The following is a 72,089-nucleotide window of genomic DNA, read 5'->3' as shown; positions in this document are numbered from 1 at the left end:
TCTAGCTCACTGCCACTTGTATCGCTCTCAGCATGTACACAGTCATCATCAGCTGCAGAGGGTAGTGAAGGCCACACAAGGCCACACAAAGTATTACCAGTACCCAGCTGCCTTCTGTTAAGGACATCTGTAACACATTGGCAAGATTATTACATACTCAACCACCCTCCACAGTTGCTTTTCTCACTTCTTCCTTCTGGCAAACAGTAAAGAACTAATGATCCTTGTGGGGGACGGCCAACATCCTTGCCCGGCCAGGACAACTGCTTAATGGAAGGACCTGCAGAGACAATATACACAAAGCATTATCTCCCCTGGAGCGCTAGATGGCTATCCCCCTGAGTTTCAGTGATGCTTCATGAGAGTTGGAGTTTGGCACAACCCTGATGGGTTCCGTGGGTGACTCCAGGAGGTGATGCAGAGACCTACTTTGTTGGGCCTCCGCTTCACCCAGAAGTGCTTCCAGACCACGCTAACAGAAAGCCAGAAGTACTGCCGGGTGCAGGATAAAAGAAGTCTGCTGACACTGCTCTAAGACACAGAATCGTGAGGAAGAGGATGACACCTGCCAGGAGGAGTGGAGGCAGAAGATAGAGAGAAAGAAAAGAGAAGACAAAGGCAGAGAGAGAGATTGTGCTGTGTGCTGATTGTACTGTGTTCTTCTGTGGGAAGTGAATGAGAAGAGATTCGAACAGCCAAATAAAAACCTTGTGTGCTGCAGAGACTTGTGCCCGAGTCCGTCTGTGTCGGTTTTGAGAGCTGGCGTGCCCCTTGCAGGCCACACCGTTGTTCCAGTAGATTTGGAGAAAGCGTTTCAGTTATGACGTTACTAAACAACAAATCATAATAAACGCTGTAAGAAAAAAAATTATATATAATTATTTGCACATATATAATGACCTATTGTGCATATTGCATTCTATATATTTTGTCTGTGTTTTATTGCAGTATTATCTGTGTTCTGAACAGATAAGCAAGTGTCAATATCATTGTACTGTATGCACATGACAATAAACTTGAACTTAAAGTGTGCAGTGCAACAGCACTAATCTTGACTGCCATTCTTATTATTGTAAATACAAACGTTGATGAGATCACCTTGGGATGATTCCATGTTGAATGCACACTATGTGACCCATTATTTTTTATTAGTAGTAGTAGTATTAATAATAGTTCACATTTATTTATTTAAGAGCATTTATTTTTATGTTAATCTAAGTTTTTTCCATCCATCCATTACCCAACCCGCTCAGAACTGCTTTAATATTGTTAGCTGGTGTGCATGAAACTAGTTTAAGAACAATCTTGGTTGTCTCAAACTCTAAAGTTGTTCAAAAGTATTGAATTATGCCACATACCAGTCAATTGTTGTGGGCATTGTATATTGCACACATACAGTTTTTAGTCATGAAAGCTATGATGGATCAAATAAGTTAATTATTGGCTCTATTTCCTAAACTGTGCCCCTGTCAATTTTTTTCAATCGGTTTTATTTGTACAGTAGCTTTGTTCTGAAGATCTCTTAAAAATCTATGAAGTTTAATGTTTCACATGTGTATGATTTGCTGGTGGGATTATGAAATAAATTTATTAGTTGGAAATCTTTAGCTGAAACTTTCATGTATTTGGGTGTATAGTAAAAAGGTAATGGTGTTTCTTAACAGTATTGTTCTCATGAGGTACAGGATGCTAAACTGGTTTGCTACTTTTATGTTTGTGGGGTGATTAGAAATGTTTAAGAGCTTAAAATGTTTAGATAGTGTGAGACTTTTAAATCATTGCCCCAGATAACAGATTACACAAATTTTTACAACGTCAGGATCTTTTGCAATAAACTTGTCAATTCTTTTTCACAGAAAGCATGATGCAAGTGATGCTCAGAAATCACAGAAGTCATAACACAAGTGACTCTTGGAAAAGACATTTCGATGATAACGTCATTTCTAGCGCAGGTTGATGTGGGGATTCCGTGAGGTTGTTTGCATTATGTGTCTGACATCATAGGTAATGTGGGCTGCAGTTGGACTCTGTTGCTCATTTCACCCATACAACATCCATACACACAGGGACGCACCATTTCGGTCCTGCTGGAGGAATTGCACACCTCCTACAAACATAACTTCAAACACAAATGAAAATAACTGGTCACCATCTAACGTAATCCTACCTAATCTTAAGGTTGCTAATTTAAAAAATGAAAAACGCAATGGTATAAATCCACTATTAAATGAACCAGACTCCCCTGTGGCTGTCTTTCTGGATTCTCAGCCAGCTGCGGCTGTGCTAAGCTCTGGCGTCGACTTCAAAACACGGACCAGTAAACATTAGCGATGTACAAAACATATTCTTTTTAGTGATTCAATTCATTTCATTCAGTTCACCAAAATGATTTGAACCTTTGAATCACTTATTCGTTCACTTCAAAAACAATAACAAGCTATATTCCAGTTTAACATCTACATAATATTTTTTGAATTTTGGCAATAAATAATATTTCAACAATAAATAGAAAAAAACAATCATACAAAAAAAACCTTAAAATAATGCACACATAACGATAAAACTGTGAGAACACAGAAATATGACTAAAATTATATTTAGTTTTGGATAATCTCCTGCAATTTCCTTCTTTTATATCCCACCCTTTCTGATGCAATCTCCCATACATATATCATTAGTGAACTGAACTGCGATTCAGTGTACTGCAAGTCTCTAGTCTGCAGTTTGTGAATGACTTGCAATGTTTCTCCAGATCAGTAGGGGGCATACTGGTTCATTTAATCAGTGTACAGAGACGTCATAGTTACTCAAACAGAGTGAACCAATCAATGGAAGGTACTTGGTGTCACCTACCATGTCAGTCACTGGCTAGTTATCATCATGACTGTTTTGCTGAAACAGTTTACTGATTTCCTAAAAATAGCAGAAATTTAAGTGAAGTTAAGATGATAGCTCCAGACTGTTGTTGAATGCTATATAAAGTGTAGCACACACTGCACATGCCTCGAAAAGATTTGCTCTTTAATGTCATTGAACCAGTACATAGAGAACAGAGATACAGTGATCCCTTATCACAGAAGTTATGTTCCAGACCCATCAGCGATAGGTGAAAGTCCGCGATATAGAAAGACTATATAAATAAACATTTTTTTTTATAGTTTAAGCCTTAAAATACCCCTCCTACACACTTTAAACACACGTAAACTTATTATGATCGATGCACAGAGCAACAAGCAGAACAAGCATCTTGGCAGAAGCAGCACAAAGCCAGTAGCTGATCCATCCAGTTCTCCTTAGCGTGCGTTCAGCTCCCCCCAACACCCCCACACACTTCACAACGCGAGCAGGAGAGACGTGAATTGGCAGGAGCGTAGCGTGCCTCTGGGGGGGTTGAGTGAAGCGATCGAGACCGGATCATTTTGGAGAGACACTTTGATGACATGTGAGACTAGACATTACAACCATTGACCATTCTATTTTACTGCACAGGCTAGAAAATGATGTTGGGCTTACAGGCCCCGTGCTCGCTTGGTTCAGTTCTTATTTATCAAATCGATTCCAGTATGTACAGAAATGTGCAGACAGTACTCCATCATTATACACAGAAGTTCAATATGGTGTCCCGCAGGGCTCAGTACTGGGACCTTTACTGTTTTCACTTTACATGCTTCCACTGGGATCTCTCATTAGGAAACATAATGTTAATTTTCACTGTATGCAGATGACACCCAGTTATACCTTTCATTTAAATCAAATGAAGTTTCTCCGATGTTGTCTTTAATTAGTTGTGTTAGTGAATTAAAGGAATGGATGAATGAGAACTACTTGTCTTTAAATACAGAGAAAACAGAGATGTTAATTGTTGGAGGGAATGACGCTGATCACAGCAATATTTTGTCGTCATTTAACTCAGTTGGAATCCCAATTAATTTTACTGAATCAGCCCGCAATCTAGGAGTTATCTTTGACTCTAGCATGTCATTTAAAGTGCATATTACAAAGTCGTCCAAAACATGTTTTTCCATCTTAAAAATGTTAGGAAATTAAGGCGCTTTCTAAATAAACAGGATTGTGAGAAATTAATTCATGCATTTATCTCTAGTAGGATTGACTACTGCAATGCGGTGTTCACTGGCTGTTCAAACTGTTCTCTATACAGCCTCCAGTTAATCCAAAATGCCGCTGCAAGAATTATTACAAGAACAAGAAAATATGAACACATAACTCAAGTTCTTAAATCCTTACACTGGCTCCCAGTTAAGTTCAGGGCAGATTTCAAAATCCTCCTTTTAACATATAAAGCATTAAATGGCCAAGGTCCGCTTACTTGTCTGAACTTATCATGACTTACAAACCTGAGCGCACATTAAGATCTCAAGATGCCGGTCTGCTTAGGATTCCAAGGATTAATAAAATAACAGTGGGAGGTCGAGCTTTTAGTTACAGGGCCCCTAAACTGTGGAATGGTCTTCCTGCTTCCATAAGAGATGCCCCTTCAGTCTCAGCCTTTAAATCCCGCTGAAGACTCACTACTTCAGTTTAGCATATCCTGACTAGAGCTGCTGATTAACTGTACATACTGCATCTCTGTTGTTAGTCATTAGCACTATAACATAAGTAACATGATAATTATATTTGAATACTAACCCTCATACCCAAATGTGGCAACTGGTGCCACGGCCCACCTGCCAAGTTGTTTGCCTGCCTATGGTAAAGTCATCCCTGATGGAGGATCACAGGAATCATGGGAAAGAGGGGTCCTTTCATCGGAGCAACGTTTCAGCCGTGGCATGGCCAAATGGGGAGGCAGCTAGATGGATGAGGTCTCCAGGACTCTAAAATATCCAAACCTAATTATGTCATATCATCTACTGTTAAACCGTACTTCTAAAATTTTTATTATTATGCTGTCTTAAGGAATTGTTCTGTTCTGTAATTTGTATTGTATTGACCCCCTACTTTTGACACCCACTGCACGCCCAACCTACCTGGAAAGGGGTCTCTCTTTGAACTGCCTTTCCCGAGGTTTCTTCCATTTTTCCCTACAAGGTTTTTATTGGGAGTTTTTCCTTGTCTTCTCAGAGAGTCAAGGCTGGGGGGCTGTCAAAAGGCAGGGCCTGTTAAAGCCCATTGCGGCACTTCCTGTGTGATTTTGGGCTATACAAAAATAAACTGTATTGTATTGTATTGTAACCTTAGGAAGCAAAACCCATGAGACGGTGACTTTTGCACGTTACACCCTACTTACAAACAGTTTAAAACAAGTTCACGGACATCTAACCTAGTAGTTGTTGGAATGCTTTTGGCAGACACACTTCATGTGCTCCCAGCTCTTAAAACGACGACAACCAGAACACGCAGCTTGCCAGCTGCAGCAAGCCAACTGCTGATCCGAGCACTTCTCCTTCATGTGCGTTCATCGCCGTCTTCAGAACGCTAGCGGCAGAGATGCGAAGTGGCAAAAGGACAGCTACTGTACAGGCTTTTAAATGATTGACGCAAAGCGCGGCAAGCAGAATGCACAGCTGCCCAGCAGCAGCAAGACAGCAGCTGAACCGATTGCATCTCTTTAGCGTGCGTTCAGACCCCCCCTTCACAACACTAGCAGCGTTATAAGTCCTGCAAGAAAGAGTTTTAACCACATCTGGGGCAGGAAATAAAGGACAAATATTGTTTTTATAAAAGTTTTAAAGTAAAAATGAAAATAATGCATATGTAACAATTCCCATGAAATAACAATCTCTTTAAATTATTTATCCGGTAAACCAAACCCGGGGGTGGGTGAGCAAAGTGAGCAGGGGGCGGAGCCCCCTAGTAATAATAATAAATCTGTGATGTAGCTGGGGTGCAATAGCTGAACCGTAATATAGCGGGGTATCACAAGACAAGTACAAAAGAACTAGTTTGTTCATTCATTACAAATCACTAGTAAACATGGAATAATATTCGCAAGGCCCATTGCTAAAACTATTGCCAAAATGTCCAAAATTTAGAATCGTAGGCCCACTGTAAGACCTCACCTCATTAAAAAGCACTATGCAATCTCCCCTTGGAATTGGTATAATTAACCTTATCTAGCAATGAGTCCAGATATATCATATCGACAAAGAGGGCAAATCATAAGTCTAACATATAAGAAGAAACTGGACACTCTTGACGCAATTCTTAAATTTATAAGCATGAGACGGTTTATTGTAGAAAATGTAATGAGCTGGAAACTGTAGAGTATGCTTATTTGAGTGTAGGTTATATGAGGTCCAATGAAGAAACTTTACTGCTAAGGTGAAGAAGCTTGAAGCTAAACAGTTGTCTCTGGAAATTGTATTAAAAAGGATTTGTCATCACAGAATGCATACGTGTCATTGGCTACATTCACATTACTAGTGACTTCGGGCTGATTTTTTGCCACAGATCTGATGTTTTGGGGGCTCTGTTGACACAGATATCCAATCTTTTTAATTTAGTCACTTTCATATGTGGTCCTAGATTGAATATGTATCTGATTCATGGCCATGCAACATGAGTGAGAATGGTCAGAATTCATGTAGTTTTCTGCCTTTTGTCAGGTGTATAAAAATGTATAAATAGTGTATTGGATATATAGCTGTATAGGACCTTTGGTATTTGCTATGCTATTATGTAGTTAATTAACTCTTCTACTTTTGATGGAAAACCATTAAGCGGTCCCAGAATCATGTTGCATATATTCACGTAAGAGTAGAAACTATCTTCCAGCACCAGTGATTTTAAGACAAGACAATTACATCGAATGTATTGCCTTCTAATTAGCATTTAGCACAACATTCCAGTTAAAAGTCAGTCAGTCATTTCCCAAACCACAATATCCTAACACAGGGGTCTGCTGAAGCCAATCCCACCAGCACAGGGTGCAAGGCAGGAACAACCCCTGGGCAGGGTGTCAGCCCACTGCAGGGCATGCACACACACTAGGGACAAGTTAGGATCTGCTAACTAGATCTAACCTAACCTGCATGGCTTTGGACTGTGGGAGGAAACCCACACAAACACAGGGAGAACATGCTAACTCCATGCAGAGAGGACCCGGGAAGTGAACCCAGGTCTCCTAACTGTGAGGCAGCGGCGCTACCACTGCACCACTGTGCTGCCCTCCAGTTAAAAGTACATGCCTTTTATTTTGTTAAGTATAAAATGACATTTTATTGAATAAAGCACTCAGAACTATGACATTTTAACTAAGTAAAGTTTTCACATAAAGCAATTATCCAAAGAAAGCTGCACATTTCTTTAATGTTTTGATTTGTTAGCTTGATATCCCTTGAACAGCAAGGAGGTAATTATTTAGCAGAGATTGAATAGGGCAGTCATTGGGACAAATGGATCAATTACAGCTGCATCGTTCGTTCTCTGTGCATTGCTGTCCAGTTTGAGACAGAGCGAGCAAGCAAAAGACAAAGAGAGACGTGATGTGAAGGTCTTACACCGAATTCTCAATGCACCTCTCCAATCACATGACCCACCAAACTCTGTCAGTCTTTGATCACCCAAACCTAACGTACCAAAGGACAGTGAAACACCAGACACACATGAAAGGAAAGAAAAACAAAATGTCTCCAGAAAAGCAGGAAAGAGACCTGAAAAAATCAGATAACTTTGATAAGAGGCAGCAAAGAGTTCAGAAATTAGTGATTTATTTGGAGATGCTCATGGAGCCAACATTCAAACAGATAGATGAAAGTACATGGAATTGACATTAATCAGCAAGCAGTAAATAAAGATTTAATTGTGGTATACCTTCACAACCTCTTATTTTTTGTTAATGTTCAGCCAAGTGCAGCACAGGGAAAGTAGCAGACTATAGATGGTGAGAGGCAAGACGACAAAGCAGCTATTGGAGTAAAAGAGATTTGGCGGGACACTGTAGGCCATCTGTACAGGCTGTGCTTGTATGTCAGGCCACTATACTGGACCAGCGGTCCACAGTTCAACACTGTGGACCCCCTTGTGGCCTGTGATTTTCTTAACCAGTTTCATCTGTGAATGATTTTACCATTAATCGATCACATTGTTTACATAGGTAATATTTTCCTTTTTTAATTTTGCATTCAGAAAGGTTTTGAAATGTAAGATTTATGGTTTTAGAAAATTAAGAAATATGTGTATTTTTGCCAGATCTTTAAATGCTTAATTCTGTTTTGCCATTTTCTTTTACTTATTTATCTTTTGAGTTAGTTGTATCCAGTTACTGACAATGAAATACACAGCAGACACCAAAGCTAACAATGCTGAATGATAAGGGCCAGTGGTGATTTCTGTGGCATACTGTCTTGTATGCTTATTGGTACACTTCAAAAAATGGTTCTTTGCCTCTTTATGGTTCTTTATTTAGTCCTGTGGTCCCTTGTAGAACTATTGCTTGACAAAGACCCATTTCATTCAAGAAGGATTCTTTGCTTATGAAGTTGGTTCTTTGTGCTTTGAAGAACTTCCTAATATGTAGAAAAAAGAATGAAATCTTTAATGTATGGTAGTCTACCTAGCAGGACGATAATAGATTAAGAAAATATGGATTTTACCATAGTCCTTTTAAAATCAGGAGCCTATTGGCATTTCACAAATCTGTTATTGTCTATTCATTATTTACTTTATGGAGCCTGTTACTGAGCTAAATAAATAAAGGTTCTTTCTGGAACCTTCATGTGGATGGTTCTTTTGGGAACCAAAAATAATTCACCAATGGCATCACTTTGAAGAACTACTCTGGCACCTTTATTTTTAAGAATGTACAATAGCACAGTGAAATGCCTGTTTAGGAAAATGGGCACAGTGGTACAATGGTACGTTTGTCTGTTTTGACGATGTTGTGCATTTAGGAACCTTTGTTTACTGGATATGCTAGTCCTTATGTCCCTCTTTGTTTGTGCTTCTTGTTGCCTTTGTTCATTGAACATTTCAGCTCTCTTGTAGACGCCGGATTGCAGCACGCCTGGGCATGGATGTTTTTGTCATTTTATACAGTATATATAGAGAGAGATAGGGGCTTAAATCACTTGAAGATGAAAAATACATTCATGTATCTTTTCTTTTAAAAAAAGAATGAATTCTTAACCATTTAACATAAATACATTCTTGCTTCATTGAGTAAAGATTTGGCATTATATACCATTTGGAATTGGTTAAGAGGCTACTTCAGAATGGTCCAATGTTTTTTCTTTATCCATGTATGATATTATATCCTTCCTGAGTGGTTCAGTGGTAATTCTAAACTGAAGAAAGAAAACATAACACTAAAAAAAGAAAACACTAAGCTGGTCACTCACAATAATACAATTTTCAAAGGTGAGCTACTGGCAAAAGTGTATAGTAGTGGGGTTTCTGCAGTTGGCTCGGGCCTGTTTCAAGAGAGCGCAGGAGGCATGTTTCCGGTGTCTCCCATCAGTCCGTAGGTGAGCTCTATCGTTCAATGCAGTTGCCAGAGCTTTATACTTTTTCTCAAGTTCCAAAATAAGAGCATGAATTTGTCCAACATGGGATTCATTCACCAGGGAAACTCTTAATAGCAGACCTGGCCCTGTATTGATCATCACCAAACAGGGAACACATCAGCACTTTTTAATAGCCTGCCAGGGTTGTCTTTTTTCCCATCTCCCTGTCAGATGATCTGCATAGTTTAGATATCTCCAGCTGTGTCAATTCATAGCTTAAGTGTTGAGTAAAATCATGTACTATGGAATAAACCTCACAGATCACAGTGGCACACTTCAAACCTTTGGCTACAAACCCCAAAACATCACATATTCTCTTCCATGCTTCAATTTAGGGAAAACTATTTGTTTTCTCTGAACGTGAATTTGGTACAATTTCCCAATAAACTCTAATTTGGTTTTAAGGACTATGGACTGACAACATGTATTTTGGTTGTACTTTCTCTTAGATGTGGGTTTTTTCTGGGTCTTCTACGATGGAGCCCATTTTCATTCAGATAGAAACAAATGTTGCAACGTGAAACTGCTGCACCTTGAGCTTGAAGGTTAGCTCAGATCTGTTTTGAAGTTTTCCTGGGTTCTGTTTCCACCATTTGAACAATCTTTCTCTTCAATTTCGGGTCACCTTTCCTTCAGCCATCACATTCAGGGATGTTAGCTACAGTTCCATGGGCCTTAAACTTCTGGATAATATTGGTACAATGGTCAGAGTAACACCATCTACACTATTTGGAGATGATCTTGTACCCTTTGCTCCCATGCAATATTTGAAGTTTATCAAATGTCTTTGCAGGTACAGAAGAATCTGTTGACAATGGGAGCCACTGCCTAAAGATTTGAATAAAAAATGTCAAATGTCAAATTCCAATTCTGTAAACTAGGACCTTGTTTAATTGGCCCTTTACAAAATACTTTAGGAAGACAGTCTAGTCTCTTATAGGTGGAGTCTACATGGACATTTAAAGGACCAATCAACTCTTCATGTCTTCAGTTCAGCCTTTTTATTAAATTTGGAAGCTGAAACATATAAAAACTTATTCAACACATAGGTTTTTATTTTTGTTTCAAGTAACCTGTAAGTAGAATTACATATTCTGATGTTTGCCTAAGTATGTTAGCTACATGGAGTATTGGCCTGAAAACCAAAAGTAAAAAGCCGTGATACTTTATTCTGTTACTGGGTCCTGCTGTGTCTGTGGACTCTGATATTAAATACGCTGAAGAAAATCTAATTAGACTTTGACAAAACAATCATTTTGTGAAGTTTGAAAAATCTGAATTTCACAAAGATTTGGCATGATTTCTGGGTTTTAAAATTTCTCAATGAGGAATAAGTATGAACTGGAATCCTCCGGGAAGTATCACACACGTTCAAAGGTTTATTGACATTTTTAATTATTATCTCTGAAATCATGAAAGGTTTTATGTTGCTTGCTAACATAAAATATGTCTGCTGAGAGTGTGTGATTAGTGTACTCCTTGTCTCTTATTTTGGTCAATTCTGCAACCTACTTTGGTAACGTGTTTAGAAAAACAGATGCCAACCTCTGCTTATAAAAAGGCCGAATTTGAAATTCACTGCATCAAGGTTCTGCATCTTTCCTGCCAAGAATTAATGTTACAGATAAGTGAAGTATTCACACCTTACCTAGCCATTAAAAATAGTCTTGGTACATTTACTAATAATTTTCTTTTAAACAATAACAGTTTATCGGTATTCCATTCTGATTTTTTTTTTTGTACATCCTGTAACAATTCAGTCAGTGTGATCAGTTCTTTTCTAGATAAACTGCTTCTCTCCAGATTAACAGTGGATGATGCAGCCTTATTAAAGGACTGGGTCCAAACAAGGTGTCAGGTTTTCCCCCAGAGGTGCTCTCCACTTTTTGAAATCAGCTGGTACCACCTGTGGACAGTAGGATGCATACAGATCCTCAAGCCCCAGACACAGCAGACACAGAGCCCAAGTCCCACATACAAACCACATTTATTAAGAATGGGAAACACTTTTATTTTGTTCCCCACCTTAGGCAACATAGTAAAGCTTTGTCCTACAACTATTGCTCTCTGAATGCAGTGAGGCAGCTCCTTTTATGCAGCTCCTGGGTGTGGCTCATTAGCATTACCTGGAATCACTCCCAGTTGTAATGGAAATCCAAAGTTGGGCTCTGCAGCTCTCCCTGACACCCCCACGAAACCCAACAGGGCTGTCCCATACTCCACCTCTCCTGAAGCCCTGCAGGAATTTGTGGAGCCACAGCAATCCAGGGGGGCTGCCCTTTAGTGATCCGGGGGAGGCAGCATTCTGTACACATCTCTCCCCCTAGCCTTCCAGTATGTTGGCCTCCCGGTGAGGCAAGGGCCACAGCCATTCATCACACACTACATCTCCAAATGATGACATGTGCTATTTTATCATCCAAACTGAAACCTGCAATAAAGTCAGCCATGAACTTGTGCTTTCAAAAACAGGGCAAATATCCCAAAGATTGCTCTAAAAATATACCCATCTCACTGATAAATCCAGATACTAAATTGCTGACAAACCTTTTAGATACACATCTTCAACACATTATTTTAAAATTAATACTAGGGGGCTCTTCCCCTTGTTTGCTTCGCTCGGCATCCCCCGGGTATGGGTAACAGGGTGTACAATTTAAAGTGATTGTTATTTTCATGGGAACTGTTACATATGCATAACTAGCAAAATACCCGCGCTTCGCAGCGGAGAAGTAGTGTGTTAAAGAAGTAATGAAAAAGAAAAGGAAACATTTTAATAATAACGTAACATGATTGACAATGTAATTGTGTTGTTATTATCATGAGTGTTGCTGGCATATATATATATATATATATATATATATATATATATATATTGTGGCAGTAGGGGGCGCTAGTGCTCCCTTGAACCCTCAGGTACAACTCCAGACACCAGGTAAAAGTCCAAGACTGTTTATTTTTATCCACAGTGCACCGAGCACCTTCCACATCATAAATCACTAACCAACACAATAACCACTCCTCCTCGCCCAGACACTTTGCTCCTCTCCCACCTAGCACAGCTCAGCGTCTGGACTGAGGCACTGTCCTTTTAGAGCCCCTGACCCGGAGGTGTTCCTGTCCCATCAGTCCACAGTTCCTTATTCCTTTCGGGTCAGGGCAATCAGTCCTTTCTTCAACCCGAGCATGTCGTTCCTTCCCGCCACATGACCGTGACGTACTCCCGGGTCATATGGCACAAAAGAGCCCATAAGCCCCCCCACAGCGACTCCTGGTGGCCCCCAAGGTATCCAGCAGGGCTGTGAATAAACACTACAAAGTCCATAAGGCCCTGCTGGACCTCGGGACACGATCCTGCTGTCGGAATTTTTATTTAGTCAACAGAATATTATTGTGGAATAAATCAACTCAAACCTTAAATAACTTATAATATTTGCTCTCCATAAAAATATATCCTGTCTAAATTATACAAGTTAGAAATAAAGTAAACGTTAAAAGAACAAACATTCAAATTTCTTTACTCTTATGTAATTTTATATAAAAATAAACTTAAATTTTAAATATCCCAAAAGATTTTGCTCTCCATAAAAATATATCCTGTCAAAATTATACAAATTCAAATATGAACATGCTGCATAACAAAACTTAGAAATATAAATAAAATGTGTTCGTTTCAGCAATAACAAATCAAATCATTCAGTTGTCTTTGCTCATATGTCATTTTAGAGCTGGACACCTGGCATCTTTTTTTGGCAACAAGTTCGTTTGTTTGGTGTGAGGTTCTGTGTTGTGGAGATTCTCAGGATGGATTGCAGGTGCTCATCAGTGAGGCGACTCCTGTGTGCTGTTTTGTTAGTCTTCATCACTAAGAAGAGCTTCTCACACAGATATGTGCTACCAAACATGCACAAGGTTCGAGCCGCATGTAGACGGAGCTGCAGCATTTGTGCGGGAATGGAGTGAATAAACTGTGCGGGCCATGCAGTATCGTACTTTGCTTTCAGTGTGCCATTACACCAGGCCCGTCGCGACAAGGCAGGCAAACCAAGCAATTGCTTGGGGCCCCAAGACAATGACTGGTTAAGAATAAAATGCAGCGACAAACTGTGTGAGCGCCCCATTGATAGTGAATGCAGTAAAGTGCAATGACACTGTTATCGGGATCCCTATCAGGAAGCCAAAAAAGAAAGAAGAGAAAGGAAGAGGAGGATAAGAAAAAACAAGACAGTGGTAAGTGATAAATTACACACATAAAATAGCTCTACTTGTCTTGTACAAATGGTGCAATTTTGCAGCAGGTAGGCTAGCAGAAATATGTTTATGTATCATACATAAATGACATGACATTGCTATAGCTTTGTAATAGGTTATGATGAAAGTGGCATAGCATGCTATACTAACTATTCCACTGTGATAATCTATTTAGGAAAACCACACAATAAATTCTGTGCATCAAACATTAGCTTGGGATGTTTTTAAGCATTGGTAGTCGACTCACAGCACTACTAATAATTAGTAAACATTTAATTATAATTTCATTGTTTGTTAACAGTAAAAAGTTTATTTATATAGCACATTTCATACACAATGGCAATTCAAAGTGCTTTACATAGAAGAAATTAAAATAATAAAAAGAAATAAGAATAATTAAAACAGTTTAGAAAAATAAAATAAAATACAGTACAGTCGGACGAACAGCTGCACAGTGCTCATTCAGTAAATGCATAGCTAAAGACTAAAGATTAATTAACTGTCAATTTACCTTCTATTAATGATTGTTTATCTGTACAGTGGTGTTTTTTGCAAATGTTCAATTGTTGAAAATGTTCAAATTTTATGCACTTTATATGCAACAGCAGTATTTGCACTCTAAACATTTTTTTATTTATGCACAGTATATGCAACAGCAGTATTTGCACTGTAAACCTTTTTTATTTATATAAAGTGTGAGTGAATTTAAACTGTATGGCTATGCTGTGGTTCCTTTGCGTGCGTGCGTGCGTGTGTGCGGGGGGCCTCCATGTCCATTTTGCTTGGGCCCCCCAAATTCCTTCAAATGGCCCTGCATTACACTGCAGCTCAATCACCTCCATCTGAATCTGCACAGGTGCAGTTTCCACATCGACGGCAAATGGTTTGCGAAATAACTCAAAATTCTTTTTTTATTCTTCAAAATCACCAAAGCGCCGTGCGAACTCAGTGCGCAGTGCGCTCAGTTTATCAGCAAAGTGCGTATTTGGGAACACCGTTGTGCCGACTTGGTTCAACATTACTTGGCAACAGGGAAAGTGGGGCAAGTTGCACAGGTGCATTTGTGTCTCCCATAAAAGTAGCTTCACTTGAAATCACTTTGTGATTTTGCACGGGTAAAAACGTCTGCTGAAGTGTCAGATTCTTCTTTAACTCTTCTGCTTTCTGTATCTTGTGCCTTGCATTCAGGTTATCTTGATGTTTTGTCTCATAGTGCCGTCTTAGATTAAATTCTGTAATTACAGCCACATTAGCTCCACAAATGAGACACACGGGTTTACCGGCAATGTCAGTAAACATATACTCAGCCTCTCATCGGTTTTTAAAGGCTCTATGTTGAGAATCACCTTTTCTCTTTGGCATCGTGTGGGCTAGCTTCTCAATAACTTGCAGCATCATAAGCTAGACTTGATTAACGCGGTAAGTGTTCGGCAAGGCAGCTGAAGCGCTGCATTATGGGATCTGTAGTTTATTGTGTTACCAGCGCTTCATATACCCGGGCCATTAATAACAATAATACAGTATATAAAATGATCTTGCGGGCCGGATATAATTACACGCCGGGCCGGATGTGGCCCGTGGGCCTTGAGTTTGACACATATGGACTAAATAGAACTTGAAACGAAATATTTTTTCGAATGTGATCGCGCAATTCAGATCGAGTTGACGCAAGCACTACAGTACATCGAGCCCGCGTGCTATTGTGGTTTTGCCTGTGTGCCTCAATAAGTTTCCCTCCCCTCGCTCTTACTTTTTACCGTTCATCTAATGACTAATGAGTATGGCTTTACCAAAACAATCATTGATCGCGAATAAAGTATCCATTATTCATGAAGCTTCAATTGGTGATCTGCCTTTCTGCGTTAACCGCATATTTTTTCATACGTCTCAAACCAAGGGGATGAGAGGATAAAATGAATCGAGAAGCGCACGTATATACTTAGTGCATCCCCTCTCGGGAATCGAGCCTCGGATGCCGGCGTTAGAGGCGAAGGCTCTACCATTGCGCCATGGTGTGTGGTTTATCTATTTGAGCGTAGCAGTGTAATTTGGTTTTTATTCAGCACTCTTTGGAACTGTTGCTTTTTGTCTGCCCACTGGGTCAGTTAACGTGAGCTGCTGAATATGGTTTTATATGTCACTCGCTCGCTTCAAATTGTTTCGCTGCCTATTTAATTATATAATGCATGTTTTCTTCAGCGCTTTTTGTAGCTGGTTTTCTACGTAAGGCGTGATGATGTCACACGAAACTCCGCCCCCACGGCTTTCAAGCTCAACTCCATTACAGTAAATGGAGAAAAATAGCTTCTAGCTATGACCATTACACGTAGAATTTCGAAATGAAACCTGCCCAACTTTTGTAAGTAAGCTGTAAGGAATGAGCCTGCCAAATTTCAGCCTTCTACCTACACGGGAAGTTGGAAAATTAGTGATGAGTCAGTGAGTCAGTCAGTCAGTCAGTGAGGGCTTTGCCTTTTATTAGTATAGATATATATATATATATATATACATACACACACACACACACATATAAACATATATATACATATATACAAATATATACATATATATACATATATACAGATATATATATACACACATATATATATATATACACACACACACACACATATATATATACATACACTCACCTAAAAGATTATTAGGAACACCTGTTCAATTTCTCATTAATGCAATTATCTAATCAACCAATCACATGGCAGTTGCTTCAATGCATTTAGGGGTGTGGTCCTGGTCAAGACAATCTCCTGAACTCCAAACTGAATGTCAGAATGGGAAAGAAAGGTGATTTAAGCAATTCTGAGCGTGGCATGGTTGTTGGTGCCAGACGGGCTGGTCTGAGTATTTCACAATCTGCTCAGTTACTGGGATTTTCACGCACAACCATTTCTAGGGTTTACAAAGAATGGTGTGAAAAGGGAAAAACATCCAGTATGCGGCAGTCCTGTGGGCTTAAAATGCCTTGTTGATGCTAGAAGTCAGAGGAGAATGGGCCGACTGATTCAAGCTGATAGAAGAGCAACTTTGACTGAAATAACCACTCGTTACAACCGAGGTATGCAGCAAAGCATTTGTGAAGCCACAACACGCACAACCTTGAGGCAGATGGGCTACAACAGCAGAAGACCCCACCGGGTACCACTCATCTCCACTACAAACAGGAAAAAGAGGCTACAATTTGCACGAGCTCACCAAAATTGGACAGTTGAAGACTGGAAAAATGTTGCCTGGTCTGATGAGTCTCGATTTCTGTCAGTCAGAATTTGGCGTAAACAGAATGAGAACATGGATCCATCATGCCTTGTTACCACTGTGCAGGCTGGTGGTGGTGGTGTAATGGTGTGGGGGATGTTTTCTTAGCACACTTTAGGCCCCTTAGTGCCAATTGGGCATCGTTTAAATGCCACGGGCTACCTGAGCATTGTTTCTGACCATGTCCATCCCTTCATGACCACCATGTACCCATCCTCTGATGGCTACTTCCAGCAGGATAATGCACCATGTCACAAAGCTCGAATCATTTCAAATTGGTTTCTTGAACATGACAATGAGTTCACTGTACTAAAATGGCCCCCACAGTCACCAGATCTCAACCCAATAGAGCATCTTTGGGATGTGGTGGAACGGAGCGTGCCCTGGATGTGCATCCCACAAATCTCCATCAACTGCAAGATGCTATCCTATCAATATGGGCCAACATTTCTAAAGAATGCTTTCAGCAGCTTGTTGAATCAATACCACAAAGAATTAAGGCAGTTCTGAAGGCGAAAGGGGGTCAAACACCGTATTAGTATGGTGTTCCTAATAATCCTTTAGGTGAGTGTATATACATATACATATCTACAAATATACTGTATATAAACACATATATATATATACAAATCTACATATATATATATCTACATATATGTATTAGGGGTGGGACTCAATTAAAAAAATTAATCTAATTAATTAGAGGCTGTGTAATAATTAATCTTGATTAATTGTATGTAATCACACATGAAAATTTGCCCCAAATCGCAAATGTTTTTTTTCAATTTAAAAGGGTTTTAATGTGTGACAGAATCAAATAATAGACATGGACATGAATATTGTAAACTCAAGCTCTTTTAATTTCAGAAAAAAAAATGCTTTTAAACTGCATTTCAATTCAAAACAGAAACAAAAATATCATCCCTGGCTAAAATTGTGTAGACTTAAAAATAAAGTGGTAGTTTATGTACTTTAAGTACATTTTCAGAATGGTATTGTCTTTAAATAATAATAACAAAAATTTCAACATAAAGTGCAGTTTTTCTTCTTAAAAAAATAAGGCAGAAACATAAAAGGTATAATTTGACCAGCTTCACCTTTAAACTCTGAGTAACCTTAGCCAAAATTATTTTGTACATTTGGCTAAAACAGTGTGATCATTGAACATTTTGTAATTAGATGTAGTAAGAGCCACAAAGTCCGCTTTCTGTAATGCATCTAATTTTGCTTGCTATTCAGTGTGCAGAAAACCATGCTTTTATCAAGGCTTCCGTCGGGTAGTCTTTTGAAATGAAATTTTCCTCCAATCAGTCGTAGGAACGCGCTTTATTCCGACTCTAACATTTTTGTAGCTCTGATGTGTGCATCAATGTAATCGATGTACCAGTAAATCATGCATTGACAAAAGTTCCCCTTTGCTTGGAATTGAAAGTGTGATTAAATGCGTTATTTTTTTTAACGCGCTATGGAGTAAATGCATCGAAGCTTCTTAGCTGTGCTTGTGCTAAGAAAAGGAAACATTTTAAAAATAACGTAACATGATTGTGAATGTAATAGTTTTGTGACCGTTATGAGTGTTGCTGTCATCAAGGATTTGATTATAATTTCTTTCAATCAGGTTCGTATTTGGACAGTTTGCACAAAACCACGCTTTTATCAAGGCTTCCGTCGGGTAGTCATTTGAAATGAAATTTGCCTCCGATCAGTCTTAGGAACGCGCTTTGTATCCATTATTCATAAAGCTTCAATTGGTGATCTGTCTTTCTGCGTTAACCGCATATTTTTTCATATGTCTCAAACCAAAGGGATGCAAAGGTTTAATGAATCGGGAAGCACGCATACATACTCCATGCACCCCCTCTCAGGAATCGAACCTCGGACGTCGGCGCTAGAGGCAAAGCCTCTACCATTGCGTCACGGTGTGTGGTTTGTCTATTTGAGAGTATGTAGATCGGGGTATATATATACATATATATATATACCCGCGCTTCGCAGTGGAGAAGTAGTGTGTTAAAGAAGTTATGAAAAAGAAAAGGGAACATTTTAAAAATAACGTAACATGATTGTCAATATACAGTAATTGTTTTGTGAGTGTTATGAGTGTTGCTGTCATCAAGGATTTGATTATCATTATTTCTTTCAATCAGGGTCGTATTTGTAGGATGTGTTGTGTTCAAGTTACATTCCGTGTTTGTCAATCATTGTAAAGATAACAGGTTTCATTCATCGATTCGTTTCTTACTGCATCAATAAACAGCTCGTCTTCCTCTTTATCTGAGACGTAACACACTGCATGCACGGGTTTTTTTTTACACTGTCTTCCTTTAGCGGGACATTGACTTTTTCCACCATGTGCTTTGTTTCTGCAGTAGCTGCACTTATGAATATGCTTGTATGTATCACAAGCTTCATATTTTTTTGCTGCCTTCTCAATTGTGTAATTCGGTTTTTGTTCAGCACTCTTTGGAACTGTTGCTTTTTGTCTGTGCACTGTGTCATTTCATGTGAGCCGCTCGGTGTACATGCATGGAAGGTTTCCAGCTGTGCTGGTGCCATCTCGTGCGATGTCCACGGCTGTATTTAATGTTAGCTAAGACCCGGCACTTAAAAGTTTCTCTCGCAGTTTCGCTGAGTTTGTGCCAAACACCACCCTGACCATCTCATCTTCCTCTGCATAAGCACAGTCCTTCACCCATGAATATTTAGCAGCAGTGTTTCTATTGGATTGCCGCTGACGGACGGCCTTATATGGGCAGGCACTAAATTACGTGGGAGGCGTAACTCCACCTCCCACGGGCATCGAGTAGAAGTCTCTCTATACTAATAACAGGCAAAGCCCTCACTGACTGACTGACTGACTTACTGACTCATCACTAATTCTCCAACTTCCCGTGTAGGTACAGTAGAAGGCTGAAATTTGGCAGGCTTATTCCTTACATCTCACTTACAAAAGTTAAGCAGGTTTCATTTTGAAATTCTACACGTAACGGTCATAACGGTCGATAACGGTCGACAACGTCCGCCATGTTGAACTTTCTTATTTATGGCCCCATCTTCACGAAATTTGGTAGGCAGCTTCCCTGCGCTAACCGAAACCGGTGTATGTACTTATTTTGATGGTATGATGCCACTGTCGGCCGCCATATTGAACTTTCCAACGTCACTAATTTTCTAACTTCCCGTGCTAACGAAAACCGATGTACGCACTGTCACGCACGCACAAGTAGGAGACCGCAGACGGACCTTAACACGCTTGGGAAGACATTCGCCGGCAGGGAGTGGCGGGGTACTAACCTTTCTCCTTTGCTTTCTTACAAAAAAAAAGACGCCCCGCCACCATAAGCCTCATTTTCCCGCAGCACGTTACTTCCGTCCTTCCTCCTCCATTGTTCCTGACGTCATCGATCCCATCTTCCCCCACGGTTCCTTCCCAACATTCCTCCACTTCCGGCTCCTCCTTCATAAAATGGCCACTGACGCCAATTTCGGCGTCGTGCATATGTACTGTTTGAGTTTATGTATTTGACCTTGACTTTTTGTTTATTGTGGATAATTTTGCAGTATACGGGGTCGGAAACCCCAAACCTTTATGCTGTCTGCTTTTTCGTTTATTATAGTACTTATTTCGGTGGTATGACGCCACTGTCAGCCGCCATATTGAATTTTCCAAACATCACTAATTCTCCAACTTCCCATGTAGGTAGAAGGCTGAAATTTGGCAGGGTCATTCCTTACAGCTTACTTACAAAAGGTAAGCAGGTTTCATTTTGAAATTCTACACGTAACAGTCATAACGGTTGACAACGTTCGCCATGTTAAACATTCTTATTTATGGCCCCATCTTCACGAAATTTTTTAGGCGGATTCCCTACGCTAACCAAAACCGATGTATGCACTTATTTCGGTGGTATGACGCCACTGTCGGCCGCCATATTGAATTTTCCAAACATCAATAATTCTCCAACTTCCCGTGTAGGTAGAAGGTTGAAATTTGGCAGGCTCATTCCTTACAGCTTACTTACAAAAGTTAAGCAGGTTTCATTTCAAAATTCTACACGTAACGGTCAACAATGTCTGCCTTTTTATTTAATCCACGGCTTCTCTGCTGTTTTATTGTTCATTTATTACGATTATAGTTATTGTGTAGGTATTTTAGACTTACTTTACATTGTTCAGGTACCCATTTCCTTTATCATTCCAACCGTACCCCCATTAACATGTCTAATCGAGGTGATCACCATCGATTAAAGAACTGTCACTTACCGAGTGGTTTCCATGCCCGGATATGGCACCTGCCTTTTCCATTCTCTTTGTTACATATTGCACAGCCATATCAGGCTCACTCTTGATATCCGGAGGAACATTGTGTCTTATGTATTGAATGATTGGGACAGGTTCAAGGTGTGGACTGATGACGGTACAGGAGATAATTAGACTACACAGGAGCACTATAAGAGCGAAATGCTTAAGCCCTTCACGTATGGTTCTGCATGTGAGTTGATGGCCGCCGCTGAATTGTTTGGTTGTCTCTTTCAAGTGTACCGAAATGGCCAAATATTTTACACCTTTGGACAACTGCCATTGCCTCTTAAACATCTTTGATGTTTAGAAATGTTTAAACTCTCAAAACTTGGATGTGAAGTTATCAATGAAACTGGTTGTATACTTACAACGCTTGAGAGATGCCGAATGTCACTTCAACACAACAAATCCTGCAAATACTGTCGTAATTGAAACAAACCATGAAACTCAAATTATGACAGCAGCAATACAAGCTGTGAGATTTGAAACAAGATTACTGTTCACATGGCCAACTGTACGTTGCATGCTCAAGAGTAAGCTCAGCGCACAGCTTGGTCATATTACAACCAGAGGGCCAAACTCACAATGTGGTATACAAAGAGATCCTTCACAAATAATTATTGGTATATTTTCCCTCAGTTTAAAAATGTTTAATTTTCTTCTTAATAAAAATTTTAAGGCAGTACTTCGCCGCTGCAAAGCGCGGGTATTTTGCTAGTTATAGTATATGGATGAAAAAATAGGTTCCAGTTATGACCATTACGCGTAGAATTTCGAAATGAAACCTGCCCAACTTTTGTAAGTAAGCTGTAAGGAATGAGCCTGCCAAATTTCAGCCTTCTGCCTACACGGGAAGTTGGAGAATTAGTGATGAGTGAGTGAGTGAGTGAGTGAGTGAGTGAGTGAGTGAGTGAGTGAGTGAGGGCTTTGCCTTTTATTAGTATAGATAGAACTAACTGTTTTACATTCTTCATTGGGAAGAAACACTACTTTTCCCTGATGGCAACACGAATTAGACGATCTTGAAGAACACATGAATGTAATCATCAAATTCTTCCATGAGAACCCTGAATACAATGAGGACTGATTGAGGTCATTCATGTTAGGTAGAATGGCTGGAGGGGGCTGGGCAGTCTTGTGGCCTGGAACCCCTGCAGATTTTATTTTTTTTTCCAGCCGTCTGGAGTTTTTTTGGTTTTTTCTGTCCTCCCAGGCCATTGGACCTTACTTTAATTCTATGTTAATTAGTGTTCCCCAATTTTCATTCTTATTTATTTTGTCTTTTTTCTCTTTCTTCTTTACGTAAAGCACTTTGAGCTACATTATTTGTATGAAAATGTGCTATATAAATAAATGTTGTTGTTGTTGATCTACAAGTTTTCGACTTAAAATTTAAAGCCAAACAATATCTACATACTTCTGTCATACCACCTATGGCCATATATTCAATCTCTTTTCGCTGTTCCGTTATTTGACCAAGTAATAATTTCCGTTTGTTTAGGTGCTAATGCGATCTTTACTATTAGTTTTTCGTGCCTTTCAAATTTTACTACTTTCATAATCTCTAACCTGCTCTGCATGTGTAGTGCACCAACGTTTTTGAATCTCTTTACAATGTTCTACTTTGTCTTCTATTCTTTGTATTGTATTTCCGTCCCCGCTTGAACCTCAATTCCTGAATTTGTACTTAGATTATTATTATTCTTTTTTGAATTATTTTCTCTCCAATAATTTTGGGCCTTTTTTGGATGTGCTGCCTTTTCTTCTTCGCTTAGTCATTGATGTGTCATCTAGAACGTATAGAATTATTGTCCAGAAATGGACTATTACGAATGAAACAAATAGATTGTATGTAAAACAATACTGTCCAGAAAAGCTTTTTTAAAAGATGAAATGGAGGACTTTTCATAAACGACTTAAAATGAGGAAAATGAAAAAATGTATAAGAGCTGAGAGCGCAGGAAGTGTGTCTGACAAAAGCATTCACACACGAGGTTCTTTTCTTGGTATTCAGATCTATCCCCTACTACAGTGCACTATAAAATCAAATTACAATTAAATCTTTAAAAGTATTAATGGATCTTTTCCATCCTGGTCCTCTCTTTCTTTATTGTTTCACTCCAGATTAGAAATTATTTAAATAAATGTGGTTGCTTTTCCATAATTTTATGATTACAATGTTACCCCTTTCCACACCTGCTAGATACTGGACTAATGTTAGATATGTAACATTACTCCTAATTTGGAGTTCATAATTCACCTAGTTTGGACCTTGTTAGGCACCCCCATCAATGGCTTCCCATTCAGTCTAATAAGGTGGGTCGTAATACCCTCACTGTTCTTCCTTCTCTGCTGTTGAATTAAAATCAGGTTTAAAACTCAGCCCCACCCATTATTTCATACAGTTTGGAGACCTGGCATAAGGTTAGGAAACTTCTTGGCTATGCCCTGTTTGGTATTCATATACTCCAATTTTCCACAATTCAGCTCTGCCTATTGGTGGTAACCCCATCTCTTTAGGTGGGGTTGGGTATATTCATGATACTGGGCTCCCAAATTTCCAATAGCTGAGGTCCAGTTATAATATTTCCTCTGATTTTTTTCTTTTATTCACAACTCTTATCTGTTCTTAAGGTAACTGATGTACCACTAACTACTTCACTCCTTTTCCTCCATCTCTTTAACATCCTTTGCTCTCTGTCCCCCATGATAAAGCTGCTGGCTGCTGTGTATACAGTTCTTTGTAAGGTATCCTACAGTTCTTTGTGCAGTATCTCATGTAAATTGTTTTTTTTTCTTTTTAAATATTACATTTTACCCCTAAGTACCCAAACTGTCAATAAATCCAGTTCAAATATGTACAGTAGATTGTTCAGATCTCACACAACAAAGTAAGTGTTATGCCATGGGCCAAACAACAGCACTTAACTGTCATCATTGAATAATGAATACTTCTGGAAAATTTTTGCAATTTTTGGAATTTCCCATCAGTTTATAATTTCTCATCTAATGATCTGCTATTCTCAAATGTGTTTTGTTTCCTTCTAGTACCTCCAATATTTGTTCTGCCAGACCTCTACTTCCTTTCCTCCTACTGTTATCCAGCTAAGGTTATTCTCCTTAGGTTCCTAAGCTGGAAATCCCCTCTTTCCATTTACCCTATAAAAATCCTGGTCTATTACAGACTGTCTTTAACTGCTAAGGTTCACCATGAAACACTTCCTGTACATGGGTATCGCTCAAGGCACTTCAGTTTTTCTTTAACATCCCAAAGATGTGAGGTCTAAATTAGACTGACATGAGTGTCCCTGTTGGACTGGCATCTCATCCAGGGTTGAACCTACCTTGTGTAAAAACACAACCAATATTCACCTAATATTCTGTGAAGCAGTGAGAAAACAATGTTTTATCTGACCAGCATCGAGTAGCTTCAGCATTCAAAACAGATGTCATTTAGTGGAGTCAATGTAGAGCATGGTTCCTTGGTACATATTGAACCTCTTGCTATAAGTTAAGGAATATTTCACAAGATCTCCTGTGGCACTTACAGTATCCCAGAGGCAGAGTAACCATTTACAAACTCAAATTTAGCAACATAATTCCCCCATTTTACAATGGAAGAGGTGCCCTAGACTAGTTCAGGATCTGGACTGGGCATTTAGCTTTAGTGTTGGCTGGCACAGTCATGATATCTCATTCCACTTAATCATCTGTGGGATATGATGGATCAGATTTCAAAAAGTCAAGATTCACCACCTTAAACTTACAACGGTTCTGGCATGCATTAAAACCAATGTAATGATGCATCACTGCGTCATACTTTTAAATCTTTGAATATCCAATAAATTTAAACTGTGCCAAGCGCATAACGCAGACCAGCTCATATAAGATAAACATACATACATACAAACTCTAAAGGGTCACTCAGGAGATTCTTCTCCCTTCCACAGAGCACCTTATACTATTACTCAACTACAACGTGCTTCAAGTTCAGAGATGTAAAAAAAATGTTCACTTGAATACAAATTAGATCGGTAGCCTAATACAAGATCAGAGCCAGTACGGTGTTGTGTTGATTTAGGTAGTTCTCTTTTAATTATGCCCCACCACCACTGTATTTAAGTATGCACTTTATGATCGGGTTGCATTTTAAACAGATTTTATTGATTTAAAGAAAAATTCACCTTTACACTAATATGCATAGTGAATTGAAAAGAAATGATCATTTCAGAAGTGTTTCAATAAATCAAGACATGAAACCAGAAAGGTAATAAAAAAAATTTATTTTTCCTTCCCACATAAGTATATCTAATGATATAAAAAAAACATTAGGAACACACAAAACACATGATTAAAATATATAGAATTGCCTGGGATGTGGCAGTACAATGACATAAAAATGCATTTTAAATAGGTCCTCCTATAAAAATATCCCCACATATTCACTGCTTATAATGTTGATGCAAAGGATGCTAGAATGGCAAAAAATGAGGTAGAAGGCCCAAACAAGCAGCATGATAAACGAAATGTAGTGACATGCAGCATCCCTTGCCACCTACCACTGCTGACCTCTGATACCTTGACATAGAAAATACAAAAAAATATAGAAGGTTGTAACTGGGTTTATATTCTATATGAGCATTTAAAAATAGGTCAGACCAAAGAAAAAGTAAAAATATAATAATAAGTGTAGGACTAATAAAACATCTTCAAAGTAAAATATTACATTGTACAAACCAAATTAAAGCCAATCATATATTAATGTTCATTATTATGATTTATAAAAATATGCTATATTATAAAAAAGTAATCTTCTCATCTTTAAATCATTAGACATTAATGCTCAGATGACTAGGGCACTACACATGAGAGAATGGACCAAGATAGCTACAACACATATGGGCCTGAAAATGTTCATATGTGCATTTTGAGAGAGTTATCTAAAATGTAAACGCTGGCATAACAAAGACTACTTAACAGTACTATAATGGACACATCATTTGGCTTCTAATTTTGCCCATCAAGAGTTTGCAACATTGTTACAATAAAAAGCAATGTAGAGATTAACTAACATTTAACACAGTTTAACATATTACAATACTTTAAGATTCCCACGCAAAATAAGCATAGAGTAGAATCCAAATACGCATGGTAAAATTAACTACATGGAAAAGACAAAACCCTTTGGCGTGGGACCCAATTTAGATGTAAGCAAAATTTTTAGTAGTCAGAGATACCAATAGAGGATTTTTTGCATTGTGTGGATTCTGCTTGGAATCGCACAATCAAAAAAGAGAAAGTGTTGAGAAGCAGGTTTCTTAACATGCACATAAAAGAACTTTAAATTTTGACACCATCAGAAAAGTAAAGCCCATTCTATTAGAAAGAGCCAAATGGAATGGCAATGTGCTTACAGCAAGCTATATTCGAGGAATTACTCAAGCATTAATTTTGGTTTTTAGTTGTTGGTCATCTCGCCTTTCGTTACAGTTCTTTTAACAGGACTGCAATTCCAACCCTTAGTTACAATTAAGAATCTCACTGTACATGTGATAATATGGAATAAAACACATATACAGTACAGTACATGTTTCTAAAAAAGGTGTACAGTATATTGGTGCTATCTAGAAAAGTACATATGCCAAAGTCAGATTTCTAAGATTATCATAATGCATAATCTCATGATTAAATCAACTCTGCAATCTTGTAGGAAACAAGTGATGAAACTCTAGAACTGTTCAAGGAAATGCTAATAATTGTGATATGCAAAAGTGACAGATTTGTATTTTGGAAATATAAAAAGTGAAAAGTCTTGCTAGAAGTACAACATCTAAAAGACAAACATTCAAGAGGAAGGAAAGGAAGGACCCACTTTTACAATACAAGTGATCGGCAGTGCCGGGAAGAGCAGCAGACGTGATTGGCACTGCCCAGAAGAGCAGCCTCCTTGCAGGGCTAATTTAATACTTGCCCCCGAAGGAAGCGCAAAGGAACTCTAATGTAGGCAAGCTTAGAGCCATAAAAAGAAGGCGTTGTAAAGCCTGAATTTTATTACATAATCCATTTTCACAGTTAACATCTTTTCAATATACTGTAGATCTGAGCATGGACATTTTAGACCACTCAAGTGGGGAGTGAAATAGAAATGCTGCTCTTTAAAATATATTGCCATTGAAAGTTACTCAAAGGCTCCACACTATGTAGTTGAATTTCACTAATTAGACCTGAATATTGCACTAATTATGACTGTCAAAGGCAGTTTTCATCCTCAAGTTAAATGAAAATAGAAGACTGCAACATCACCAAAGAAATGTGAAGTCCTTGAAACAACGTTATTCACCCATACTCCAAAAGAATGTTACCGGGCATAATTCATTAAGTGAATTGTATTACTTGATGCCATAAGGATTCAGTAATTTATTCTTTGTTGAAAATTGGCACTTTTAATATGTTGATAGTCAATATGAGTAAAAAAGCTTTAAAAAAAAAATCTGCCCATGTTTCTTGATCAGTAACAATTTCTCTGTAAAAATGGGTTAGAATGTTACAGTATGTGAATGAATGATACTGCACCAAACATTAGCCCAATTCTAATAACTCGTATTAACTGAATGACAAATATATTTGTTTGTATGGAGAGGGTATTTAATTTTCCTAACCCATAACAAAGTCAGGCAATCCAAATAGGTTTGTTGAACATCTTTTGAAGGGATGGCAGGGCTCTTAAGTAGCTCAAGAAAGAAGCATGATGTATACACTCCACACAGTATACTGTATACATTTAAAATCTACAGTGTAGAAACATTGAGGCAAGTAATTCAACTTTTTACAGTAGGCGGTAGAAGGGGAAACAACATATACAATTATTATTTTAGAGACTGGCAGCTCAAAGATGCCTTGAGTCACTATGCCGCCGGTACATATTGAACCTCTTGCTATAAGTTAAGGAATATTTCACAAGATCTCCTGTGGCACTTACAGTATCCCAGAGGCAGAGTAACCATTTACAAACTCAAATTTAGCAACATAATTCCCCCATTTTACAATGGAAGAGGTGCCCTAGACTAGTTCAGGATCTGGACTGGGCATTTAGCTTTAGTGTTGGCTGGCACAGTCATGATATCTCATTCCACTTAATCATCTGTGGGATATGATGGATCAGATTTCAAAAAGTCAAGATTCACCACCTTAAACTTACAACGGTTCTGGCATGCATTAAAACCAATGTAATGATGCATCACTGCGTCATACTTTTAAATCTTTGAATATCCAATAAATTTAAACTGTGCCAAAGCATAACGCAGACCAGCTCACATAAGATAAACATACATACATACAAACTCTAAAGGGTCACTCAGGAGATTCTTCTCCCTTCCACAGAGCACCTTATACTATTACTCAACTACAACGTGCTTCAAGTTCAGAGATGTAAAAAAAATGTTCACTTGAATACAAATTAGATCGGTAGCCTAATACAAGATCAGAGCCAGTACGGTGTTGTGTTGATTTAGGTAGTTCTCTTTTAATTATGCCCCACCACCACTGTATTTAAGTATGCACTTTATGATCGGGTTGCATTTTAAACAGATTTTATTGATTTAAAGAAAAATTCACCTTTACACTAATATGCATAGTGAATTGAAAAGAAATGATCATTTCAGAAGTGTTTCAATAAATCAAGACATGAAACCAGAAAGGTAATAAAAAAAATTTATTTTTCCTTCCCACATAAGTATATCTAATGATATAAAAAAAACATTAGGAACACACAAAACACATGATTAAAATATATAGAATTGCCTGGGATGTGGCAGTACAATGACATAAAATGCATTTTAAATAGGTCCTCCTATAAAAATATCCCCACATATTCACTGCTTATAATGTTGATGCAAAGGATGCTAGAATGGCAAAAAATGAGGTAGAAGGCCCAAACAAGCAGCATGATAAACGAAATGTAGTGACATGCAGCATCCCTTGCCACCTACCACTGCTGACCTCTGATACCTTGACATAGAAAATACAAAAAAATATAGAAGGTTGTAACTGGGTTTATATTCTATATGAGCATTTAAAAATAGGTCAGACCAAAGCAAAAAGTAAAAATATAATAATAAGTGTAGGACTAATAAAACATCTTCAAAGTAAAATATTACATTGTACAAACCAAATTAAAGCCAATCATATATTAATGTTCATTATTATGATTTATAAAAATATGCTATATTATAAAAAAGTAATCTTCTCATCTTTAAATCATTAGACATTAATGCTCAGATGACTAGGGCACTACACATGAGAGAATGGACCAAGATAGCTACAACACATATGGGCCTGAAAATGTTCATATGTGCATTTTGAGAGAGTTATCTAAAATGTAAACGCTGGCATAACAAAGACTACTTAACAGTACTATAATGGACACATCATTTGGCTTCTAATTTTGCCCATCAAGAGTTTGCAACATTGTTACAATAAAAAGCAATGTAGAGATTAACTAACATTTAACACAGTTTAACATATTACAATACTTTAAGATTCCCACGCAAAATAAGCATAGAGTAGAATCCAAATACGCATGGTAAAATTAACTACATGGAAAAGACAAAACCCTTTGGCGTGGGACCCAATTTAGATGTAAGCAAAATTTTTAGTAGTCAGAGATACCAATAGAGGATTTTTTGCATTGTGTGGATTCTGCTTGGAATCGCACAATCAAAAAAGAGAAAGTGTTGAGAAGCAGGTTTCTTAACATGCACATAAAAGAACTTTAAATTTTGACACCATCAGAAAAGTAAAGCCCATTCTATTAGAAAGAGCCAAATGGAATGGCAATGTGCTTACAGCAAGCTATATTCCGAGGAATTACTCAAGCATTAATTTTGGTTTTTAGTTGTTGGTCATCTCGCCTTTCGTTACAGTTCTTTTAACAGGACTGCAATTCCAACCCTTAGTTACAATTAAGAATCTCACTGTACATGTGATAATATGGAATAAAACACATATACAGTACAGTACATGTTTCTAAAAAAGGTGTACAGTATATTGGTGCTATCTAGAAAAGTACATATGCCAAAGTCAGATTTCTAAGATTATCATAATGCATAATCTCATGATTAAATCAACTCTGCAATCTTGTAGGAAACAAGTGATGAAACTCTAGAACTGTTCAAGGAAATGCTAATAATTGTGATATGCAAAAGTGACAGATTTGTATTTTGGAAATATAAAAAGTGAAAAGTCTTGCTAGAAGTACAACATCTAAAAGACAAACATTCAAGAGGAAGGAAAGGAAGGACCCACTTTTACAATACAAGTGATCGGCAGTGCCGGGAAGAGCAGCAGACGTGATTGGCACTGCCCAGAAGAGCAGCCTCCTTGCAGGGCTAATTTAATACTTGCCCCCGAAGGAAGCGCAAAGGAACTCTAATGTAGGCAAGCTTAGAGCCATAAAAAGAAGGCGTTGTAAAGCCTGAATTTTATTACATAATCCATTTTCACAGTTAACATCTTTTCAATATACTGTAGATCTGAGCATGGACATTTTAGACCACTCAAGTGGGGAGTGAAATAGAAATGCTGCTCTTTAAAATCTATTGCCATTGAAAGTTACTCAAAGGCTCCACACTATGTAGTTGAATTTCACTAATTAGACCTGAATATTGCACTAATTATGACTGTCAAAGGCAGTTTTCATCCTCAAGTTAAATGAAAATAGAAGACTGCAACATCACCAAAGAAATGTGAAGTCCTTGAAACAACGTTATTCACCCATACTCCAAAAGAATGTTACCGGGCATAATTCATTAAGTGAATTGTATTACTTGATGCCATAAGGATTCAGTAATTTATTCTTTGTTGAAAATTGGCACTTTTAATATGTTGATAGTCAATATGAGTAAAAAAGCTTTAAAAAAAAAATCTGCCCATGTTTCTTGATCAGTAACAATTTCTCTGTAAAAATGGGTTAGAATGTTACAGTATGTGAATGAATGATACTGCACCAAACATTAGCCCAATTCTAATAACTCGTATTAACTGAATGACAAATATATTTGTTTGTATGGAGAGGGTATTTAATTTTCCTAACCCATAACAAAGTCAGGCAATCCAAATAGGTTTGTTGAACATCTTTTGAAGGGATGGCAGGGCTCTTAAGTAGCTCAAGAAAGAAGCATGATGTATACACTCCACACAGTATACTGTATACATTTAAAATCTACAGTGTAGAAACATTGAGGCAAGTAATTCAACTTTTTACAGTAGGCGGTAGAAGGGGAAACAACATATACAATTATTATTTTAGAGACTGGCAGCTCAAAGATGCCTTGAGTCACTATGCCGCTCAGCACAAGTCGACTTCTCACTTATATGCAGTAAACAAAAAACTAAGCATTGTGCTTAATTATGCTTTCACATCTAGGTAACACACTGATATTCAGTGTAACAGCTAAATTTTACAAATCTTAATTTTTAAGTTCACTTTTTTCAAAACTACTACTGTATATGTGAATATTGTTAATGCTAAAGATGATTTCATAGTATTTCTTTTTAGTTATGTTACTATAGAGCTGGATTGTTTGAACCTAACATAAGGGCATCTTTATATTTATTAACCTGGAAAGATCCTTCTATATACTGTAGATAGAGTTCACGTATGGTAATAAATGCTATTAAACTATTCATTTACGCTAAAGTATGGTCTAGTTTCCCTTTAAAGGGCTCTATGTTCACAAAATGTAATTTTTTGGCAAACTCTATAAAACCAAAATGCCTCCTAGAAAGCATAGTTTCAGGAGTGAATAATAGTTCATTTACTGCTCATATTTTTTAGATATGCAAACTATACCACATTTAAATTTCATTTGACAAACTAAAAACTGAGTAATACATTTAAAAAGACCATCATTCAAGGCATAACCCTTTAGTACATTGTAGTATTATTAACAGAGTAATGCTTCTAGCTTTTCTTAACAAGTAGTATAACTGGAGCAGCCAACTGTTTTTCTTCATGAAACGGGATATATCAAGTCTGACAGGCACAGGCTTAAAATGTCCATTTCATTGGTTACCTCATTTTTGCCTAAATGCAGCATGTTTAAGTCCTGAGCATCCGGGTTCTGTAGCAGACACTTTGATTCATGTTCTCTCAAAACATCATTATAATGATTGATTTCTTTTTTCAGGTTCTCAATCTCCTTCAGATAGGCTAAATTGGATTTTTCTAGTGTTTCAAGTTCCTGTAAATAAAACATTAAAAACCATTACTTGAATGTTACTGCCAAAAATGTTAAGTTAACCTGTTTAAACTGTTGCCTCAGACACCTTCACATTCAAAAGAATTGAGGAGATAAAACATACAAGTGGGATCTCAACAAGCACAATTACTCTAAGACATAGCTTCAGTCAGGAGGTCGTGAAAAAGTATCATATTTAATATATCATAATAGTCTCAAACTTCTCGCTATAAATTTAAACAGGTATCTAAAAATTTCATTTTTAGCAATGTTCAATTTAAGAAGATGCAATTCCCTTAAATACGTTTTTAAGTTTTATCAAAGGAAGGTAATCAGATGCCAGTTAATCTCCAGAAAGCTTTTTAAAAGAAAAAAAAATAGAGAGAGAAAAGAATTCATCTACAACAACTCCAATTGTTACACCTTGACCTCCATAACACAGCAACACCCCAAAACATCCCCATCGTCACCTAGTAGACCTCAAACCAAGCCCAAAAACAAAGACATCTTTGCAGAGGTTCCAAGCCATTGAACTAATAATACAGTAGCTGAAGTTTATTTGTCTTAATTAACCAAGCAATTTTATTTTAAACATAAGGATTACACAAATATGGCAATTGTTATTTGTTTATTTAATCACTCTTTTATAATTTAAATATAATTATGTTATTGTGTTATGTCTTTGGTTTTGAATTGTCTATTGAACTTTAATAGTGTCCTGTCTATTAATTATGTTGTTAAGTCTTGTTGTTGTAGTTTTCATTGTTGTCTGTCCTGTCTTTTATATTTGGAGCCTAAGGAAGTAAAGCCAGCTAATGATACAGTTGGGGTACGGAGTCCAACAAGCATTTAAGTAGAAGCTACAGTTCTCACTGCAGGTTCAGCATTGTGTTGTTTCACTCTTGGGGTTTTTAGATTTCTTCCCACTCATGGCCAGTTTATAAATCACAAAACATCACAAAATTGTGTGCACATGAATGAGCGTGTCCGGTCCGTGTACTTTTTGGTATTTGAAATTTTGTTTCAGAAAATATCATTGAAAAAAGAAAAAGAGACACTTATTTGATTTTCAACTTAAAAGGGAAAAATGAAAAACACAAAACAATTACTTTTTTCCTTGTGTTCTTTCGGATATCATAAAAGAAAAATGCAAGAAACGAAAACGAGAAAACACCCTTTATTTATTTTGTCTGAACCAGAAGTTTTTGTTGGTCAACATCCTGGTCAGGTAATGCGCCACTTGCACCAAACACTGGTCACTGGTGTGTATACTGGACCATCATCATGATGTTGGAACAGTACACAGGCGTGATTTTGGAAATGGCAAAACAAGGCCTGTCATCAAAAATTATACCTGAGCATCTGTCATATGAACATGGAGAAGTGAGAGGGTTTTCTGAGAGAAATGTTAGAAAGTTTTGTGCTGAGCAAATCTCGGGCTGTCGACTCTCTGACACACATTTGGACATAGAGGTGACAAATTTCAAGGCCATCGATCGATGTGTTGTGAGTAGGACTGTTCACACGTGTTGTCAAAAATCACACAGAAGAAGTACTTCCAGTTTCAGACAACAAAATGTGGCCTCTTCCACCTGACTTTGGGTATCTGAATGGAATGAGGTGGCCCCTTTTATAGTGCACCCAAAAGTGTTCCAGTTGCTTCCCGATTAACCTCCGGCAGCACTTCTGGGTGTGGCAGAAGTGCTGCTTGTGAATCCAACTCCTCTTCAGGCAGAACTCCCGCCACACCTAGAAGATCTTGTTTCTGGAGCTGTCCAGGCACCCCCTGGCGGTGGCCATGGACCCCAACAGGTTTGAGCTTCTGAGCCCCAAGCCCATGGCTCCGATGCAACCCGGGCGCCCTCTCATGTCCTGGGGTATAAATTGCCCTTCTCCTGGGTCTTTGCTCCTCTAGGTCTCCTGGTAGGTCCCCAGCCACCCATCACAATATATATATATATATATATATATATATATATATATATATATATATATATATATATATATATATATATATATATATATATATATATATATATAAACAAAGTGGAGGCTTATTTCATTGACCCCAGCACATATGAATGTTCTGCGCATGGCTGCTACAGCTCTGTGATATCAGGTTGGTCTTGCAAAAAATCTTGGGTGTTGGGGAACAAAAAAAATGTTCATCTAAGTCAGACTCAGGGTGAATTTCCAGGACAATATTCAGCAAACAAGGTCACCAGCAAATACAGCATATTCACTTCAACCCCATGAATACTGTTCACTAAAAAGTAAAATAATACTGAAATGAAATGCACAGATTAACTATTAAAAAATAAGCAATCAATCAGCCCAATGATGGTAAAATCTCCAAGACTGATGAAAAAAAAAAAAAGATGAGGTGTGTAGCTCTGCGCTAGCCTGGTTTAGAATCATACCAAGGAGGAGGGAAGGGAGTGTTGGGGGATTTCAAACACTGCTTACAATTTCCACATTTCCCATTATTATAATTGTAATTGGCAGGAATATAACCAAATGTGCACCCTGTTTCAACATGTTCAGAAGGGTTAAGGACATCAAAGTTAAAGAGGGGACTTTCCAAATTGCAAGTATAAACATACTTTTTTTAGGTAATGTAAAATGTTTTTTCCCTATGCTGTTACAAAAAATTACTGGATTTAAGAAAAGAAATATCAAACAGGAGTCCATTACTCTCAAAGTTCCGTAGACATTTCATTTCTCTACTTTGAAAACTGACCCTTAGTTGGCACTGGTCCACCAATACAGGCCATAGACACTCAACAGTGAAATAACTAAGAGTTACATAAATTAATCAGACCAAAAAGGCTGAGATTAATATAAACCTAAAATGAAACCATTTTTCCTATAAATAATGCAGCTTACAGTATTTCATCCTGGAAGGATGTTGTTGCATAACCAGGCATCCTGTTAATACAGACCTTGGAAACCCCCATGTATTAGAGATTAAAATCTATCCTAGGGTTATTTCTGGTCACATTGCTTATTACAAAAAAGGTTTACAGTATTCAACCAAAAAAAAAAAACTCATTCCAAGCTCAATTAAATATAAAGATCTTATTTCAACTAATAAAACAGAAAACTAACCAGGTTGTCCTAGAAATGCATGTTTAATTAGATACTATCTCAGTATATTCAGGCTACAAATCAGTATGTGTGAGCCGTCACTATAGTAAAAGGTATTTGGTTAATATACCAAATTTTCCTGACATTAACATCTTATAAATGCATATGTTAGAAATATATGACAATTTTCTAGATAACACTCTAGTGAATCAAGCTTCGATAGATTGCAAAATTAAAGTGATGAATACCTTTACCTCTAACAAAAAAAAAAGTTTTTAGAAATATACTTTCAATAATCCCAGTACTAAAGAGTCTCCGATGGAGCACATTGTTCTACAGAATAGGTATTTGCAAATTAGACAAAGAGGACTTCTATTTTTCACACAATGGAGTTTAAATGTCTAAGGTGTGTCTGCAAGTTTTGTCAACACATTCCACTTTCTTCCTATAGCAAAAATGTGTGGATTAGGTTGATGGTTATTCCGATATTGCTCCATTACGAGGATGCAAGCATGTGCGCATAAATCCCCAAAGGTGGACTGGTCCCTGCCTAGTGCTCCATGCTGCCAGAATAGACTCCAATAATGAATGATATAATGTTGTAATACTACTGGAACTCAACTGGCTTGACTAAGCTTAATAATTTGTACTCCTGTTGGAGAATCTGGCACACCTATCACTCCAAGGTAATATTAAGGTAAAAACAGTAATCATTTATACATTCAATTTAGCATTAAGTAATAATACTTAACATACTTAACATAATACTTAATACTTAACATAATACCTCTACCAATAACAATTTACAATGTGCAATTTAGTCAAAAACTTTACATTACTGTCATTAGTGGACGGAGTGGTGGCTCTGAGGCTAGGGATTTGCACTGGCAATCAGAAGGTTGCCGGTTCAAATCCCGTAAATGCCAAAGGGGACTCTGCTCTGTTGGGCCCTTGAGCAAGACCCTTAACTGGCAATTGCTCCATCCTGGGTATGACGCTAATCTGCATCCATCCCTGCATGTAGGCCCTCCTGGGGGTTGGTGGCAGAATTGGCACTCCAGCCACCATAAAAAAAAACTCACACTGTTCCACTCCATCTGAACTAGTGTGGTGCTGAGGTGTCACCCATTGCATGGCTGCACTCAGGATCCTAATCTGGATCCTGAGTTGGTTTGTGGTGGGCGCGGTAATGCACTGTATCAGTGCGTGCTCCTAACCTCTCTCTCTCATTAGTGTATGTATTAAATGTGACCTTGCAACAGTATGCCCAGTAACAATTTTACACAAAACTTTAATTCTGTGTATTTTCTTTCCTTCTGAATTAAAACACAATCTATTAAAACATACCAATATCCTACTGTGTTTGGTTATCAATGTTTTGTTTATGTTCCGCATCACAAAGAACTTCAAGATGCTGGTCTTGGATTAGAAGCCCTTTTACAAAAGACCACTCAGACCCATTGCAGTTTGCCTATCAGGCAAAGACTGGAGTGGAGGATGCAATTATCTTCCTGCTTAACAAGGCTTATTCCCATCTGGACAAAATTGGCAGCACTGTGAGGACTAATTATTTGATTTCTCTAGTGTCTGCTATATCATTCACCCATTCCTGCTAGAAGAGGCAAGTTCACAGATATGCTGTCGGATGACCCTGTGGTGTACTGGATAACAGGCTTTCTGTCCAGCAGAACACAGTTTTTACGAGGCTCAAGTACTGTGGCTCTGATATGAATGAGAGCACCAAAAGAAACAGTCCTGTCACCTTTGTTGTTCACCCTGTACACTTCAGACTATAAATATAACACCGGGAATCAAGCAGACAACTTTGTTTCTTGGTGCACAAAAAATTGTTTTCAACCTAACATTTCAAAATCTGGCTTTCCTGTAATTAAAATCATAATATAGTGATCTGATTATAACTTTAGTTCTTTGATGCGTCAGTAAATACCTAGCATTAATTCATTGCTGTTTTTTATCTCCCATCTTGTGTGCTGCCACTATGCACCACCCACACCTGCTCAAAGCATGCTCTTCTGCAGTCCACCTGGGATACTGGAGGAAATGAGGAGGACATGGGTACCTTTATTTTCAACTGTGCTAACTGTATCAACTAGGCCCAGTGGATGGTGGGCGACCAGCTGGTCTAGGTCATTCTGACTTTCATGATCATAAAACTGATTACCATCAAACCTAACTACTTGATTTGTTAGCTTCTGTCTTCAGCCCATGTCCCACCACAGGTTTATTTTTCTCCTATGGCCCATCATAGGAGATTTTTGTTTTCTAATCACATTCAGGAATCAGGATTTCTGTCTACATCCTAAATTAGCTGAAACCACTATGGACCGTTTTATTTGGACTGGTTTGTATCTTTTCATTAACTTTAATAACATCAAACTGTTTCTACTCAATGGGTTGACATGTACATATGCCTAGGTAAAATGTAGATATATATTTTTATATATATTATTTAGATCTGGTTGTTCTTTTGTCAACCTTAATGTATAAGTATTTCAATTAGAAAACCTTTTTCAGATAAGAGTGAAGATTTGCTTTGCACTTTAGTGGTTACATTTTTCTTAACAATACCTTTTTGATTTTGTATTTAGTATACTTGCATTTATTAGAAATTATCACAGTATTAATTAATTATAATAATCCAAGTAAATGGGATATATCTTTGTTTTTGTTGATTTATCTGGGGAAAACACCTTGAGTTGCACGTAAATGTAGGATAAGGTGCTATATAAATAAAGTTGTTATTAACATTGGCAAAACCAAGGAAATGGCTATTGATCCTCACACCAAAGAACCTCCACTCTCCATTATCATTCAGGGAATGGATGTGGTACACTGCTTCAAGTACCTACATAAGACAGGGCAGAGCAGACATTTGTTTTTTGGAGACTTCATTTATTTAATTTGGGTAGTGCCATCTTTTACATGTTTTACATCTTTAACAGAGGCCCAGTGAATGAATCAACAACCTGATTAAGGTAGGCAAGCTCACTCACGGGGCACACGCTCACTTAGCCAAGGAGTGAATGAAGACAAAACAGAATACAATTATGAAGTGAGGGAACATGTGTAGCATTAACACACAATCATTAAGTATCTATAGCCAATTAATTATTCCATATTAAGAATTTCATTCACACTTTCTGTTTGCTACATTAACTGATGTCTTTGAATAAGCAGTCACAACATAAATCATCTTTATACCTGAATATATAAGGAAGCCTTGATAAATATATAAACTTGGATAGTTTAGAAACTGTTTACTATAAGTAAAACTTCAGGATTACATAGGACAAGGGACTGATTGCAAAAAGTTCAACCTTCCCTTATTGTTTCCCAAAATGTCATGTTTTTAGTCCTAAAGACCGATTCAAAGATATGAAATTGTATCAAAAGAATGACAACACCATAATCAATAATCCTCAAAACCTGTGCCTACGAAGAGGTGCAGAAATGCCAGTCAGGCTAGTTCCATATCTATATTTGCATATAAAGTCTTTTGCTTATTTGTTTGTATCAGTTTCTACCCATGTTTTACTCTTACACTCAGAAGTAAAGTAGAAGTAGAAGTACAGTCATTCAAGCTGGTGTTGACTCTCCTTGTGATTGTGCCACTAAAGATAAGGAAATGAATGGGGAATTGTATATTAAAATGTAAAAATGTAAAATAAATAAACACACACACACACACAAAATTACCTTTGGGCAGTTTGCTTTCTTTTTTATAGAACCAACAGTTTGTATGTAATTCCAGTCCACTATAGCTGCAGCAGTATGCAGTCTTAAAACCAAAAGCTAAATTATGCCTATGAAGAAAACTGCTGCTCCACATTTACCCTTATTTAAATTTTTCATTTTCCAACAAAATATTGCCACTGACTTATACCACCTTTCAGTTAAATGTTCAAAGACAGGTGAAAATCTTTCTGAAGGTTTTACTTTAAATCTGACCCTTACCTTCTGATGTGCGGACAGTGCTGTCAATCATACGCTGCGAATTAGCATCAAATAAGCGTGTCATTGACAGCATCACAAGGCGCAGGAAATACGGATATGGTCTTTTTAAAAACAGAATCATCAAGGTGTCATCATATTTAGCTATGTTGGCTCGCATATCTTGTATTTCACTACAGATCCGCCGTATATTTCTTTGTGGATTTCTCACCTGCATTCGAAAAAAGGGGTTCCGCGATAGAAGGACCCACCCCATTTAGGATTAGTTCCTGCTAACCTCCCACACTCCGATCCGTACATTTAAATGAAGGTATGAAAAATAAGTTCTGCAGGATATCTGTTTTACCATCACGTTTACAGTAGCTTTATAATCGTAAGTCAAAAAAAAAAAAAACACTCAATCGGAAGCAACCCATAAACAGGTAATCTGGCTGTATTCAATACTCTGCAGCATTACCAAGCTTTTACCCGCACGCATCGCATGCTGCACAATTACAACGCTAACCAAGTTGCTGAATAAACACAATGTCTTAAAACCGCAGGACATTCCTGGACAGGTTATAAAGGAAAAGGATCATATCTGCACCTGATGCAAGACGTCCGCTCTCTCAGTCTGTTTTTTCCGACTTTTCTGAGCTGCCACTCGATTCCTTTCACGTCTTTTCGTCTTTCTGTCGGATGGTTTTAAAGTCTAAAAAAAAATCAAAGAATCGCAAAAAAAGCATCAGAGATATTATTAGCATTATGTAAAAGTCGCTTCCAACAACTACACAAATAATAACAAAATGAATAGGCTTCCTATTATTACCGAATCTGATAATGTTTCTTGGGAACTGTCATCCTCAGCTGTCATCTGAGATAAAAGGTCAGCACCCGGAGAATTCATAAAAATCAGCATTTCTACTTCTTCAGGTGAAAAGATAAGCGAAAGCTGCTAATTCTTGAAACGATGCTACCAGCACTCTACAAACATCATCTGCTCCGCGTACTTCTCGGTGGTCACACGCTGAATGAGCATGCAACTTCAAGCCAGGCATTTCTTATAACCATCAGTCTTTGATAGTTTCGGTTTATTCTAAACGCTGGCATTAACCAGAAGGAACAGCAGTAAAGCCTTTCAAGAATTCACGTGGTTAAAAGATCTGGGGTCAGCTCCGCCTTTTGTAGGTTGTTTCCTGTAGTGAGCCGCTTTCGGACAAGACTGCACATGCACGCTTGCTCTCATTTTCGCCTCTGTACTTGACTGTTTAACGTTGTGTCAGGACGATTCGAATCGAAATTTACATTTCAAAATTATTTAAAAAAATAGATTATTTTTTACCAGTATCAACGGTTTAATTACAACTATTGTGTTACTCTGAGAATTCTCTGACGATCCCGCCTTCTTTCACATGTTATGATGGCAGGTGAACTGAAATATATAATTGATTGAGAGTGCCCTGATAATTCCAGATGAGTTCCTGCGTTGCGCAGTTACTACAAAGATAGGCTTTATTAGCCCACAACCCTGTATTGGAAAACGTCAGCTCACGGCATGGAGGCAGCGATAACCCCTAACAAGAACGTAATGTACGCTCAGTGCACCACGCACACGTATTGCACAGAGGATAGCGCATGATCGATAAGAGCACTTAAGACATCATGGGTTAGCGATTTGCGAATCATTTTTGTGAGCATCCCCTTATGGTATGGCCCAGGCTGGATGCCCTTCACCCTTTACCACCACTGATGCAGTGTTAGCTTTATGTACAGTATATGTGAGGCGGCATATAGGCCTACATTTTATTTGTAACGTTAATCAGAAACACATACATTTTTTGCAGTTGCTTTGTCCAATTAAATACAGCATCATTAGGTGCAAGGCAGGAACCATCTGTGGACAGAGTACCAGACCATCCCAGTTTAAATGCCATACATTTAGCATACTACATCAATTACAGTTTGCAGATCATTTAAGTGACCACTTGGAGACACAGTGTTTGGCTACAACTATACAGACCCAGAGTCCTTGTTTGAATTCTGGCTCTGTCACAGTGTAGAGTCAATATGTTTTCCCCATGTCACTGTGGATTTTTTCCAACAGGTACTTTGGCTTTCATCCAACTCCCCAAAGACATGCATGTTAGTGTAACTGGCAACTCTAAATGTTTCCTTGTGTAACTTACTATTAGTGTTCACACAATTGACTGGTATGTGGTGCAGATTGTGTGGGATTCTCCTCCTCAGGTGCTACTGGATAAGGGTCCAGCTGCCATGACTCAGAACTGAATTGAGCTGGTGAAAAAATGGATAGATGGATGCATTATTTTACAAGTACATGTATATGACAGCAATAATTTTACACTGAAAATTGACTAGACAATGGGTCTTGGTTATAGTGCCATTCGTTTTTTTTCTGTGTGCAGTATTTATTTATTTTTACCAGGGGCTTATACTATTAGTTCACTGGTCCTCCTTATTCTTAAACATGCTACATACAATTGCCTATAAGTAAGACATTTGTGCCGTACAAAAGTCATTTCTTGCTTTTCCTAATGATGGACTTTAGCTTGGCTTTTGTTAACGACCATAGGAAGACACACTTTTACAGGAAACTGTTTTATTTTTATTTCAAATAAACAATTAGTAGGAATAATGTGAATTTTGGGTATACATATCCTTTTACACTGTAGCATATCCTGTAAAAATGGTAGATTTCTTCAGATTTGAATGTAATGCTTTGTCTGTAATCTTGTGTCATCACATAGTTTGGAGGGTTTAGATTAAAAGTAATAAATGTTAAATTTTTGTTTATGTGAACTTATTGCGTTCAGCATTGACTTTTACAGACTGTATATTTACATAGGACATGCAATGAATTGAATTTTTTAGGCCTTGTACAGAAAGGAACAAGTGAAATGAAATAATACGGTGAACTATGTGCAATGTCACAGTGTTTGAAGTGGAACCAAATTACTGTCAGTACTCCGTTTAGTCAGTGTCTTTCTCCTTCTCAGCCTTCACTGGTACTTTTACATGATATATTACTCAAGCGCATGGGGGTTACACCAATAGCAGCCCACTAAAAAGCACTGCAGTGTCCAGGGCTTGAATTGGACTGATATGTTGTATCAGCCCTTCATTGTTTCTGCTTTGTGAACTGGAGCATAGTGGGGCATCGCAGTCTGACCTCCATGGTGACACCCCAGTTCTCTGCAATATTGTGTTTATTTCATCCTCCCCCAACCCATTGCTCAAAGTATATGTACTGTATATAAAGGCAATCGGCAAACCACGTGGTTCAACTCCCTTTCATGTATGTATGTATTTTATGTATTTTATACCGCATCATGAGGGGTAAGAAGAAGCCTATAGATTAGGGAGCAATGCGTGCAACCAAGGACGCAACTTGATAACTATTTCTTCTTTGAGCTTTGTGAAACTTTCAGATTTCTTCTCCATTTCTGGTCGTGGCCTTCATTTGCAAAAAGTTGAGAGCCCTACTTCTCTGTTAGATTCCTTTGTGGTACTCATCAGAAAAATAAACACTGTCCCTAAAAATAGCATAAAACATTATTACTAACAAATAAATAACATGTTGGCTAATTTTCTTTTTTATGCAACATTATAAAATTTAAATTAAACCAGTTAAATAAGACTGTGATGGCCATTCCAGATCATTGTACTTACAATACTCCCTCTGCATGAGTGCCTTTGTAGATTTCGAACTGTGTTTTGGGTCATTGTCTTGTTGGAATATCCAACACCTGTGTAACTTCAACTTCGTGACTGATGCTTGAACATTATCCTGAAGAATTTGTTGGTATTGGGTTGAATTCATCCGACCCTCGACTTTAACAAGGGCCCCGGTCCCTGAACTACCCAATCAGCTCCACAGCATGATGGAACCTCCACCAAATTTGACAGTAGGTAGCAGGTGTTTTTCTTGGAATGTGGTGTTCTTCTTCTGCCATGTTATGACCAAATAACTCAATTTTTGTCTCATCAGTCCAAAGTACTTTGTTCCAATATGAATCTGGCTTGTCTAAATGAGCATTTGCATACAACAGGTGACTCTGTTTGTGGTGTGAGTGAAGAAAGGGTTTCTTTTTCACCACCCTGCCATACAGATGTTCTTTGTGCCTATTGCGCTGAATTGTAGAACGATGTACAGATACACCACCTGCAACAAGATGTTCTTGCAGGTCTTTGGAGGTGATCTGTGGGTTGTCTGTAACCATTATCTCAATCCTGTGCATATGCCGCTCCTGTATTTTTCTTGGCCTGGCAGACCTAGGTTTAACAGCAACTGTGCCTGTGGCCTTCCATTTCCTGATTGCATTCCTTACAGTTGAAACTGACAGTGTAAACCTCTGAGATAGCTTTTTGTAGCCTTCCCCTAAACCATGATACTGAACAATCTTTGTTTTCAGATCTTTTGAGAGTTGTTTTGAGGATCCCATGCTGTCACTCTTCAGAGGAGAGTCAAAGGGAAGCACAACTTGCAATTGACCACTTTAAATACCTTTTCATAGGATTGGACACACCTGTCTATGAAGTTCAAGGCAAAATGAGCTACTCCAACAAATTTGGTGTTGCAAGTAATCAGTATTGAGCAGTTACATGCATTCAAATCAGCAAAATTACAAGGGGACCCACATTTTTGCACAGCCAGTTTTTCACATTTGATTTAATTTCATTCAACTAAATGCTGCTTCACTAAAAATCTTTGTTCGGAAAACACCCCAGTACTCAGATGTTCCTAGGTAATGAAAGACATACCACTGTTATCTTTTTTGTTGAAAGTAGAGTCAATTATTATGCAGGCTGAGAGGGCTTCCCAAACTTTTTCATATGACTGTATTGAAATGTCCTTTCTTAGCAGATGGCTACTGTCCTTAATGCACCATCCTGCCAAAGTTTAGCTTTTTAACTCAAAGGGAAATTGGGTTTTTGTTAGTGAGTGAGTGAGTCAACTTTCAATTAAACACAGTATATAGATAGGTATTATCTTAGAATTCATAAGAATTTTTATTTTCTGATTATAACAAGTTTATTTTTTCTTCAGCCAAGGATCAATTGATAGATTTAAAAGATTAGTGTGTTCAAATACCTACTTTTTGAACTAGCTCATTTAATTGCTGGATTATGGGAAGCCTAGTCATATTTGAAACAGGAATCAACCTTTGGCAGGGCCCATTCATTCAGAAACTCACACTCATTCTGTTTAGAGTTGCCAGTCAAATGCTTTTCTGATATCTCAAAGTGTTCCGGCTTTTATTTTTTTTTATTTTAAGATATTTCAAAATGTAATCTTTACAGTATCCTAAAAGACACTTCAGACTGACTAACATTTAAGATATTTAAAATAGATTTTAGGTATCTCAAATACATTTTTGCTTGCTCTATTTTTTAAATATTATTTGTTTCTGGTTTCTTATCTTTTTAATTATTATAAAGTGTCATTTAATTTGACAAAGATGTTACATAAATAAAAAGTATTATTATTAGTAATGTTAAAATAAGGTTCTCCTCCATTGTAAGAGCTTATACAATACAACAATAAATCTCTCTGTTTATCAAAAGTATCCATGAGTATCAATTATCAGCTATGCATTTTGTGATTGATATTGAACTACTAGCTATCCACCTCCAAAAGCAGTCAGAGATAAAGGAATACTAAGGGAAGGGCTTGAACATAAAATATTACATTATGTAGAAGACATGTCGCTTCATATCTCAGACTCATATTCGTCAATGACATTTGTATTACATTGATTAGGAGAATTTAATAAGATCTTCTAATTCAAATTTAATTTGAATAAAATAATGTCTTCCCAGTGAATTATTTTGCACGCCAGACTAGGTTGGATCACTTTTGGTTGAATTGTTGATTGTATTAGTCACATATTACAGTAGAATTGCCGAATCACAGAGATCTAAAGCCAAAGATGATATAACACCATGAAACTTTCAGCTCTATTACTTGGCTTTGCATAATAATGCATTGAAAATTGAAATCCATTAAACTACACCTACTTGATGAGCCATGAAAAACAAATCCTATTCTAAATCTTTTTTGAATAATTTACTCTGTGCTCCAGCCAACAATATCTTTAATATAACAGCAATCAGATGGTCTAGCACTTACTAAAGATTTGTATAAAGCATTTCAAAGCAGAGAATGTCTTATCTGTTACCCCAAAAAATGTAATCAGCTGCTATAGCCTTCATTAACACATGTAGTATTCAATTTATGAAAATTACTAGGGATTGTAACATTTTGAGATTTTTATAATGTATTTGAATGTTTTAAACTTATAAACTCTAAATGTAATTTTCTAGTGATACACTACAGTATTTTTATACACAAATTGAAAACTTTGTTTAAAAAAACCTTTTCCGCTTTCCTCATCTTTCACCTACATCCACTCCTGAGGTGATACGGGTTAATGTGAATGAGACTTTAGACAGCATCTCCAGGCTATACAAAACAAAGTCTTAACAAACTTACTTCTTATTGATCCAAAGAAACAATTGGAAAAAGGACCTCTCAGTTAAAATTTCAGAAAGGGAATAGAATTCCGTCAGTTATAAAATACATTGTAGTTCAATGTATGCCAAGCAAGAAATAGTGCATTTGAAATGTTTTTATTATTCACATGTACTGTATCTGTAAAATATACTCTACAACATACAATCTGAGAGTGATATCATCAGGTGCATACCTCTTTAAACCATATGATCTGGAAATGTCCTAAACTTTTGAGTAAACAATATGTCTACTGTGTAGTAGCCTTGGATTTTAAAATAAATTCTAACTCATTAACAGGTATGTTGAAGTAAAAACAATATATAAAAGTGCGCTTTGAAAAATTGTTTGTAATGTCTTATACCACAATATATGCATCAAGAGTTTTTTTGTTTAACTAGAAGAATTACATTCCACCATCTATATCTCAGTGGGAAAGTAATGGTTTTATGCCAAGGGTACTCAATTACAGTTATGCAGGTGTGTAGTGGTTTCAGGGTCTTACTTTAACCAGTTTCTTAATTTGAAATCATTTATTTGCTAATAAATTAATTTTTTGGCTTTGTTTTAGTTAATTTGTTTGTTACAGTTGTGACAGATAGGGGGTGCTCTCACTCCCTTGAACCCCTGTCCACGACTCCAAACACCAGGTAAAAGTCTACAAATTGACTTTATTAATCTTCCACATTGCACAAAGCACCCTCTCCTCCACTATTCTCATAAACAATCACAATACTCAATCACAAATACAATCCTCCACTCCCAGACGCGTTGCCACCCTTCCACCCAGCTCAGCTCACCGTCTGGGAGCTCCCATAGTCCTTTTATATCTCCTGACCCGGAAGTGTTCTCCATCCCCAGTCCATGTGACTCTCAATCACTTCCGGGTCAGGTACAAGTTCTTTTCTTCAACCCGGAAGTACATCATTCCTCCTGTCCACGTGTGCTTCCGGGGCATAGAGAAAATACTCGTTATTCCTCCCTGCAGCATCCCCTAGTGGCTCCCACGGCATCCAGCAGGGCTGCATATAAAAGCTACATTGTCCATGATGCCTTGCTGGTCTTCTGGGGACCTCCATACTGCAAGGAGGGCTCCACCTGGCGGCTTGGGTTATTGGCCAGGATAAATGGACAGCCATCCACCACACAGTTCAGAGCCCTTAAGTGCCTATGTGTGTTTTAAACTGCTGCATTTAAACTTTAATTGTTACCTGTTTTTTTTTTTTAACCAGCCATCGGCTAATAATGAATTGCAAATGATAAAGGAAACACCAGCTCTCCAGCCAGCGTGCCTGCATTTAACTCTGTGTATATGCATCAAGTGAAGACTGGAGTGAGACAAGTTTGTGTAATGTCTGCATTGCTCTTAAATCTGATCATTTCAGTTATTTGCAAACAACAAAAGTTGAACCAAGAGCCATCAGGTGGCATCATTTCTATACTTGACAATTTTGGCTTTGGTGATGGGATTGTGCTGCTTTCACACACACGCAGTACAAGGTCAACCATTTTAACATCTTGGCCCAGCAAGTAGGGAAGAAAACAGGAAACAGAAACTGAATTCATGACCCTTAATACCAGCAGTTCAGCACCAGTTAAAATGTTTTGAGTGAACTTTCTCAAGGTTTACATACGTTGCAGTATAGTCAGAGAAAATGGAGGAGTAAGCGGAGACATCCAGAGTAGATTAAACAAGGCTGGGAACACCTTCACAAAACTCACAACATTTGGAGGTTATCACAGTGTGGCACCTGCACCAAAATGAAGCTGTATCAGAGCAGTGTTTTATCAACTCATTTATATAGTGCTAAATGTTAGAGAATAACAAAAGGTAACCTGGACAGGATTCCACGGCACAAGCCTGATGAGAATTAAGTATATTTTGGCCAATGAAACAAAAGTTGAAGGCTTTTATTGCTGCCTGTAGATGACAGAAAGCAGGTATCAAGAAGTAAAAAAATATGTAAGTATTTAAGAGGGACAAGCAAATTCTTATTCATGCTCCCACATTGGTTAAAAACGCATTTAACACAAAGTAGAATGAAAATGAACCATTTCCACTATTATTTTTGAAGATGGTGCAGAAAGAAGAAGAAGAAGAAGTTGTACCTTGTTTTACTTTGCTTATAGTTAATATTATTAGGAGAACTAAAACAAACTGACTGTAGAGAATTAAAATTGCTGATCTTTTAATGTTTATATGGCATGATATGAATATAGTTTTGTGTACTGCATATATATATTGTGCTTTGTTTTATACAGTATATATAAGTCAGTGGAGCACATTGAGTCTGTTAACTCCAGAGAGAAGTGAGAACTGTTCTACAGTATGTAAGTTTAATGCATGATACATTTCTGGAAACAATCTTTCATTGTTTTAAATTGTACTTTTTTTTATTAAGCCAGATTATTATTGGCATTTTAGATTTTAAGGTCTATTTATAATGTTGCATTTTAGTTTTTTTATATCTCTGCACTTGATTAGATTTTCTTTAAATTCAGTTTCAATTTTATGCCTTTTTCTCTCCTCCTACCTTCCTATTGTCAAATCCACCATATCTTTTTTCCACATATCAAAGCTATAGCTTACTGTGCATGATTTGTACTCTTAAAAAATATATCTTTATATACTCATTTCACAACCAGTTACTCATAGACTGTGCCTAAACAAACTATCAGAACTCTTCATTACATTCTCGATTTAGGAAAGCTATTACTGTTGCACTTGTGTATGCCACACCCTGTCCAAGATTATTATGTAAAATAGGCCTTTATGCTTTCATGAAACAGATGTATGGGTGTATTTAGTGAAGAATCCATTCTTCAAATGCAGTTGTCTCCTCAGATTGTGCTTGGAGCTTTCATTTGAAGAAAAGTGTCAGAATGAGGTAAGGTATACATTTGAACACAAAAATACAATATTTGTGAAGCAGTGAAATATTGACCTGGTGAGCTGAGCCAAACAATAACAATAGTAATTGTTACAATACAAGCCCTGTATGACGTAAATGGTTTTTCTACCAAAAAAAAAAAATGGTACAAAAGCATACCGGTTAGAACTGCTTCCCTATAATTTGAAGAATTTAGTTTTAACTCCCAGGCAAATTGGCATGGATTTTGGATTTTCCTTGTGCCTGAGCAGCTTTGTCTCTAGGTACTCTGCTGTGCCTCTTTTGTAGGGCAGAGTAGGCATTGCTTATTCTGCTAGGCTTTTAGTGGCACACAAGACCTGTCAAGACAGCAGATTTAACAGGGGTGTTGAAGTCCAGCCTCATATTTCCCAAACCTACATTTAAGAAAGTGGCTAAACTGCAGATCGTGCCAGAATCAACCTGTACTTCATCTGTTCATCTGATGACAAAGATGTATATCAGCATAGCATTTTTTCAGCATTTTTGCAGAAGTCTGTTTGTGACCAGAAAACCTCAAATGGGCACCCAAGTGGAAATAAATATTTAGAATTCAGTGAGTGACAATGGTGATGTACAAAACAACATGCTTATGTGCAGGCTCTGATTTTATAAATGGAGCTGACTTTAACTTAATCATGAGAGGTTGTACTTTTATTCAAAAACCAGGTGTACTCACCTCTTGTGGGAAAAAGCAGTGGGAACTATAGGTCATTCTCCAAAATGTCCTCTAGCACTCTCTAAAATCTGCTCCCTAAGTTTGATGATCGACTTCCTCTTTGGGGAGCTGAACACTAACAATATTTGATATTTGACTTTTGGCTGATCAAGCCAAAGCCAAATCCGATATCAGTCAGCACCTGATGTGGAGAAGGGGCATACCATAGACTTTCAAATAATTACTTTACCCATATGTTTTGGTATTATTTATCAAACCTAAACACATTCCCTATTAAACCAACTAACCAGCATATTATTTTATATAAGCAGAGCCGCAGCTACAGCAACCAGACCTTGAAAAGAAATAGTAAAAAGAACCCTTGCCTGCCTCAAACGTATGTGAAATTTCATAGTCATGTATTCTGAAGCACTCTCTCAAAAATAAGCCAAACCGGTATGTATTTCATGACTCTAAAATGTAACAAGCATCAAATTGATCCTGTAGAGCCCCTTATTGTCCAACAATTCAAAATAAATACGGGTGATACATATCTTTTTGTTAAAGTAATCCTGAAACTATGCAGCATTTTTTTGGTTATGTGAAATTGTAAAAAAAAATTCTGGATGAAGTTGCAAACTTATATTAGAAAGAAACTAATGCTGATATTAGTTTTAAAGTAATACAAATTATATGAAATTGCAACCCAACTGTAAACAATAAAAATGTAACTTATAATGAACGTAATGATTATATTAGCATGTTATTATTTACACTGTCTGAAAAAGAATCCTGTGACTGAGCTTTTTAAAATATTAAATAAAAATACGGACATAAAAGTGTACCTAGATTATTTTGTAACGTGTGAATAACAAAGCAATGCTAACTTGATTCTTAAATCATTTAACGTTTTTTATCATGAATTGTATTTGTTTAATAGTATGAACACTTACTAAGGGTTTGATTGAATTTGATATATGTGATGTGCGCGTATTTATACAATAAAGCTTTTTTTGTAGTTAATGTTAAATAAAATAAAATTTAAATAGTCGTTATGGGTGGGTATTCTTTCCGGGGCGTAGCTGAGGGAGGTGGGACGGTTTAACAACAATGGCGTTGTTGTCCCTCTGCACCAATCAAAGGCAAGTAAATGGTTGTCCATCTCCGTTTCTAATAAAGTTTGTCGAGAAGCAAGCTTGACCTCTACCAACAAAGGACGTAATCTAGGCCATTTTGAATCTGACGCTGCTTGGAGCGCAAGGGAAGCGTGCCGGCTGTATATTTAGAACGGTTGCGGGTGAGTCTTTAATGTACTGTTTTGTAGGATGATTAGTTAGTTGATTATTTTTTGTAGACGTTTATCTTGCAAATTTTTATTCTAGTGTAATTACGTAGAGATGTGACCAATTTTTAATGTTTTTGCCGCCCATGCCTGCGTCTTTTTTCAGTCCAACATGGTTAAAACATGATCTAAAGATTAGTTATCTTTGTTAATATCAGTTTAATTATATATACCATGAAAAAGCAACATTTCGTTTTTAAGTATAGAATGTTCTCTTTGTGAGCTAGATTTTTAACTATTTCCTTAAGATTCATAGCCGACGCGGAAAACAATTGTTTTCAGGATACAGACTGAAGATCAATATAGAGTTTGCGACTTTAACGAGGTTTTATTTTGAAATTAATATCCAGGCAAATGAAAAGTATCTTCGTGGTATGGTGTAAGTTGGTGGGGGAATCTAAAATGGTGGCAAAGCCGGCAATCCAGACATCCACTTTATAGTGGTGTTGTCGGCCATCTTGAGAAGCTGCAGAAATGTGGCGCGCCGCATTTTCTGCTTGCAGTAAATTGTTAGCCAGTTAATGAAGCCATTAATAAAATGGCGAGAAGAGTGCGGGGGAAATTAGGACGATATATAACTTTCGTGTGCAGCGTCATCGCGATCGCTCGTATGTGCAGTTAGCATATAAGTGCTGTTTTGCAAGGCCTGCCTTTATATCGCCGAATCGTTCTGTATTTAATATATTGCTCTTATCAGTTTAAACCCTCTGTTTTGCAATTATAAATGTTAAAACATAAGACAAACTAGTTTTAAGTAACGACGTTTGTAATATTTTGAGCATTAGTAAATGTTCATTTGCACCCACTTTTAGGAACGTACGTGTCCCGTACTAGTATACGTGAAAGTAGTTTTTTAGTACCCCATTCATGAACCCTGCTTGCCTTAAAGGCGGAAACGGAACCATTTGGACCCGAGTGTCTTCTGGACGCTTAATCGATTAATGCGGTTTGGCTTTAAGTACGGTCAGTTTCCTCCATCCGATTGTGGTGGTTCCATATGTTTAATACATTTGGCATGTTCTCCTTTGTCTTGATTTTATTTACCTTCCGCGTTCCGAAAACGTGCAACCTAGTTGGCGATTTCATATTCAGCAATGTACTTGCTTAAGTGGTGGACTGGGTTCCTCTCAAAGCTAGTTTCTTGCCTTGTGGCCAAGCATTGCTAGAGTTGGCTTTGGCCCTGAATTGGTTTTTTTTTCCAATAATAAACGGACTTTATTTTAAAGGAAAGCCCACTCAAACTTGTGTGCTCATTAATTAAATACCTGGTAAGCCACATTTATTTTAAGGATTTTGGGAAGAGACATTCTAGTCATGACCAGTCCTTCATTTTTGTACTGCTAAGTTGTCTTAGTTCAATATTGAAGACTAACTTTAAATTTTTCCCCCTCTTTTTTTCAGGCAGACTTGGTTCTTTGCACTCCATTCACAAATCTGTGAATTGGAATCTGCAGTTTGAGGGTTTGTGAATCATCTATCAAAATGGTCAAAATATTCATTGGCAACGTGAACAGTTCCACGACAGAGGCAGAATTACGCACTCTATTTGAGCAGTATGGAGAAGTGACTGATTGCGATATTCTGAAAAATTATGGCTTTGTACACATGGAAAAGGAAGATGATGCCAAACGAGCCATTAATAGTCTGCACAAATATGAGCTAAATGGCTCTCGCATAACAGTAGAATTTGCAACCACAAAGATGCGAAATGCCACAAAGATCTATGTAGGCAAGGTCCCTGCAACTGCTACAACAGGCAAGATTAAAGAGCTTTTTCAGAAATACGGAAAGGTGGTGGAGTGTGATATTGTGAAGAATTATGCCTTTGTCCACATGCAACGTGAAAATGAAGCTATGGAGGCTATCTCTGAACTGAATAACACAGAGCTTGATGGGCAGAAGATATTTGTTTCGCTATCGAGAAGCAATCCAGTGAAGGATGGAAGAGGAGATTTTGGTCCACATCAACCTCCATACCCTCCTCCACATCACCCTCCTCACCATCCACCTTACTTGCCCCCACCACCCCCAGGAGAATATCACCCACGAGGACGTCTACCACCTCCTCCCCCTCCCATGCCCCCACCTCCACCTAGGAGTTATTATGAACGTGATGTGTATGAGAGAGGAGCTAGATACGATTCTTACTCTTCCAGGTATTATGGTGTCAGGGATCCTTATGAAAGACGTCTTCCTCCACCTCCTCCACCACCCCCATCGTCCTCTTACTACAGGGATCGCAGTCCTCTGGGAAGCAGGAGAACTCTGCTCCCTCCACCCCCGCCTCCGCCACCACCACCGTCTTCCTCTGCCACCTACAACCGCAACCGAGAGTTCGGTGGCCTACTTCCTTCTCGCTACTCCCTGGGCTCAGGGTTTGACAAGGATGATTACTTTGAGAGGTACAGCAATGGGTTCAGCAGAGGCTATTAAGCAACTCAAAATTTGACTTCAGCTGAGTAGTTTAGAAAAGTCAGATTTGCTCCACTTTAAGAGGGAGTCAACAGTTATTGATACGTTCAATCTAGCTTAAATTCAGGCATTCTGTCAGAGTGGAGGTGTTTAATATTTTTGTGTATGATGTAGTTTGGTAATCCATTCTGTGTTAAGTTTAAAGTCTTTGAATATAATTTTAACTGTACAGTTCAATTTTTACTTTAAATACAGGATGGCAAACTCTTAAGGGTCCAGTTCTAATAGTCCTCACCAGTTTAATTTTAGTTTTGTAAGCTGTGGCCATCTGTTAAACTAAGCATTCTTCTCCTTTTTCCCATTATATACTTTGGGATAAGAGGTTATAGCCGATAGATGAAACTTTTAGGGTATATTACAATTACTGTCCTTTTTCTGGATAAGTTTAGGTAAAAGCTGGCTTCCTTTGTGGTGTTTAATAGCCTCTCTCCATTGGTGAACAAACTCTGCTTTGAAGTAATTTTGAGGTGGAAGTTTCTGATGGGACGTCATAATTGTCCCCATGCAATTTTGAGTGCCATTTCTGAACATTCTTACAGCCTCGAAGACTCCCCACGCCACAAGAGACTGGGTTTCGGATTACATTTGCCATTAAACTCCGCTTGCCTCCGAATTGTGTTTTTTAAAAAATAAAAATAAAAAAAAATCGGATACGGCAATCCGTGGTTCTGCGGACACGACTGCTTTTTCTATATATGCACAAACAGCCAAGTTGGCATTGTCCTAATGTCAAGTCGTCCGATCTTTTATAGCCCGGATGTTTAGAAAGCACCAGCATGTTACTTGTGTTTAAGTGGTGTGGGTTGGATGGGATTTATAGTATTGGAAACCGTGTATTTTTTTTTTTTTTTTTTAATTTTGTTTCACTTGATTCGTTGGGTTTTCTTTTTTTTCCATTTGTTTATGCAAATCGCCACAGCTGTTTTCTTCCGTACATCTGATATCTTCAGTCTAAAGTGTGGGGTGGGTGACCTTGTACAAATTCTATGTAACTGTTATGAAATTGCTTGTAAAAATTTGTAGTGCGAGCAATATTGCTGTTTGTGCTTTTTGAACGGACCGCTTTAGACTGCTTTGTTACGATGATAGTTGAACGATGTCGTTTGTTTTATTTGACACCTTTGGTATGTCCTTCAACCGCTGTTTAATCTCTCCGATTCAAAGACGATCTTGTAACATTTAGTCATACCACATATTAATCTTTTTATTATTTTTATTTTTGACGATTTTTTTCGATTAGTTGAGTAAATGCTCGATGTTGTGTCAGTAATAAAAAACAAAATTACTGTCTCTGAGTTCTGGGTTTCCTTTATCGCATTATTTCTTTAGTGATGTCGTCTGTGAAGTTTAAAGCAACATTTCCGCACCGAGCCGGCTATAGATGCATCCTCATTTTTTGAGGTCGTTAAGGTGGGAGGGTGGGTAGAAGTGGCCAAATATTTCAGCTATCAGATCTTTTTTGCTTAAGAGACACTTGGAGAAGGGGCAAACTAAACATGCACAGAAAGTTTTAGATCCTTTCTAGGAGTGATGGGCATAAGATCTACAGATTCTTGGAAGAAATGGTAAGTGCTTTCTGAAGTTTCTGAAGTTCAAGGTATTAAAGAAGTATACCTTGTCTTTTGCAATTTTTACATGGAATTGTTCCCACTCCAACATAATGTATTTTGGTTGTGGTCCAGTTTATATGTATAGATATCCTAAAATTACTAATTTAATTGCTTTGTCATTTGTCCCTATTTCATCATTTTTCTTATAAATTAGGTTTTACATAAAGGAGCCTTTACAGTGTTTTTGAATGACTTTAAAAATCTTGACAATTAGTAGCCTTCCTTGGGTGATGGCTTTATTTTGTGCACCTTTTTTCAGTGGTCTGTGGTGCTGATTATGATTTAGTCCATCTGATATAAAGTGTGCATCTTTATGCATAATACTTTTTTAAATAAAAAAATATCTTGTTCAACATGAGTGGACGTGAGGTCCAATGACTTGGCTACTTGGCAACACTATTTGACATTAGTAGGAGTAGTCTTAGTCGCCCTTGCATCTCAGATTGGATGAACATCATATTCCCCAAGAGCTCCATAAATCTTTCAAAATGTTTCCACAATCATCTTAAGGCCACTTTCGGACTTTGTATTACCTTATGTAGTGGTTGACTTGGGCGTGAATACTTGGAGCAATCTTAATTATTTTAAGAAACTTGACTCTTTATGTGGTCTTTTCTGTCTCGCACTTCCTGCCCCCCCCCCTTTTTTTTATATAAATAATAAAGCTTTAAATGAGTTCAGTCACATACTCTTGGCAGCAGAACAAAACAGATATAAAAGCATTTGCATTTATGATATTTGGCACTGAAATTTACCATGTGGAATGAGATCTGTTGCTATAACAGTGCCATATTCAAGTTTCTTGTGATGCTGTGGGAACACTGCCACATGTCACATGCATGAAAAAAAAGTGTATAGATAACCCGCAACAATTGCATCTATGTCTTGGAAAAGTGTAGTTTGAACAGAACCTAAGTTGCAGTGAAATCATCTAGATGTAGCTGTTTAAATCCAAATTTAATTATTTCGCATGTATTTTAGTATTTGTTTTAAAATGCAGAGTTGTTTGGGAGTAATGCATTTGCATTTTAATTGTAAATTATCAGGGCAGCTTTTGCTCAAGACCGTACATAAGGTGCAACTACTGATTGTAGCCACAAGAGTGAAGTATACTTTTTTTTTTTTAATTTTTAAATTATTAGATTGCTGTTTTAGAAAATATGTAAGCTTGAGTTTTAGGAGAGATTATGTGGAACAGGGCTGTTGTCCTTAGACTAGGCAGACTTGTCAGTATGTTTGTTTTTTTCATTTATTTTTTATTATTCTGTTTGAATTCATTTGAGTTTGCCTTTTAACATGCCAAAGCGTTAAAATGAGCAGTCTAATGTATTTCAGATTTTAAAACAGTTTGTATTAATTTATAGTACAATAATGACAGGGTATTTTTTTTTTTTTTTTTTATAAAGCATTGCTTCTAAGATCTGAATCTTCAAGAGTAGGATTTTGTCATTTAGTTTGCTGTAGAATACATGATTTTAAATAGTATGTGCATTTTTATTTTTGACAGATGTTGAAGACTTTGAATTTGGTAAGCTTTATTGCAGACTAGCTGTGCTACCTGTCAAGATAGGTTGAAAACTAAGTAATTTAATGTAGACCTTAAAGTTTGTAGTGTATTTTGGCCTTCCAGTTGCTATGTGTCTGTTAAATACCATTTGCTATAGGATTTGTAAAAGCAGTGCTAAATGTTTGATGCATCATCTGTTGGATAGCAGCGACATAGCAATTGGACAGACACACTGTCCTTTTATTAAGGGGAGAATTGGCCAGCTATATATCCTTCTGCTCCTGCTTGGTTGTACAAATTAATGAAAAACTGCTATTGTTAATGGGCCTTTCCTGTAATTTAGGAGTTTGCCGTATGTTGTAATCAGGAATAAGGCTACATTCTATGATCTTTAGTAACAATTGTGAAAATTGACTTTGAAGACTACTTGTGGGGGTGGCCAGATGTATCCTCTCTTTACAACACATGAAATTTTAAGATGTGACTTCTGAACCTGCTGTGCCCTCACTTGAGTCTTAATTTCACTCCCAAGGCTCATGAATGCTGGAAATTTGTCTTGGCAGAGTTTGGCGCAGTGTAATCTGCTCTGGTGGTACATCAAGGTGAAGTTTCTTTTACATACACCAAGACTGGGCTGCCTATTTGTTCTGTAAACTGCCTGACCATGACTGCCCTCTGCACACTCACCCGCTGGCCTGTATTAACACTGCCCTTAATGTTCTGAGCCTGGGCACACTTTCTTCGTGACCATGTGACTTTGTAAAGCAAAAACTGAACAGTGACAGAATGCGTATCAAAATGATTTTAATTTGTGGGTTTTTTTTGTGGTTGCGTAGATTAAGCGAACACTACCCTCTTACAGATGTATTGAGTGTGCAGCACAGCAGTTTGCTGTTAGTCATGCTACAAGTAAGGGGAAATTTTTATGGAGATAAATAAGGGGGAATTTGCAGCTCGTTTTCCATCCATCCATTATCCAACCCACTATATCCTAACTACAGGGTGAATTTGAAGTCTGTTGGAGCCAATCCCAGCCAGCACAGGGTGCAAAGACCAGAAACCAACCCCAGGCAGGGCGGTAGCCCACCGCAGGTGGCTTTTCTTGCCGACTACAATTCACATTCATGTGTAAGGCGAGAATAAAAACCTGTTTTTAACTCAGAAGGTATTGAGTAAAATGAGAATTGCAACATTTTGCTTGTCTCATCATTGAAATGCCCGTTTTCCCCACTCGGGCACATTTAGCGGTCACACCGTTCCTGAATCCTGCTGAACTGTGCCTGTGCGCACACCTTCCAAATGAGCCAGGGCATGGTATGATTGGCCCGGCACAGAACAATCACACTAGTCAAATGCGCTATAATTTTGGGGGTTACATGTGGACAAACTTGGTCGAGCACAGAACAAATTGCTAGTGTGAGTGTGAGTACACCCTTGGTCACTAATTAATCTTTATCCACAGGCCTTTTTTTTTTTTTAAACCTTTGAAGCACAACCAATAAAGCACCACTTTAAGTAACGCTTATTTCTAATCACTTAAGTTGCAAATCAGTAATGAAGTTAAATTTTTAAACTTAAAGTACAAGAAACTAGGTTAAAATGAAAATACAAACATTGGAAAGTAAACTACATTTTTGAAAACCGTAAGATTCAGATTTTAGTTTATACTGCATCATGATTCTTAGTGAATATTTGAACCTTAGCTGATACTGTGTGTATTTATTTTCACACTCAAAACCAATATAAAGTGTAAACAAGGTTAAGTCAGATATCGGGTTCATTAAAACTCGAAGTTTGAGTCCCCAAAGAATGTATTACATAGTAGATAAATTTATTTTATTCAATGGTGCATTACACACATATATATATATATGCGCATTTGACTACAAACAGGGCTGAACATTTTCTTGTATTTCATAAATGTTTAGTCCTTAGGTTGCAAAGTAAATGACATCCTCAACCTAAGCCCTCAAAGTCATGGTATGAACACTGGCCACTAGGCCACCCAGTCACCCTCAACATGTCTATAGCAAATAGATGGAATTAAAACTACAATGATTGTTTAGTAGTCTTCTGTTACTGGATTATACACAACACACCTTTCTTCTTGGCTCTGCTGTTGAGCCCTGCAAAGGATCGACATACTGGTCGTAGCGCACCTTTCTGCTTGGCCATGTGATTAAGCCCAGCAACGTATCCGCATACATGGTTGCATCTATTCTTACTTTCTGTTCTGCTGGAATAGTAATGCAAGTATTTATACTTTTTAAAAAAAAAAAACATGCTGTGATAGGCTACTTAATGCATTAACCCAACCACCACTCCCAAGGTTGTGCTGCTAAGTTTAGCACTGTGCGTTCAGCTCTTCAGCATAAATTTTAACAATTCTCTGAAATATGTAGTCGGATTCCTTCAACCAGGTGAAGGAGTTATGCTATCACTCTGACATTTACCACAGGAAACTGTCTCTTTTTGGATTCTTCCATGAGTAGAAAATGGAGGCTGTTGAAACAGAGTGTGAAGGTAATGCAAACAAACTAAGAAATCCTTAAAACTATCTTGGTTAAAGGGTTGCATGGCCTCAAACTATTTACTCTGAGAAATTTACATGTGTTAACCTATGTTCTCAGAGACCAATATCCTGGTTTCTCCTAGTGGAATAATGTGACATTTTAAAAATTGGCTTTCTCTGAAACTCTTGAGTTATCAAAACACATGTAAATGCACTCAACTGTGTGGAAAAAAAATTAAATTTAGCAGTGTCTAGTGTGTTGTGGCAGTGTGGGAAGGGGTGGTCTTCATATGAATTCACACAGGAAGATATATACTTTATTTTATTTTTTTTTTTTCTTTTCAAGCTGTCTAAAGAAAACATTCTTAAATCATTTTAAATTCGGGAAGAGTAAATATAAATTTCTCTTATGTATAACCAATTAAGTAAAAGCATATTCCCTACAGTAGGCCTGCCCCATTGCAAGTTAAATAATAGTTGAAATAAAAATCAAACACTACAACTTTGCCTATTCTACTTATGTTCTATTGCCAGTTTGGTTTAAAGTTACCTTTATTTCCTTAATATTCAGGAGCGGCAAAACAATCTTGCCTGTATTAGCAATCTTAAGTGTTCATGGCATTTATAAAACACTTGTAGAGTTATCCTTAATTTGAGCATATTTTCTGAAATTTCTTAATATAAAACATTCCTATATACAAATTACTCCTGCTCAATTCCTGTTTACAAATTAAACATCTTAAATTTGTACACACATGAAGAAGCAAGTTATCTCTGCTTAAACAATGCAGTCAGATATAATGGTAAGGGATAATGTCATAGGTAGCAAGAAATCAATCAATATTTAATACCATTAAAGTGGTAAGTAAAATGACATTTGGTGTGAATGTTGATGTTTATTTGTGCAATTATCAATTTTCTGAAGGTGCTTGAGTGAAAGTATGGGTGCTACTGATCCTGTTTGGAAATCCCCTGTATTGCTGCTGTTCTGTTAGGGAAAACTGACAGACTGTTGAAATTCTTAATGGTGGCTTTCATGAGGGGGCAGGAATATTTCACCTTATTTTCAGTCTATCCGCAAAGTTTATGATTCAACAAATCGATATATAGAGAGAACTTGTACCACCACTGAATGGTTGCAAATAGAAGAACTTGCAAGAGGGCGTAATGTAGCTGCTGTTGGAGATGGCCAAGGATGACTTTTGGCCTCTGCTCACCATGAAGGAGAAATCTAACTTTAGGCCCTTGTAACAGGTTAATTGAAGTTCTTTAGTACAGAAGTAGTGAGACATGGATAATGAATGTTTTATTCTCTTCAGCAAGACTTGCATCAACCCATACACAACACTGAAATTTTGTTTTTGCTGTGCATGAGAGGGAGTGAGCACTTTTGTCGGTGCACATATTCAGATTAATGTTTGTATGTGCTTGTCAGGTTTTGTATATACACGGACATTTTCACATTTTGTATTTTGGTTTTTACTTATTGTAAAATCTTTTTATGATTGGTTTATAGATGAGGCCATAGATATTTTGCACCTCTTTGGTCTTTGATCTTAATATTGAAATTTGTGTGCTTGTGAATACTTTGTAATATCATTTGACATTATTTTAATTAGTTTCCACAGTAAATACATGATACTAACAACTCTTTGGAGGAGGAGAATGAGAATTTAATCATATAATCTGACCCATTATGTGTATTTAATCTCTCATTACAGCAGTAAAGCTGATTGTTTGTTTAAACATTTCAGTAGTAAGGCTGTCCCTTTATTGAAGAATCTAACCCAAAGACTTGGGATGGTAGATGTTTCAGATTATTTTAACAGGCATGTAAACTCTGCTACATGCCAATTAACTCCTTGTTTTGGTTTCTGTTGCCCAGCAATCAGTTGACCATGTGCTAATTTCCTTACTTGTGTTAGCCAGGCTTTTCTGTTGAATATTTGCTGGAAAATGGTGAATTGATTTCTAAGTTTTACAGCCGCTTGATGATGTGACTAAATATTTAAGTTCCTTTTTTAGACTGGGTACCATGAATTGTTTTCTTGATGGTTGGCGCAGTGGCATGGTTGTTGGCGCTGCTGCCTCACGAATCTCGAGTCTTGTTTTTGAACACCGCACATAATCATTGACCTTTGTTTTCCCTGGGCATTCATTTTTTACTCCCTTTTTTTTTTTTCTCAAACCACTATCCAAAGGACTGTGTGTGTGAGATTGATTTGCAATTCTAAATTGAACTCGAGGGAGTTTGGGTTGTGAAAAGAGCTGCTTCCTTCCTTGTTCTTTGTTGCCGATTTAGGAACTTGGCACCCTGCACTGCAATGTTGAGTTAATTTAGAGTTCGAAATGTTTCTTGTACATTAATGGTAACACATCTATGAAAGTCTCTGCAGCTTTTTTTTAGTTCTTGGCCAGTTTATTACATCTTGTACACCCTCTTAATGTCCTGGTGTGAATTCTACTTTTAGATTAACTTCATACGTTATGTAGGAAATATTATCTCTGAACTTTCAATATTGTTTATCATTTCAGGGATGAATTTTCCTTTCAAATTCCATTACCTGAAACGGTGGACTTGTGTGTTTTCCTTTGGGGTTGTTTTTTTTGGAATCCTCTGGTAGTCCCCAAATTTTAAATTATGCATGTAAAAATAGAAAGTTCTAATCATTTTAAATCTTTTCTTGCTGCTTTTTTTTTCTCCCCATCAAATTGGACAGCTTGCCATATGCATTAGTCCACACTAATTTGAGTCTTTTGCTAGGGAAATTTTAAACAAAGTTCTAGTAGTGATTTCAAGCACTAAATGTTAAACACATATCCTCTTTATTCTGTAGTGTCGGGTGCATTGGGTGATTAGCATTTATACCTTTTACATTTCCAGGGCTTTGCAGTTTGCAATATTCTATAACATTCTCAATATGAGAAATGTTGCGAGCACACGGTTTCTTAGAGTACTGCCAAAAGATTCTTAATGGTTGTGTCTATTGTTTCACTTTGTCAGTTGGGTTGGGGAGGCAGAAACGGAACGTTTCAGGATGGGGTGGGGGCACTCGGTACTGTGACATGATCTTCTTAAAATATTATACATCTCCAAAAGCTGGTAGACTCTCTGTGGCACTGTCTGTTCTGTTTCAAGTTTAGTAGTCGGTCATTTTCTAAACCACTTTGCCCTGAATAGGGATGTGGGAAGGGTGCCTGAGCCTTAATCATCTATCAGACAGAGTGCCAATCTATAACGGGACAAACGCACACCACAACCATACACTCTGGCCAATTTAGTATTGCCAATCCACTTAACTTGTCCTGTTTAAAAATATTTTTACTTTTTTTGGTCGGGTAGATTTGTGTGCAGCTTCTATACCTCTAAGAAAAGAGAGATTGTTTGTTCTGTGTAAATAAGTAAAAGGAAATTGTAAAGAGTTGAGAATTAACCAGATACCAAATTTAATAAGTTCAAAATGACTGTGGCGGGGGCAACAATAATGTCACAAAAGACTTCTTCATTGTAAAGGGCTTGATGTTAAGTGAGTGTGGCCTGAATGAGCACAAAGTTCTGGTGCTTTTATGGTTTAAGTATCTTCCTGGGTCATACTGGCAGTAATGTTCCAATCTCTTCTGGGGCTCTTGCTCTGGTCTGTGGGAAAGAGAGAGGTGGTGGTTAGCAAAATGTTTTCGTCCCTCCCTGTTGTCGACTTTCCTACCTTGATAGAGTTGCTTAGATGCTCCCAAAGCAGTTTGGTGTGACATGAGAAACTCCCAGATCCCATCTTTTGGGAGAAGTACAGTGAGCAGTTATGTCTGAAATTTGGGAATACAGTGGTCAAATGTCAAAAGGAAATTTACCAAAACTAAATGTGCAAAGAGCATTGTGACTGTATATATGAAAAGAGCAAAGAAAGGTAAATGGTTGAGCCAATGCCTAGAGGAATATTAAACTGTTGATCAGTGAATAAACATTACAAAATTAATGCAGTCTGTTGGTAATCTGTAAGATGATGCTTTTGAAAAGTTTTTTGATATGCGAGCATAATGGTGTACTTGAGATCAGGCCAGGTCATCTAAAATGAGGTAAAATAGGTATTACTGTTTACTGTACCAGTATTTGTGACTGACTCTTACAGTGTACAGCACCTAAGTGCTGCTTAATTAAAAAAATAAGTTTTATAGTATAAATTCAGTTTAAAGGAGATGGGTGCTATACTTTGGCTGAATGTGTTTCATCACAACGGAAAAAAATCCTTCTTGGGTTTTGCCGATTACAATGGCACTAATGAAATACACTGACTTGTAGCTGAAAAAGAAACCCTATAACTTCATATTTCATTTTTTTTCAAGCTTTAAATGTCACTGCTTTGATACACACACACACACATTGCAAAATGGCTTATTTTTTTCCTTCAAATTATTTAACATTTTTGCAGCGATTTTACTTTTGTCATGCAAAATTAGCAATTTCCAAAAAATACCTGGTTTTTTTTTTTTATTTTTATTTTTTATTTTTTTGATGTGTTGATGCCTCTAAAGGTTCATTATAAGCCCCTTTTGGATACCAGAGATTAGCGTATTTAAGCAGTTTAAGATAATCGGAGGTTTTAAAAGCTCCCACGTTTCTACATTCTAGCATATATTTGAATAGTTGTATGCTGTGAGACTGCGTCAGAGGTAAATGGGGTGTCCCAGATTTTTTTTGTTTTATATTAAAAAAAAATAAATGGGAATGCTCAAAGTATAGGTTAATTTTTATTTGTGTATTACAGAGCACTAAAATTTCTTTTTGTATAAGCTGTATTTGCATTGTGCATATTGCTTTTCCATTCTGTGAGATTATACATATGTGATTCTAGCTCTCAATACCAAAAATCTCTCCTGAGCTTTGGTTGCCACCAGCAGTCATAGTCAAGTTACATGTGCATTAAGAGTATGTCAGAACAAAATGAGGTAATGTCATAAGTAACTTCATTGTAACTTAGAGTGACAGGAATTTGGTTACATTGTGCATGAGTCTGGCATAATGTAATAGGGTATTAGTTTATCTGGTTTTGTAAGCCGCCATGTCTTTCCCACATCTTGAACATTTGGCAGCTGATGGCGTGACTGAAAGCGAGTCTGTTTAGTATGAAACTGCTCAGTTTAAGCATCCACAAATATGTTTTGGCAGTGTATGTTAATAGATGGGGGAGGGGGGGGGAAATGGAGGTTGAATTTGAAAGGCTGACTATCAACGATTGCTACTTGACTACCAAAATATTAGCACTCGGTGGAAGAATTTAGAGGACTTTGTTATTCAAATTTGCAGAGCTCTGCAGTGCTGACTAATCTGTTTTACTTGGAAAATTCAGTTTAATATAGTCCAGTTCAAATGGTACATATAGGTAAAATATTTGATACAAAATGTGTTGCTCACATTTATTTGGTTTCTTAATTACATATTTTATAGGAGCTGTTGCCAGTGAAAACATTTTATGTAAGAACTGTCTTATATGTGATTAAATGATTTTTCTTGTCCTCCTCTTCACTGAGCATATTTGATGCTGTCATCCCAATACCGAAAAGCTTTCTAAAGAAGTTTCTTGCTTATTTTAAGAGAACTATTAGGTGCACACAATGATCAGTATCCAATACTGAAATGAAAAAATAGTGACAAACTAGTGATTGGTGGCTATTATGCGGTACAACGTAGAATGGTACTGACCAGTTGCATCAGCCTGAAGGCGAGCCACCAACAATATTGGGTGGCATTCCATCATACAAATAAGCAGCGGTAGCTTCAGCACCAGCTCTAGAGCAGCAAGCCTGCCAAAGTTGTATAAGATTCCAATTTGTACAGCACCAAGACTCCATTGGCATTTTGTGCCAGCAGACTTTCCAGTTGCCTGGCACTACAAAATACAATAAGCCAATCGTACTTAAAGTCAGTTTTAATATTTATCCAACACTAGTGGTGATGCTTTAAATTACTATTATATTAGATATTAGTGTTATGATTTCAGAACAATTAACATGCAAAATTTTATATGATTTTAAATTTGTCGTTGGACAGCAATGAACATAATTTTATTTGGTCTGGAAGACGACCCGAGTGTCCTGAAACCCCTGGTCGAGGCAATCGGTAGCAGCAGTAGTAAAATGTAATTTTGTATTTTTGTTTTTTAATTATCCAATATACTTGTAGTGGGGTCTTATTGGGGAAAAAATGTTTTCATGGAGAAAAGACAAAAGATTCAAAGCACCACCCAAATGGTGGCCATCTCTGGACAATGACAAATGTGAACGTCCACTTGTCATCCATTTGAGTCCTCAAAATGTGCAATTATTTTTATTTTACTATTTTTATCTATTATACTATCAATAGCTACTTTAGGAAAATTACTTGCAAACAAACTGAAAATAAGTCTCTCCCTCAATCCTGTGCGCCTGAACTGAAAACCTCATTCTTGACCAATGATTGAGATGCACAGGTGCATCTTCAAGTTAAATGCCCAGCATGTTGGGAAACACGACTGTTTATAATGTTCATGTCCTTTTTTCCAGAAGCAACTATTAGTATTTTAGTAAATAATTTAGTATAAATGTTTTGAGCTAATAGATAATAAAGTGGATTATGCCAAGTTGTGTGAGAATTTTTTCACATGGAGGTTTTCAACATTTTACTGTCGTCCAGAGTTTGGTCACAGCTGGGTCCTGTGCAATTTGTGTCTTTTTCATATGTAATTTCTCCATGAACACATGAGATTAAATTTTTTTTCTTTTGGCCACAACTTCAGGTGGAGGTTTTTTTTTTTTTTTTTTTTTTTTATAAATTGGTTATAGTGTTCCTTTAAGGTAAAAGTTAGGTTGCATTTTATAAACTAATACAAGTCAATGTTATGGAAACATACTAGTGATATTGCAGAGTGCTCTGTATTTATGATCCCCAGACTGAAAGGCATAGTAGCTCTTGAAGGTGTGCAAAGATAATTGGCCAAGTGTGTAAATACATTAAGGGGCCTGGCCTGTTGTTTTCTGGCGGGCTGTGGCAGACAAGTCTAGTCCTGATCAACGAAAGCTGCTTGGGAACTTTTAACAAGGTTGTCACATTTTTCAAAGGCATTGATTCAAATTGACCCATCCACATTCTTTCAAGTTAAGTTCTGGCACAAATGAAATTAAGGGGATCTGCTTATAAGACAAGTTTGAATGCATTTCACACAAACAGCTATGTATGTCTGAAACAGTTATGGTAGGGCTGCCTCTGTGTGTTTCTGCAAAGGAAAAAGGCTTAAAGGTTATTTATACTCTTTTAAAAAAAATATATATATATAGATTTCGGCTGTATTGCTTTTCTCAGGTTTGCAACTGAAAAGGAAAGAATAGGTAACGCATATAGCAGGGTGTGAAGTGAACAAAGCCAGAGTACATGAAATGAGAAAAGGTAAGAGTAGATGGTGATGATGCTGCCATTAGAAAAGATGAAGGGAGAAATAAGACCTGGAGAAATGTGTAAAATCCCAGGCTGAAGGTGAGATGGCTGATTTCGCAAATAAGATTTTTAGATAGCAAAGAAGCCTGTCATTTTAATACTCAATTAAACAGAGATCAGATATAAGGGAGATTTTGGTGACCACCTCAACTGCTCCAGCTGAGCCATATTGTTGAAGCTGTAACAGTGACGGCTTACCTACTCAGTAAGGCTGGTATATTGAATGGTGGTCAGCTCGCCAAAGTTACTTTAAAAAATAAAAATCTAAAAGTTGACATTTGTCATGTATTTTAGCATAATGTGATATTTACTTGAGTTTTATTTTGCTTTTTATCCCCAAGTAGAAATGGTAATACAATATTTTTGCAGGTTAAGCCCCAATACAGCAAAGTTCTTCCTTTCTAAATTCAAGTATTACAAGAAGTGGCAAAGTATAACCCTTGTGTACTATGTCTGACACATCAGACATGTAGCCATATGTGTAAAAGTTCTTAATTCTGGTAGGAGTATCATACGCATTTTATGAGCACTGAGGTGTTGGACTTATCCCAGATAATTTATGAATTGGCTTGTAAGCCTTGGAGATCTCTCTCGATTGTGTTTCTGTGCAGAGTTGCAACACGTTAGTGCGTTCAGATTTTTTAAGCAGATTTGATCCTTTTTAGAAAGCCAGTGATCTTTTACTAAACAAGTAAACTACAAGTGCATTAATGAGTAAACCAGAACAAATTATGCATTAAAAATTGTCTGTGGATCTACTACATTATTGAAGGTTTTTTGCTTCAAGTGTTTTCTTCTGCTTATGTATTGCAATGTCCAAGGATAAAGGGCAGTATGGCTTTTGTCAATGTGGTATTTTTGTCTTCTAGTTCCTTCACTTCCACATCTGACCACAGCCCCTCTTGGTTTGTCTGCAAAAAAGGTCTCAAACCTCCAACCCATATTATCTTTTCCTTGATATTTCTGTATAAACTATACATTTCACTTCACTGCAAGCATGCTTTCATTGTCCGTATGTCTATGGCATTCACTGATGAAACTGTAGTTATTCTTGCTTCCCAGTATTTCTTAGCAATATAGTGCATTTTGTGCTTTCATTTTTCTGTTATAACTTGTTTAGTACCCTGTAGTAATGCTTTATAAACATCTATAGTGCTATCTGAAGCCCACATCATATTAAATGGCTTCTAGTTTGGAGGAAGTGCTGTTGGTAATCTTGTTACTTGAATGTGTCTGTTTACATGAATAGAAGTTGTTTGGAAGGCTGACTTTCCTGCACATTTTTACATTTTGCGAGATTACCAGTTTTTCTGACAGCCAGCGATGTGCTTCCCAACATAGTCAGTGTCCATGCTAAAGGTTTTCAGGTACTGTGACTTCAGACTAACTTCACTTTTGTTTGCAAGGTCTAAAATATCCATGTTCCTCATTGCACTTCTCTGCATTATATGTAGTACTGGATGAGAGCTCATTAGTTGTCTTAAGTCATTGGGGCAGGCACTGTGTGCATGACCGCTGACATTTTTGATTTTGTCCGCTTTAGTTGGACTTGGCTGATTGATTTGTCGCAGTACACGACTGGTGCATACTGCATCTGGCCACAACTTTTTTTTTTTTTTCTCTTTATCTTTGAACTCTTGTTCACTGCAAGACCTTTCGTGTTTTTGCTTCTTTTTACTCCTCTTGCTATTTGATTTCAGTATTTGTTTTCCCTTGTTCAAATTCAAGTAGAGCTGTACTTGGCCCTCTTTGTTAATTTCATAATACCTTCATCTTTGTAAAGGTTCATGTGTTTTTTGTTTTTTTTTTTTCTTTTTTTTTATATAAATTATCTGTCTAAGTATGGTTTACCCTGGTCTATCTTAGTATGGTCTTTTCTATAGTATACCAGTCAGTTTCCATTTTTACAAGTAGAAAGATGTGTTCTTTTTGGAAAATGAGAGAAAATGTAAATATTGTATATAGCCATCTATGACCTTTCTGTTTATTGTTACAAAATATTAACATCTCTGCTCTGAGAGATTTGTTTTCATAAATCTGATTAGGCTGAAAGACCGTGTACAGCTGTTTTTGATGCAAAACAAGAAATCATGAATGTCCCTTCAAAATAATGAAAAACCTATGCAAGTTTATTTTAAAAAGTAAAACATTTAGCATACAAGCAGGTTCAGCCTAAAACTTTATACAGTCTTTGCCGCCATGCATGAAAGGAAAAAAAAACAAATGATTTGATGCAAATTACAGAATTTTATTTTGGACAATTCAAGGCATACAACCCAGTGTTAAAACAAAATGTTGCAGATATGTGCATATGCAATGGATTATCCCTGGGAGCAATCTGGGCGAATGGAACTATTTTGTGATTGTCTTATTGAAGTAGACAAGTCTTGGAAGTGTTTGTCCTTCCATTTTGAGTATTGATGTAGAGAATATCACAGTTTGAAATTTTCTTGAAGGAGGTTGGTTCTTCTAAGAATGTTTTTAAAAGTACAAATATATCCCCATCACCTTTTAAAAATTTTCATATGACCATTACTAATTAGTGTTAAAGCACATTTTCATGTTTTTGGTCAATTCAAACCCAGACACGCCTCGGTTAAAGACTGGGGGGGAAAAAGTCCCGGGGCAGTTTTAAAGGCATGCGGTTAAAATCACTATTAACATTACGTCATTGAGTAAACAGTAACTATAACTGGGAGGTGGTTGATAATGTTACTGTTCATTAGAGCCATTGATTATTGGTATGCTTGTAGTGTGTTTTGTTCCAGTCATAGTATTATAAACACAAATAGGAAAGTTTGAGACTTTAACTAGCTGTGTTCTTTGGCTTCGCCTGGAAATTTCATATACCATTTGCTGGCAATTATACAGTGATCCCTCGCTATAACGCGCTTCGACTTTCGCGGCTTCACTCCATCGCGGATTTTAAGCATATCTAAATATATATTACGGATTTTTTGCTGGTTCGCGGATTTCTGCAGACAATGGGTCTTTTAATTTATGGTACACGCTTCCTCAAGTTTTTGCCCAGTTGATTTCATACAAGGGACGCTATTGGCGGATGGCTGAGAAGCTACTCAATCAGAGCACGTATTACGTAATTTAAATAAAACTCCTCAATGATGTATGATATGCTTTGCACACTTCAAAGCTCTAATAGCCCGTATTGATTTTTGATTGTTTGCTTTTCTCTGCCTCTCTCACTCTCTCTGACATTCTCTGCTCCTGACGGAGGGGATGTGAGCAGAGAGGCCGTTTGCACAGAGATGGCTTAGAAGATACGGACGCTCCTCTAAAACATACTGGAAAGACTACCTTCTCATTGATCCCTTCATTGCTGTGGCTTTATCGTGGTGCTTCGTTTACTTAAAAGCCCAACAGCCCAATTGATTTTTGTTTACCTCTCTCTGACATTCTCTGCTCCTGATGCGTGCACTCCTTTGAAGAGGAAGATATGTTTGCATTCTTGTGAGAAAAAAACTGTCCTCTCTGTCTTGTCATGGAGCACAGCTTAAACTTTTAACTAAAGGGTGTTATTTCTTGTCTAGAGGGCTCTAATAATGTTAAACGTATTTAGAAGGTCGTAAATAGGTTTTCTATACTCTAACTGCAAAAATATTAGATTTATAAATAAAGAATATTACTTCGTGGAAATTCATTTCTCTGTCTGGAGCGGATTAACCTCGATAAACGAGGGTTTACTGTATAACTGTGGAGAATATTTATAAACCGTGTGGGAGTTTCTAAGGGTTTACAATCTATAAAAATAACCATACAAACATATAGTTTCTACTTTGCGGATTTTCACCTATCGCAGGGGGTTCTGGAACGCAACCCCTGCAATCGAGGAGGGATTACTGTAATACAGTCACTTAATCAGGTTTGGCACTATACATCTAAGAGCTACTGCTTTGCTGTATACAAAATTATTATTGTGTGTGGTGTGTTTTTAAATAAATAAATAAATAAATAAGGGATAATGTTAGAAGGAAGTGTGGTATTGTGCTTAAAGTTTTGGACCTAGGACTTCAAAACCTGAGGTGGTGGGTTTATAACCTGCTACTGACACCATGTGACCATGAGCAAGTTACTTCGTCTGCCTGTGTTCCAAATGCCAAAACAAATGTAACCAGTTGTATCTTAAATGCTGTAAGTCGTCTTTGATAAAAGCCTTGGGTAAATATAATTAGTTAAGTGGTGATGCCTACTGTTGAACATAGTTAGGTTTCTAGATATTTGGACAGAGACCACTTTTTTCTAATTTTGGTTCTGTACATTACCACAATGAATTTCAGTGAAACAACTCAGATGCAGTTGAAATGCAGACTTTCAGCTTTAATTCAGTGGGTTGAACAAAGATTTTTTTAAAAAACAATCCCTTTTATTTCAGGGGCTCAAAAGTAACTGGACAAATTTAAATAACTGGAAATAAAATGTTCATTTCTAATACTTGGTTGAAAACTCTTTGCTGGCATTGACAGCCTGAAGTCTTGAACTCATGGACATCGCCAGATGCTGGGTGTCCTCCATTTTAATGTTCTACCAGGCCTTTACTGCAGCGGCTTTCAGTTGCTGTTTGTTTGTGGGCCTTTCTGTCCAAAGTTCAGTCTTCAACAAGTGAAATATGTCTCTGAACACCTTAGAATTCATTTGGCTGCTTCTGTCCTGTGTCACATCATCAATAAACACTAGTGTCCCAGTGCCCCTGGCAGCCATGCACACCCAAGCCATCACACTGCCTCCACCATGTTTTACAGATGTGGTATTCTTCAGTTAAATGAGCTAGTCCACACCTTCTCCATACTTTTTTTCTTGCCATCATTCTGGTAGATGTTGGTCTTGGTTTCATCTGTCCAATATTTTTCCAGAACTGTGCTGGCATTTATAGATGTTCTTTAGCAAAGTCCAATCTAGCCTTTCTATTCTTGAGGCTTACGAGTGGCTTGCACCTTGCAGTGCACCCTCTGTATTTTCATGCAGTCTTCTCTTTATGGTAGACTTGGATATCGATATGCCTACCCCCTGGAGAGTGTTGTTCACTTGGTTGGCTGTTGTGAAGGGGTTTCTCTTCACCATGGAAATGATTCTGCGATCATCCACCACTGTTGTCTTCCATGGATATCCAGGTCTTTTTGCGTTGCTGAGTTCACCAGTGCTTGCTTTCTCACTATGTAACAAACTAGATTTTGCCACTCGTAATATTGTAGCAATTTCTCGGATGTTTTTTTTCTGTTTTTGCAGCTTAAGGATGGCTTCCTCCACCTGCATGGAGAGCTCCTTTGACCGCGTGTTGTCCGTTCACAGCAAAATCTTCCACATGCAAGCACCACACCTCCAAATCCGCTCCAGGCCTTTTATCTGCTTAATTGATAAGGACATAACGATGGACTTGCCCACACCTGCCCATGAAACAGCCTTTGAGTCAATTGTCCAATTACTTTTGAGCCCCTGAAATGAAGGGATTGTGTTTTTAAAAAAAAAAAAAAAAAAAAATGCTTTAGTTGCCTCACATTTTTGCAA

General features: G+C 37.4%; 3 protein-coding genes across 3 annotated transcripts in view; 2 read left to right on the top strand and 1 right to left on the bottom strand.

The window, feature by feature from the left end:
- LOC120538982 (SH3 domain-containing protein C23A1.17-like) overlaps positions 1-1,049 on the top strand; it is a 5,731-nt gene extending 4,682 nt beyond the window's left edge. The window contains exon 3 of the mRNA XM_039768636.1: positions 1-1,049. This exon is cut by the window's left edge and continues 533 nt beyond it. Coding sequence (XP_039624570.1) covers positions 1-210 — 210 coding nt within the window. The 3' untranslated portion in view covers positions 211-1,049.
- Positions 1,050-28,984: 27,935 nt separating this feature from the next.
- On the bottom strand, positions 28,985-40,709 carry LOC120538981 (basic leucine zipper transcriptional factor ATF-like 3). The gene is made up of 3 exons (XM_039768635.1): positions 40,395-40,709; positions 40,173-40,277; positions 28,985-32,530 (listed from the first exon to the last, which is right to left on the bottom strand). Exons 1-3 carry the CDS (start codon positions 40,482-40,484, stop codon positions 32,300-32,302), a joined length of 426 nt encoding a protein of 141 aa, XP_039624569.1. The 5' UTR covers positions 40,485-40,709; the 3' UTR covers positions 28,985-32,299.
- Positions 40,710-50,863: 10,154 nt separating this feature from the next.
- Positions 50,864-54,773, top strand: zgc:77262 (uncharacterized protein LOC402952 homolog). The gene is made up of 2 exons (XM_039768634.1): positions 50,864-50,961; positions 52,408-54,773. Exon 2 carries the CDS (start codon positions 52,489-52,491, stop codon positions 53,437-53,439), a length of 951 nt encoding a protein of 316 aa, XP_039624568.1. The 5' UTR covers positions 50,864-50,961; positions 52,408-52,488; the 3' UTR covers positions 53,440-54,773.
- Positions 54,774-72,089: the final 17,316 nt, after the last annotated feature.

This window comes from Polypterus senegalus, chromosome 11 (genome assembly GCF_016835505.1).
Source record: "Polypterus senegalus isolate Bchr_013 chromosome 11, ASM1683550v1, whole genome shotgun sequence".
Taxonomy (NCBI): Eukaryota; Metazoa; Chordata; class Cladistia; order Polypteriformes; family Polypteridae; genus Polypterus; species Polypterus senegalus.
The sequence above is the reverse complement of the archived record's forward strand: the minus strand, read 5'-3'. Positions and strand labels throughout refer to the sequence as shown.

Coding starts and splice junctions, on each gene's coding strand:
- zgc:77262 (XM_039768634.1), top strand. CDS start 52,489: ATGGTCAAAATATTCATTGGCAACGTGAACAGTTCCACGACAGAGGCA.
- LOC120538981 (XM_039768635.1), bottom strand. CDS start 40,484: ATGCTGATTTTTATGAATTCTCCGGGTGCTGACCTTTTATCTCAGATG. Junction 40,278..40,394: donor AAGAAACATTATCAGATTCG/GTAATAATAGGA, acceptor ATTTTTTTTTAG/ACTTTAAAACCATCCGACAG. Junction 32,531..40,172: donor GAGCGGACGTCTTGCATCAG/GTGCAGATATGA, acceptor TTTTATTTACAG/GAACTTGAAACACTAGAAAA.